Source organism: Buceros rhinoceros, unplaced genomic scaffold (assembly GCF_000710305.1).
Source record: "Buceros rhinoceros silvestris isolate BGI_N320 unplaced genomic scaffold, ASM71030v1 scaffold18492, whole genome shotgun sequence".
Taxonomy (NCBI): Eukaryota; Metazoa; Chordata; class Aves; order Bucerotiformes; family Bucerotidae; genus Buceros; species Buceros rhinoceros.
Genome location: NW_010397346.1, coordinates 1 through 59,043, shown reverse-complemented (window position 1 = coordinate 59,043; position 59,043 = coordinate 1). Strand labels below are relative to the sequence as shown.

General features: G+C 38.2%; 1 protein-coding gene across 1 annotated transcript; it reads right to left on the bottom strand.

Annotated features, from left to right (window-relative positions):
• Positions 1-3,114: 3,114 nt before the first annotated feature.
• LRRFIP2 (leucine rich repeat (in FLII) interacting protein 2) lies at positions 3,115-49,125 on the bottom strand. Its single transcript, XM_010146224.1, has 27 exons — positions 49,036-49,125; positions 39,577-39,663; positions 38,055-38,105; positions 35,260-35,313; positions 35,136-35,180; positions 31,714-31,755; positions 30,751-30,816; positions 29,287-29,361; positions 28,505-28,552; positions 28,377-28,421; positions 26,769-26,816; positions 26,617-26,670; positions 25,554-25,739; positions 24,189-24,286; positions 21,943-22,021; positions 21,130-21,243; positions 20,627-20,698; positions 15,964-16,134; positions 15,280-15,372; positions 13,203-13,295; positions 9,501-9,602; positions 9,115-9,247; positions 8,244-8,293; positions 6,937-7,057; positions 5,826-5,905; positions 4,633-4,737; positions 3,115-3,897 (listed from the first exon to the last, which is right to left on the bottom strand). Exons 1-27 carry the CDS (start codon positions 49,123-49,125, stop codon positions 3,787-3,789), a joined length of 2,313 nt encoding a protein of 770 aa, XP_010144526.1. The 3' UTR covers positions 3,115-3,786.
• Positions 49,126-59,043: the final 9,918 nt, after the last annotated feature.

Here is a 59,043-nt window from a genome sequence, read left to right as displayed (position 1 = left end):
CTGTTGGAGCTGCTGCTGCTCAACCCGAGCGGCCTCACCTGCGTAGCTCCTATGGGGGGGCGAATGCAGAGCCTGCAGTTCGTGCACTGCTGGTTTTCAGCGGCAAGCAGCTCCTGGCGCAGGAGGTGAGGCGGGGGGGAGGCACGGACTCGGTGGAGGAAAAAGCCGTGGGTGCATTAGGCTGCTTTTGGCAGGTGATGTCCCACCAAAGACAGATCAGGAAAATCTAGTTTCTCTTCACCTGCGTGGTCCTGGTGCCTGTCCCCTAACAAACACTCAACAAACCATCTCACCTGGCCCCACAACCCCTCGTGGACCACACAAAACTCCCACAAGCTTGAGGGAAGAACAACCCGTGCTGGGTCTCAGTAGAAACACTGGTACTATGCCCTGTGACAACTACTTTCTACTAACTTTGCTCCTTTTTGTGGGCAGGATCTGGGCACAACCCTGCATGCACAAGGCACTCACAACCCTCACTGTCCCCTTGCCAGCATCTCTAAAATTATCTGAATAATATAATTAAACCCAACTGATGTTTTTTCTCAACCAAACCCCAGCTGGTCTGACCAAGAATAACAAGTTTCCCCGCATGCTTTCCATAATTACGGTTTAATGCTTGTTTTTCATTTGGCCAACAAGCAATTTGTGGTATCCAGCAATGCTGGTGAGGTCACGTATCTGTGACAGGCAAATGGAGAGTGGCTACACTGCGATTATTTAAAAATACTAATTTTTTTGTTTGTAAATGTCTAAATTCCAGTCCACACTGACTCCCGAGAGCAGAAGCTGGATGCTTTGCTCCAGCCCATGAACAACCCCTAGGTACAGGCCCCACTGAAGGGATGACAGAATAATGCAGGACCTCCAGAGGATGCAGTCAGGTCCCACGATGCTGAGATGGAGATGCCAGTGGTCTGGTTGAAATGGCTGATGTTCAGGGGACCACGGTGATGCCTGGAGGGGCTGAGAGTGGGCACTTGCCTCCTGAAATCGTACTTTCTTGGCAAGTCATCTTTCCTGATGTCATTATGCAAAGCTAACTATTTCTTTCACAGCAGGGCCCTGGAATTCAAGACTTTTCTGGTCTCTTTGGACTTCGGTGAGATCATGCTGGCTAGCTCTGTTCGGAGGTCATTCTCTTGTGGGGGATAGAAAGATAAACTCTATTACCACGTGTTGTCAACATTACCCTAATAAAGATAAAAGCACTGGAATCATTTATAGCTTTGAGGGAGCTGTGAGGAGAGGCAGAAGTCTTCTGAAAGAATTTTCCTCCCCCACCCCCCCTGTATTATAGGAAAATGATAATGAAAAAATCCTTAGAAATATCAACATTTTATGATGTTTGGAGCCCAACTGACTTGGTGCTTAAAGATTAGAATCCTGATGTGACCAGCAAGTCATAAATTCTCCTTTAAGTTACCCTTTTCAAACTACTTATGCCTAGGAAACAAAACTTTCTGGGAAGCATTGTTAGTGTTAAAGTGGAGCACATGACGCAAGCATCCCATCTGCTGTACATGTGTTTTGCCCAAGTGACAGAACAGAACCGACTTTGAAACAGTTTTATAAGGAACACTTAATAACAGGACAGGCTTGATAATCACGTTGGCTTCATTTACTGCCTTTTTTTTTTTTTGAAAAAGGTGAAAGGTTTGCAATTAATGCTTCCTAGGGCTGTTCCCGCTTGACTCTTCCAGTTGCCTTAAGAGTCAAAATGATCACATAATCCAGCTTTAATCAGTTAGTCTACACATTGGGAATCTCATGTTCTGGGGATTCTCTTGAATTTGATTTTCTGGTAGCAAGAATTGGGGATGCTCTACAACTAAAATAGCTGCACTAACAGGACTCTATAATAAACAGCTTTTTAAAATGCTACTAAAAATCTTAACCTTTAGAAAGCATGTGCTGCTGCTGCTGCTTTAACTGTGCTCCTCAAGTTCTGCAGTGGGCTGGAACTCTGAATTAGTAACTCCTTACCTGACTGTCACGGTGTAATATTGAAATCACAGCTCTTCCTGGGCCATAAAATGTTCAGCTTCAACAGGGTGGTTTAGAGTGAACTAGAAGGAGATGTGCTCCGCACCACAACGCCAAATAAAGTTTTAGCAGTTTTGCACATGTCAAAGCTCTCAAACCTCCCAAAGTATTCCTTTAACTTCAGAATACACACCTTATCAACACCCTGATCAGTTCTTCTGAACAACTACACCACGGAATGCAGAGTTAACAGCACAATGATGTACACAATCCCCAAACAGCAACTGTCTCCCGTTTGATGAGTAGGCCTGGGGAGATCTGCTACTTACAAGGAGGTTTCTTGGCAGGGAAGGAATTTTCTTTTCCAAGTCCAAAAGGCATCGAAACCGAAGGGGCAGAAAGCTTCAGTTCTGCACTGTCAAGGTGGCTGTTCTTTGGCAAGCAGCTCTGGTACAAGCAGAAGGACTAACCCTCTGGATTGCAAAGGTCCTTAAACCCTCCTTGCTTTTAGAAATACTCCCGAAGGGGAGCAGTCTGCGATAGGAAAGCATCCGATACAAGTCCAAAAGAACCATTCCTCTTAGATCAAATGCTGGGCTCCTGCTGGCCTCAAAAGTCCAACACAGGGGCAATGCCACTTGCAATACTTCAGAATTGCCACTCAAGGTGTTGCTCATTTTCCATGTGTGAGGTGCCAGCTTGAAAAGAGTGGAAGTTATTTACTGCATTCACTGTCCATAGCAAGCAGGCTACAGGCAAACACCATCCCAGAAAACACCTTCTTCCTGGCACTGTCCCCCTCCTCCAACACAATACTGTCACAGAGTAGCAGACCAGGATAAGAAACCAGAAAAAAAAAATTTCAAACTCACTACTTTAAAGTCCGAAAAGATACTTGTCAAGAATACGGAGATCAGAATTTACTGTTCCACAAAGACTTCGCTCTGTCCTGTTGGTATCTCAGTAGTTAAAAGAAAACACAAAACATCTGGTTTTGGTCAGTAAAGTGTCCATTTAATAAACTCCTTAGCCACATATCCCTCCCCTTCCTCCCACCCTAAAATTCCAATTCACACTTAAGCAGCAGATGACATATAATTTGACGGTGTACAACAGACGTTTTTCAAACTGCACTCTTAATACTAAGAGTATCAGGGGCTAGTATGACAAAATTACCTAGAACTCCGATGTTCCCATGCAAAAAAGCAGATTTTTATATACAGTCCCTATTTTTTCTTATAAATTTAAATATTTTACAAAAATGTACTTTCAAAATGTATAAAGCTTAGTGAATACCCCAAATGTATCTTAAAATAAAATGTTATCTGATTTCAAAGGTTATTTCAACAATGAAGTCTAAATTGCACCAGATAAAAGGCACTTGTGCTGTGTCTTGAGCAAATACATGTTAGTTTATGATACAGTAATACAGTGTTGTCTTGAAGTCATGCAGTTGTCTCTGAGCATCAAGCATCATTAAAGCAGCCAAGAGATCGTGAGTAAACTTGATTCCACAGTTGTAAAAAACAGTTTCTACAGCTAACTCAACCATACAGCCTTGTGCTCCAGCTCTGACTCTAGAATCAAACGCTACAGAAAAATTGCTGCCATTCACGTAGGAATTCAACCTGTTTCATTCTCTCATAAGTTACAAAACAAATCTGCCATTTAATTAGGAAACTAAACCACCAATGAACAGCTCAGCGTTCAAATAGTTTGTGCCAATGAAAGTCTGTATTTAAAAACAAGCTAAGGGCTAGTTATTCAAGGAGCAGTGCATCATTGTTTTCAATCTCCACTTCACTGCTGAGATAAAAGCGCAGTCCTATTTGCCTTCATCTTCTCCAGCCTCTTCATTAAGTGGCTATTGGTCATCTCCATCTCTTCTATCTTATCCAGTGCTGTTCTTAACTACAAAACGGAAGCAAAAGTTAAGATCACTTTAAGTTTACTTGGACTTTCTGGTGTTTGACAGAGAAATTAAATCAGGAATACAGGTATCATATGCGTTGTATGAGTGGCACCTAAGTTAAGACCCAACACTTTCATTATCGCAGTCAAATGAACAGGAATTCAACTGTTTAAAAAACAATAATATTTGGGAAGCAACTGAAACCCAAAAGGCCTATTCAAACCCAGAAGAACTAGGTGCCTGCAACTCCCTATCGGATACTATTTAAAGGTAAAGTCCTCTCCACCCTGAGACTTGCTCATGGGTATGTATTCCTGCGGCTAGCAGGCACCATCCTAGTCCTGCAGCAGCTGTGCAGCATGCACGATCAGCAGCTCAGTTAAATACTGATTCTTCCCAGCGGCCTGTGAGGTGCCTGCTGGAAACTTCCCAGGCTGGTGCTTGACATAGGGATCGTTTGGCTCCCCAGTAATTTTTATGGAAGGATTAAGTTTAAAATAGTACAAATTATCACGTTGAGAAGAAAAGATCCTTCCTTTCAAAGAAGTGCTGCACTGAGTTGTAATTAGTATGACTTTGATGTGCTACAGTTGTCTTCTGAATGCAACGCTGACAGAGATCTCAAAAAACACTGAAAAGCTGTAACCAAAGATAACAAAAGAACAGCTTGGAGGCAAAGGAGCAGTTCAAGACTGAAAGGAACATACAGCTGACAAGCAAATCACATCAATTACCTCCCGCTGAAGCTTCCTCTTTTCAGCTTTGAGTTCATCTTCTACTTTTTCTGCATTTTCTGCTGCGTTTTTATACCTTGCAACCTGCCCCTCAAGTCGTCCAATCTGCAAACCCAAGGAAGACACAAGGAACTATTACTGACGAGTTCCACCCTGAGCTCAGCTGGCACCAGCTCTTCTTCCCTTTCCAAAAAGCCACCCAAGCACACAGCATCCTGTGAACTAGTCATAGTATTTCCCTCTGGAAAGAGAAGGATTTAGCAGCAGCCCCAACTGCAAAAGGAGTGTTTAGAAAAAACTAATAAAACAGTAAAATAAACTGTGGGCGGAAAATTGGGGTACCCTTCACTGCCTGCCCCTCCCTGGTGGGGGTTACAGGAAATGGCAGAAGATGCAACACAGCAGAGGACACAGCTGAGAAGGTAAACGAACTAAGCAGAGGGAGAAGAGTTGGAAAAAGAAAAATCTGGAACTGGGGAACACTTGGGATTAAAAGCAAAAGCCAGAGGGTTGGAAAGCAGTGAAAAGGTGTGAAGCAGGAAGGAGGCTGTAACTGTTACCAGGAGACTCTGCACAGAGTTCAGCAGTAAGGAGGTGGGTAGAGGCAAACGCTGGTTGCAGTCTGCCAGTGTTCAAGCCCTCTCCCCAGATTGTTACGTTATAGCTCCCTGCTACCCCCAGATCCAGAGGATGGGCCAGTAGCCAGTCACTGTTGAAGAGAGAACAACTGTGCCTCTCTGATCCAAACTACAGTCCTTTCTGTGTTTTTTTGGTGATCTACAGAGATGCTGAAGTGTAATACCATGTTACCGACGAACGAACACAAACTGAGTCAATCACTGTGAGAGCTCTCTCTCTCTATAAAAACAAACCCATGAATTTCAGAGTAAATAATGTATATTCACAGTTTATACAACTTTGTTACAGGTAATTGGCTATGTAAACTGATTTTCTTGAAATGGTAACTTCAGTTCCTCTTTATATTCACATCTTAGTAAATTAACTTCAGTTTGTTTTCTTTTATGGTATTGAATTGCAGGCAGTATGAAAAAATACAAATGTAGTGCCTTTCTGGGCCAACTAAAGTCCAAAACAGTAAATCAAACAAATACGTCTTCACATTTTTGTTGAAAAAAGAATTGTTAGAGTGCGCAGAGCAAGTATAACGATAAAAATAAGAAAAAGACACTTACATTTTGTTCCAAGGTAGTTATATCTTGTTCAGCTTTTGAAAGCTTAAATTTGTATTCACTAATTTGCCTGTTGGCATCTCCTAGACAAAGATTGACATGAAGATATTACTCAAAGCAGCTTCCTAAACAGGTAGTTTCAATTTTAATTACAATTCATTTAAAAGACTGTTTTCTCGAGAAGCCTGCATACAGGATTATAAAGAGGTAAACGTTCTTTCAGAAATTTGAGAGCATGAGAAGGAAATAATTTTCCTTTTATTTAGAGAATGCAAATACCGTCTCTGCAAGAGTGTGCATTACATCTCAGACGTACAAGCGAGACACACACCTTTAAAAACACACATATTTAGACCAGCAAACTCATCTCTCACAACAGAGAATCCACACAACAACCAACAGACTGCAAAAGGGGTCAGACCACAATGACATAATTTCAGCAGCATTTAACTTAGACATCTGTACTAATATTTGAATTATAAGGAGCACAAAACTCGAGCCTGCCTCATATAGTCCAAGGAGCTTTGCAAATTATTTTGGTGTTAGATTTTATCCCTGACATTGCCAGTGTTGTTGGTGTTTGTTGCCACAAGCAGATTACATGACAATCATTTAATACAGTATTCAGCCAAAGAAATAACTTGCTTCAAATGGGAAGTCACTAAGTGCTTCTATGAAATAACACTGAATGTTGTGTTAAACTTCAATAATTTTTCATCTTTCACTTCAGAGAATAATAGTCTTTCAGATTAAGTTTCTGTATCAAAGATTAAACAAAACAAAACATCAGGTAGGATAAACAAACAAAACATGTCAGCTGAAATTCTGGCATCTAAAAATTGAAACTGCTGAAGCGGTGGGTGGCACCTGTTCTAGGCAAAGCAATCGACTGAAAAGTATCTTCCCAGAATGTTCCTATTCAGCACAGAGAAGCAGATTAAGTTATTTTGCAGCAAGAAGTTTCCTGAAAGGAGATACACCAACAAAAAACCAGCTGCTCCACAATGTGTTCATTCACCACAGCACTACTGCACAACACCAGAGGAAGAAGAGCTGGAAGAATCTGTTTCCTCTCCCCAGTACGGACAATCTCTAACAGCAACCATATACCTACTCTGCATTTCAATGAGCTGCAAGTCAGAACCGTTCTCTAAGTCCATAATGTCTGGATTCGTGCCATCGCTTTTAGAATATTTCTGTCGTTCTTCTTCCAACTGCATCTTCAGTTTTCTAACCTAAAAAAAGAAAAAAAGGCATTCTTTTGTGAAAAAGAGACTCCAAGAAGTTTGGTAGTGGTATATCTAAACATTTGATGGGAAAAAAGCAAAGCAGTCCCAAGACGCCACTGGCTGAGCAGAGCTGTACAGGGGTGGGTAATGAAGCCAGTCCTAAACACATATGAAGATAACAAACAATATCCTGGTGAGTTTATAGAAGTAATAACCCACAGCTCTTCTGGGGCCCTCTCTTTTCCTCCACCTGGAAGCAGTGGTCCTAGGCAAGCCTGTAGTGCACGTTACGTGGTTCTGTTTTGTGCTACAACAGCTGTCTCAGGTCTTTTCCAGAAGTCAGGGAACAGATTCCTCAGCTATGTCCTCTGTGTCTGCCATTTATGAAAGCAGTGGGAGCTACTTTTTTGACTCTCTTATCAAAATACCACCCTACAGATTAGTGGTGTTGGAATTATAGTTGCAAAACTCCCCTTCATGATATACGGTGATTTTTACAATTATATGGTGGTAAATAGAGATATACATCTTTATAAACTTGTATTTAATAGCCTTGATTAAATACTAGAATTTATTGGCATTCTAAACCAAGTATCTCTAAGGCGGCACATTCCCAACAAAAACAAATGTTGACGGCACCACTGTAAATCTGAAGCATGTGAAGAATTTGAAATGAGAAGCACAAAGACTATGGTATTCTTAATTTTTCAGTGGCTATATATTTTCTTGCATCGTCTCTGCTCAGTACTGAACTGTGTTATCACACAACTACTTTGATGATATTAATTTTCTATGTGAGTAACTGAAGTGATGAAGGAAATAGTGTCACTTCACCATTTGGAAGAAAGTGCCACTTGAGCTTCGGAGAATGTCATTTTACTGACCTCGGTATTTCCACAGCAACAAAATAGAAGAAAGAACAGCTTTAAGTACATGTACTAATAGTAGAGTCAGTAGCCAGTTAGGTTTCAACTAACTAGTTAGTAAAAATAGAGTTCTTTACCAATCAAGATCAAACTCAGATGGATAAGGACACTAGTGAGAGGAGCTGGTAATTCCTGGTTGCAAGGCAGGTAAGAAGTTGAATATTTTTAGTGCTTAATATTTGATTATTGCTAATATATTTATAGTCTGCAAAAGGATACACAGGTCTCTTTCTGGGGGGGAAAAAAAAAAAAAAATCTTCTTTTACCTGGGACATTAATTCTTCCTTTTCTCCAGCCAGTTTTCGTAGCCGGACATCTAAAACCAAAGAACCCAGTTAAAAACCAGAGAAATCTGTAACTAAGAACATATTTTCTATAGCTTTTTGTTTATTTTCAGACAAAATGCTCTTCAAACTTAAAGCTAATAGCACTAGGAGCATAAAACATTGGTATGTCACTAATAACAATGTAGCAGCTTTCAGTTGATAGCAGGAAAAAAAAGGAAAAATATTGTATTTGCACTGTTCATTAGTGTAACAATTATAAAAGCAAGACTTCTGAGTTCGGTAATTCTTCAAAAGGAAATTAACAACTGAGGCCCCCCAAACCTGCATCATTCTGTTGTCTGTGTCATTTTCTGAATGTTTTTACTTTTTTTTTTTTTTAAATAAATGTGATGAAAGGTTGCACTTGTTTTACATTAATAAAGGCACAAGTATTTCAGGGAAGGGGAAAGAATATACAATGCATTGTTTTCTATAATAGAAATTCTTTCTTTGATCATGCATACTTTTTAAAAATTTTTTTCCATGAAACAACTGAAAACACACTAATCCAAAAGACAGCACTTTCAGGCAAGATATTGTCTGACAGTAATAAAACAGAAACTGGACCAAGAGATCTAATCAGTTACAAACATCTAAGCACATACTATTATTTATTTTACTTGAAAGATACATCTGTCTTCTCACTCAGTATAATTAAAAAAAATAATCACGATCTTGACAGTTGTGTAAGCATGTGTTCCAGGAGCATCCCAGGCACCTTTTTGTGGTTGTAAATCACAACCCACTGTGAACGGGAAGGGAACAAAGGCTTCAAACACTTCTTTATAAAGAATGTTAGGATTATCTTTACCTAGTGGTCCTTCTCCAGCAGATTCCAAGACTTGAGCAGCTTCCTGTGATACAACCGTTATTGCTCCAACCACTGACTCGTGGTTCACATCACCGTTCGGTGTGCCGTCCGGGATTATAACTAATCCGTGTTTCTAAAAATACAAAATAAAAAAGCTGCTCATACAAAAGCAGTGCGCTCAGATACGACTGGACAGAAAAGTTTGTCAGAAGATTTTCAAGTTGATCAAAACAGTCGCAAAAAACAAAACGTGCCATTTAGCCTACCCTAAGGTCAGGTTTTGAGACTGCACAAGAACAGGACCCATTCTTCCTCTTTTCATTGACCTTGATTTCATGCCCCATTCCTGGATTTCTCTTACTGCAAAGTAACTACTACCAACATACCTCTCCTCTCTTCATTGTTTCCTTCAGGTCAGCCAACTCCTCTCTGAGCTCATCTCGCTCATTCTTAATGCAGTCAAAGTAATCTTTCTGTCTTTCTAGAGCCTGGGTTCAGGCAGATAGCGAGAAAAAGAACGGCACAGAGAAAAAGCATATGACAGACAGCAGAGAGTTTCTACAAGTAAATACAAAGAGCTCAATAAAAGTAAAGAAATTAAAAGGGATATTTTAATACATATAAACATACATCTCTGATAACTACTTTTTACAAGTCACATCTAGACTCACTGCTGCAGGTTTGTCACAACATCTTTTTTTCTAAGTGAGTCTTAGTAGATTCTATAACAGATTTTTATTTAGTGGATTCTATTTTTCATAGATTTTGATAAACTAGACAGAATACCAAAAAAGTAAATGATTCTTCTTAATACAGGCACTCTATGGGAAGAAATAAAATTTGCTGGAAGTCAACTGACAAAAATCCTAAAACACTGAACTTATTTCTCTCCCTTTTATAGGATACAGAAGCAGAAATCTTACCTATAAAAGATCTTGAATATATACAAGCCTGTCACCCCTTTACAAATATTATTTTACCACTTGCTTAAGTATTACAACCACCCTTTATTAAAACCAAATAAATCAGTTTTAGAGGGGAAAAAACCCCAGCAAACACTAGTAGCACTACTTTGGCAGAAAAGGATTGCAGCTAAAAGCGCAACGTGGACACAGATGGGTTTGCCTACCTATACTGGGGCTGTGGTACCTGGCAGGTGGTCAGACACATTCACCCGACTGGGCAGTGTCCCAGTGCATTCCATTCTAATTCCATACTGCATGCATTACGAATATCCCTGACCACAGAGCAACTGCATAAGTGTTGTACGCACATTTTGCCAAGAACATTATCCAACTAAACCTTACATCATGCATGAATGTTTAGGAATGGACTGATACCAAGAAAGAAATGAAGGTGTGCACCTTTGTATTGTAATTGCCCCACAATTATTGCAGTATGCTGAATTTTAATAATTATTTAGAATCTGTATATTAGAGCAGTGTTTTAATGCATTACTCTTAATTTCAAACAGAAAAATTAGAGTGCTGTTGCACTTGAAGCTTAATCATTAATGTCACTTTGTGTTCCACTTAAGATTTGATTTTGTGTTCCAACTTTGAAAAATAGGGCAGAGATGGAGGGGGAAGTAAGCTCACCCACTTGAGAGAACAGACAACAGGTCCTGTGTGCTTGGCAGTGCCCTGAGATGCTGCTGACCTTACCAGAACATCCCTTCTATCCCCACCCCCCATTCACATGGAAATCAGGAAATTTTGATGGGAAGGGAGTGAAACTGATAGAACCATGTATCTCTACCTATGGAGAGATTAGTAATCATTATTCAGTGCTGAAAAGCTTTAGTAAAACCGCTGGTGTTTGTACGCTCAGGGATTACATATGACATGGATTCTGTACTAAATCTACTTCTCCAATTCTTCCATTGGGGTGGGGGGCAGCAATCAGGAAAACTAAGCTCTCCAGGCGTGTTTTACCATGCCAGTATGATTAAAATCTGATCATTTGGCATAAGGCAGATTTGTCTGGGATCCTCTTTTCTAAACACTTGGAAAACCTTCATGAAATCTATATCAAACTCAGACACACCACCAGTTTCAAATTGGCAATGTGTGTACTGTTTGGAGCCACCAAACGGAGAAAGAACTGTATATTTCAGGAATATAACTTGGAAGTTAGAGTTCAGTGCCCTCAAACTGATCTGATTTAAGACCAAATACAACTGCAAATTTCAAATAACTTTGTAGAAATGGGACAATAAGGCAGCAGGTGTAAAACAAACTCATGCTGCCTGCTCTGCTCGCCTCCCACTGAGGCAGCATCAGGCTTGCATACATTGTAAACCAGGTTACAATTCTAGTTCTAAACTACTCCTTTGTGAAGCTTCTCATAGTTCTGAAGCTGGAATAGAGTAAAAATTAGCAAAGCTACTTAGTGTTGGGGAGAAAGGCTCAAAAGTGGTGAGCTAAGAAAAGTATGTAAATAATTTTAGATAACAAGTGAGAAAGACAGCAGCATTTTTACATTTAAAGAACTGATACTTCAATTCCAAGATGTTAAAAAATTAAAAACTAGGGAAAAGAAAAATCCAGTTATGGCGTTTACAAGAACACAGAAACTGGCAGGAAAATTTTGGCAAAAAAAAAAAGTATCTTTGCTGTCAATCTGGCTGGTAGCTATTTTTTTTTTTGACATTAGATAAATTATATGCTCTGTACTAACTCTGGCAATGTATTTGAAAGAGAAAAGTGCTTGCACAAAAAAAAGTTGCACAAATTGAGACAGTCCAGTACACAAAGGTGAACACTAAGTATGCAATGAATATAGTTAAACATAAAAAAAAAAACCTTTCAGAAGAATATTCAGAAAAAACTTGAAAATGTTAACATATGATTTTATGGCGGCAGGGAAGATTGCAGAATGGACTGAAGGACTGAAACATGAAATATGAAATAAATATGGAAAAAGACAGGGTAGCAGGGCTTTTTTTAGATGGGCACCATTGCTTAAAAGACAACTCCTTTCTAAAGACTTTGCAATTAACTCCCTCCCAGCACCAGGCAATCTGCTTGTGGCCCAGAAGAGCCACAGGTTCAGAGCCATGCAGTTATCACCAAGGATCAGGCTGACTCAGTTTTACCACTTCTGTGCTGCCCAGAAGCAAAGCTGACAAACTCAGCCTCCCCTACGTCAGCCGTGTAGTGAATATCACCACAGTTCTCCCTGTATCACCTTCCTTTGTCTACAGGAGCTCTACAAGATGCTCCTCAAAATGTCCCACATATCATTTTGTTTTAACTCCAACTCTCAATCCCAATAGTTGGTATCTCTAGTATTTAGTGTGTAGTATCACAGAATCAGCTTAGCTGAGTGTCGTATCCAAGTTAACCAGCCCTAGAAGAATCAGAAATTCAACACAGGAACACGCAAGAACTCTGCTGGCTGCAGAAATCAATCCAAGATCATATTTTTAGCACTGTAAAATGCAAGCACGATCTACCAGTACCACTAAGGCTTCTACAATCAACCTCTACTAAGGCTTCTCTACATTTTGACCCTTAGTTCCTGCACCTCTCTGGGTTTTCTGTTATTTGGGGTATTTTGTCTCTCTTATCCCAAGCAGTGTAAAGCAGCCCATTTTAAAACCCACTAATTCTTACACAAATTGTTAGGATGATGATGGGGCAGAAGTCGAACAGTGATCAAAGTCTGAACTGTTCAAGTTTTGAAAATTGTATTTGCCTCTAAGGAGATTAAAAACAATTTAAAATCTGTCTAAAACTATATTATTGCTAAGTCACTATGGATCAATACATGGATCTAGGCCATTTTTACCTTTGTAAGAATAAGGAAACAATGATTTTGTCAAGCCCCAAATACAGGTAAAGAATATTTTGTAAAAAATTATAAAAAGTTTATTATGACATAGATTTACTTAGTATTATTCATCATTATGCAAGTAAAGAAGTGGAGCTCATTTTCTAAAGGAGACTGCAAAACATTTTAAATATTTAAATTGGGACTGGCCTTCATTTCTTTAAGTATACACAGCATTCCTTGGGGGGTGGGGTGGGAGGCATCCATCTACTTCTACAGTGAAAAAAATAACTTCCCCCATATTGGATTCATACCCCTATTTTTTTATCTTTCCAATTAATTGTCTCCTGGAGATCAAACACCTCTTTGGTTATGGAGTCTATATTCTGCTGCATGCGTTGATTCTCCTGTAGTAAATAGGGTGAGGAAAGAATAAAAGAGGAAAGAGAAGTAAGGAAATGAAAAAAATACCCATTCGAATAGGTAAAGGAAATTAAGTAATAAGTCAACAAAAGAGTTTGAGTATGAAGTTGAAGAAAAAAGAGTGCAACTTAACGTAACATATCCCTTATGAATTCACGCTAGAAAACAGTAATTAATATTATTCAATGTCAATGAGAGATGGGGAGCACAGCCAGAGCTACTTTTCTTTACTAACAGTTCCCTCTGCAAACCGGGGATAACATCCTTTCTATGGGAAAATAACTACCCTGTTGTGATTTTCAGATACCTTCAAGTCCTGCTCAGAAGAGAACACTAGTGTTAACAAGTGGTTTTATTAATGTTTTACAAAACACAAAACCTTCTTGAAAGTATAAAGAAGGAAGTTTGAATGAAGCATCCAGGAAGTGAAATACAGCTGCTGACTGCTGATACTATATTAATACACAACGAGTGCAGTCCTATGTTCATCTGACTAACTCTGTATTTTGCTGCTTGCCTGCAAACTTAACTGAAATTCTTGCTATGCCCATGTAATGCTGTTTGAAGATGACATCAGGATTTTTAGGGTTAGAGACATTTTTTTGCCCTCCTAATGAGTGAACTTGATTTTACATCTGGGAATGGAAGACAATGCCTTCAGAAAGCTAAATGGCTTCAGCTAGATTTGCTGTTAGTGATAACAGATGGAGAGTTCACTCAGATAAATGGTAAACATGGGTCAAATCTCTGAAGGGACTGCATGGCCTTGGTGAATATGCAACACACACGCTACATTCTACCAAAGCAAACACTACAGACAAATCTACTGTATATTCCTTTCACACACTTAAAAAAACCCGAAACACAAAACCAAACAAACAAGAAAAAAGTATAAAGTTTGTCTTAATTCACAGTAAAGTCAAAGAGAATCCAGAGCAAGCAACAGAGCTACGACTGGAAGTTTTGTTGCTTGTCAGCATTAATCCGCTGCAAAATGCTGCTACTTGGACTAATCTTACCCCTTTTCTTCTGGATAGCAAGCATTATCAATTCCAGTTCCTGAAGCATATTATTTTCTCAGTAACCATAACAGATCCGGACTTTTTAGAAGTCTTTTGGAGTCACTGTACTCCAGGTAGTAACCTGGAGAGCACACAACTGGTCCATGAAATGCAGTATTAAATAGCTTTTGAAAATCAGGTGGTGGAAACTTTAGCCCGTACACTTAGAGATCATCAACTTTTACTGAAACCAAAAGGAGATGGGAAAATGGTGTGTTAACTGAATCATGACTTCCAGTGCTAGAACTAAAATCAATGGGAAACAGACACCCACATGCTGTTGACAATATATATATTTGTGGACCATTTTGAAACAAAGACTGGCAATAGCTCTGGGATTTTAGGGCACATTGATTTGTTTCCAGAAGAAAAGGGTGACAGAGGAAGAAAGAAGGGTGAGATGGGAAGAGGACACACCACACACAACCAGCAGCATGGTTACGACCCAGAAGATGCTGACCAGTGTTACTATATTTATGCTTGACTGATATAGCATAATCACTACTTTCAAAATTTTGTGAGCACAACACTGAAACGGAAACTGTTGGGAAAGGCAAAGAACAGTTGGTGTTATCCACATGTCAGAACTAGCCACGCAAAAAGATTTTGGCCATGCAAACATTAGTTCTGCTCTCAAGAAAGAAAAGACAGAAGGAACATTCACGAGAGAACCATGATTCTCACAAGAATTCAGGTTTTTACAAGATGTAACACATTTTAAATCCTTGCAGAGAGATTTTCAACTTCATAAATTTAGAGAAACTGATAAATTATACCCACTAAAACAACATATAAAAGTGTGCGATAATACTTGAACTCCTTGTGTGTACGGTGGCTGTTCCCATTCAAATCTTACACCACGTTTATTTGCGCAAGTTCTATCACGCTCTATGATGTATCAACATACCTCTATCAATTCATCTCGCTGTCGAAGGCTCTCTTTAAGTTCATCCAGTTTATGCTGCAGAACACTGCACGTGTGTTTCTGTCTTTCCAACTCCTATATTAAATAAACCAGTAATTTATTTTGGGTTTGACACACATTTTCAATACAAAGTTTAAAAGTGTTAGTAATATCACTGAACATAACATTATCTAAGAAATTACTACAACAATTTGAGAAATTCTACCTACCACGTAGGTAAAAATCACAGAATCTGTGTTTTAGGCAAGTTCTGCAGATACTTCCTATACAGAAGACTTTATTTACTAGAGTGTAGAGAGAAAAGATGCCATAAAGGCTTCAGCTCAGCATTAACAAGAAAAGCTCATAGAATATTTATCTAAATATTGCTGAAAAAAGCTGCCACGTAGATCTTCCCTTTCCCAGAAAGCGGGACTGAGCCTGTTCTATTTGATTCAAGTGCGTATTTTTACTCTAGTGCATCACATCAGTTAAATAGGTTTTTTCCCCAAGGGTTGTGGTGCTGTTTTCTTTGTTTTTTAAAAACACAACACAATACTCAAAACATCTTTGGCCACTGAGAGAGACTTTTCTACTAATCCCAATGTTTTCAGCTGTTCTTACTAAGCAACTCAGACTTCTATGGTTTATCTTTATAATTAGAAAGAAAAAAAAGTCTTTAAGTACCTTTGATTTCTCTTCATTCTCCCTATAGAACTCGGCTATCTGTTCCTCCTTCTCCTCAATGACGTCCTTTAGAGTATCCACTTGGTAAACCAAGTTGTTCTTCTCATTGTCTAGCTGGGCATTGGAAACCATAGCCTTCTTGTACTTCTCTTCCACTTCAGCCAGCGAATCCTGTAGATGGTAAAAAGGCCTGTATTAGCCTAACTTTCTGGTGCATTCTTACAACGGTAAAATACCACCATAATGCTGTAGAGTGCTACCTGTTATACAGTTAAATTACATGACCTTTTCTGTTTCTGACTTATATTCATGTCTTTGCTTTAGAGACACCCAAGGCACAGTTCAATTTCCGCTACTCAGGTTAAGTCACAGCAATGAAACCAGTATGAAAACTATGAGATAATATTCCACTTGCATGCTCTACTCAGCCACCTTCACAGGGATAAAGTAGTAATATCACAGATTTATTGTATTTTCAGTGCATGCACGAGAAAAGGCATTCTCTAACAGAGAACTTGGACAATTAAATGGCTGAAAAAGATCACAGAAACATCTCTAAGAGTAGCTTTACCTCAATGCTCATTATTTAAGTAGGGCTCTATTACCTCAGATTCAATGATTGAAGGTGGTCACATTTTTTTCAGTAATAACGATTCTGTTTAAGCAGACATTTTATCTTTCTATTTCTTACCAAGATTTTGTTAAAACAAAGCAGCACGTAAGGATTCACATGGTTGATTCTCTGCCTGAAGGTGCACATATCCCTTACTATATACCCTTTTATACAATCCTCTCATTTACCAAAATGATTTTATCCTACTACTTTTTTCTCAGCACTGTACCAAATGTCAGCTACTCAAATACTAGAACAACTGTCACTCCAGGCAGTTTAAACATGCAATGATTTCACTGTGCGTTCTCTTGAAAACAAAAAATGGAGTTTCACAGAATCATAGTTCTAGAATTGAAAAAGAATTATTACTAAGCCATTCCCTTTCCAAAGTAGATCTGTGCCCTACTACAAATCCCCTGTTATTTCGTGTAATCTGTTCTTTGAAGGCAAATTACTATAACCCCCATTTTTAATTATTTGTATTATGACAGTAGAAGTACTAGCACAGGAAGAGCACCACGTTTGGGTTTTCCAGAAAACAGACCAGCAGCACTAAGAGATTAGGGGAGAAGGTGCAACAATCTTAGTTTCCTAAGAAAACGATGAAGAGTGCTACCAGTTACACAGTAAAACTACACTACCATTTTTGTTTCTGAATTATATTGTCTTCTCTTTGGAGATACCAACTCACAGTTCAATATTCCATTTTAAGAAAACCAAAAAAGCCCAACCCCCAAATGATATTCCATGTCAGAAATCTCTATTTTGAGAAAGCTGATATTTCACTTTTTGTAATTGTATCATAATGAATGTATTTACAACATCCTGTTCCATTCACTGAATTCTGGAATTTTGTGCTTGACAAATAGTATTTTAGAAACCCCAGGAAAAAATAACTTTAGACATATCCTGATAGACTACAGATCAGGAGAGTCTGTAGATAACGTAAGTAATGAAAATGTAAGACGGGGACCATTATCATCTGGGAAATAGTAAATAGCCAACAGCAAAGATGACTCAGGATAAGAGAGAAGAAAATAACGAAAACAAAAAAGAATCCATGTAAGGGCATTCAAGGAATTCTTAGGATTAAAACCATAGAAAGCATTTTTTGTGATGGTGTAAACATCACAACATTGTAAACGCGCCATGTAAACATGGCAAATCTTGTAAAGTCTGGTAAACCAAAATGTCAGAGACATCAAACCTTCCAAAGACTTTCGAAGAATAATTCAATGTAGAGGAAAAAAGGAAAATACTAGGATTAAAATGAATGCTGTAGTCCTTTTATGGCAAGATACAAAGTTTATCACAAAGTACAACTAGGAAAAATTCTGTTCTGATTGTTTCTGTGAGTGTGATGAGTGGAATCATGCAATAATTTAGGCTGGCAAAGCTCTCTGGATGCCATCTGGTCCAATCTCCTAATTAAACAGGGCCAGCCAGGATCAGGCTGCTCACAGCTCATCTCCACTTCATTTAAAGTACCTCCAGGGATACAGACTGCAGAACCCCGCTGGACAACCTGTCCCAGTGTTTGCCTTCCTCGGGAAAAGTCTTCTTCTTGAGGTATAACCGGAATGTCTGCCTTTACAATGCAACCTTTGGCTGCTGGATATTGCCCTGTCACTGGGCACCTCTGCACAGGATCTGTCCTCTCCTTTACAGCGTCCTATCAGGCAGCTCAAAACAGCAACAATACCGCTGCCCACCCTCCCCCAAGACTTAAATCCAGTTGTCTCAGCCTGTTATTGTACACCAGCTGCTCCAGGACTTCAGCCTTAAGGAGAAGACTAGGTGGGGGCTTAAAAGACTGGATTAAAATGTCAATTCATCAGCATGTTAACGGGGGAAAAAACCTGCAGTTAGGGAAGAGGAATAAATTGATTTTGAGACAGCAGACAAAGAATTGCTTCCAAGAAAGAAACCAAGCTATGCCTAAGAGTCTCCAGCCAGTTAAAAAAAAAAAAATGGAACATTGCTAAGACTTCTTTGGAAGTGTTCCTTTAGTTCCAGTCAAGTATTACACATGTTTCCTATGGTTCAAGAATTCCATGTTATTTCAGTAATCTTACAGTTCGGTTAGCAATCATTGCTAAGACTTCTTTGGAAGTGTTCCTTTTGTTCCAGTCAAGTATTACACGTGTTTCCTATGGTTCAAGAATTCCATGCTGTTTCAGTAATCTTACAGTTCGGTTAGCAACAATATAGATTTTGAAGAATTTCTGAAACACTTGAATGAGGCAGTGGGATGCCTAAGGATGAAGCAGTGAGAACACGCTGGAATGAAAATGGGTAATAAGGTTCTGCATGTGACCTAAAGGTATGAAGAAATACCAGCCATAATTCTACCAGTAAAGCAAAAGGACCACCCAAATTTCAGAACTATCCACATCAGGGTTTATTCTGCTGATGCCCAGCAGGTTTGTAGCCTGGTGAAAACCACACTCTTAGCAGCACAAGGGATGGGCAGCCACAGAGACAGGAAGGAAGATAGTGTGGTTGCAAATCACTGTTAATCACCGAAAACACACTTAGAAGGGTAAAAGCAGGTATCCAAGACACTCTTTTGCTAAAGCAGAAGTTGAGAAAAAGGCCAAAACTTCCTAATTAGAAAGGGTTCCTGAAAGAATCTCTATAGAAGGCAAATTAACTCAGGAACATACTATTCAGTATTAACAGCCACATAAAATGCAATTCCATTTGAAAGCCAAGCACAGATCAAGATCTTACTGTCTACTGCACACCTGTGCTCCTTGGTACCTCAAACGGATTACGATAAATAAAAGTGTGTTAGTAATGATTCAGAACATTAGCCATGAGATGCTGGCAAACACGCAAAAGTGAGAGAGTTAGATTTGTTCTGAAAACGTGAAGCAATCTCATGTTTTATTTAAATTTAGTACTGTCATAACTATACCTAATAATCTCTGAATCTCTTGCTCTTTGAAGACCTTTTAATATTCACATAGCAAGATGATTAAACCAAGGCATACTTCATCTGAGCATATGGCTATCAGATTTGAAATCACTTATTCTAAAGAGGAAATTATTTTTGCTACACCGAACAGCTCAAATAACATCGTTTCCATTTATTATGTCATTTAATATGTTTAATCAAGAAAATTCAAGGAAGCTTGAATTAAATACAACACTGCTACATGCTCTACTACAAGCAGCATTCATTAAATTCAGCTTCTATATGGATATAAAACAAATATGGAAAGATCTCTTTGCTTTTACATGGAACCATTCCCAATTAGATAACAGGAAAGAGAACAGAACAGATATCCTGAAAAAGATTTGTAAGCCACATCTTTTGTTGTATACCATTTCCCTTCATCACAGAAGGGGGGAAAATAACCATAGTTCGAATTAACTGCAAACTGTTACTTGTGTGAAAACTTGCAAAAGAAAAGCATACGTACTAATTTAAACAAGTCAAAATACAGACAGATCTCCTTAACCTCATGCTGAAAAATACTGACTTATAATTTAGACAAAGATAATGGCAAAGGATTAAAATTAATCTTCTCCTGCAAGCAATATGCCTGCCCAGATTCATTTCAGCACATCTTTCAAAAATATTACTTTGATTTTGCTTTATAAGATGATGTATTTGCTGGAACTTGGAAGGCTAAGTCTCAATTTCTTAAGTTCTTTGTCATATCTATATCCAGTTCGTTGTTCTCCATTCAATACATAGCAATTATTTTGAATATCCATTTGCTAACAAAACTCTAAAAAAGCCCAAACTGAACCTCTCATTATCTTACCAGAAGATAACTGCTACAAATATGAAAGCTTAATACTATTAATGTAAACCAAATACTGAACACATACTATCTCATGTACATTTAAAACATCTCTTCATAACTTACTCACATGGCAAATTTAAGCTGATGCTCTCTATGCATTACAAGTTAGACACATGCTTTAAAGAAATTTAAAAACCTGTTAGTAAAGCCTTACACAGTTAGTGGAACCAGTGATCTCTCCATCACCCAAAAACACCCACACAGAACGCATGCTTGGGAGGAGCCCTGATACCTTCAGTTCTTTAAGTCCCTGCATGTATCTCCCTTCTACATCGTGTATCTGGTCCTTAAGATCATAGATATCCTGCAGGACATAGGAATGAACCATTGCATAAGAAGCATGGGGAAATAATTTCTAGTCAAAAAGACACTAAAAGGTTCACATGCATTTGTCAGATTCACAGAAATTATAATTCATTCACAACAACTTGATGGAGAATTAAGATTTTGTTTATATCGCTAAATCCGAGCCATTTCATATAGGACAGAATTGTTTCAAATTTGATATAAACAAAGTCTTGTTTTAATATAAACTAAACTGTTAGCACCATAAATATTCATGAAGACAACAAATACAATTACCAAGATAAACACAGAAAACTTTTGTGACTGAAATTACATCCTCTCAACTTTTTCTTACTATTAAGGAACCAGAAGTTCTGTTACAAGGAAAATTTCTCCTAACCACAGATACAGTATTAAACTACCTCCAAAGTCTCTGAAAATGTAGTTTACCCGTAATTCACTGAGAGAGGCATCTGGATCTGCCAAACTGCTTGTGTCTCCACTTCCTCTCCTCGAAGAGTTGCCACTCAGAGGAGTTGCGCTGACTGAATTGCGAGATGATGGCTTAAAAAGAGAAACAGACTGTACTCAGGAATCATCCTGTCATTTCTGGCACACTCGACACTGCTCTCTATAAATTTCCTCACAGTCACAGAACATTCTTCTCTCTCCTTTTTACATTTCTTAATATCAGCTTATAGAAAGTATTTTCCATGACTATTTTCCAGCACTTATGTTTCTTCTTGGTGAAATACTGGTTTCTCTTTGGGGACTTAGCAGTTATCGTAACATCACCGTTTTGAGTCATCTGTTCAGAAGACTTTCATAAGGAGGTTGTTAGTACTGAAAAAGATGTAAAAGCTTAAAATATTTCTAAATATTGTAATTTGTGCCACCCAGTATTCAGAGGAAAACCTCCAGTGGAATCTCCAGCATATGAATTTTTATAGCCCTGGCCTCTTTAAAATTCAACCTTTCCTGCTAAATATTTCTCACACTGAAAATAAATTACGTAATAAGCTAATACTTGCCAAAAGTAAATTAAAGAATAAAATCCTCCTTTCTTTGGGAAATAAAAGAAACAAAGCATTAACTTTGGAAATAAAAAATGCTTCTAAAAATATGTATTTGCAAGCTCTTAAAAATGACTGAAACATACTCTACTAAAAAACACACAGCACTTTTACTTTTTGAACTATTTTAATACTTGTAAGTTGGTGGATAAAAACTGGCTTTTGGTAATTTTAAATTAAAACCTCTTACCCTTGAAAATATTTCTGGATGTGATTTTTCACTCTTTTCTTCCAGCTGAAAGAGAAAAGGGAGAGAGATCAGAATACACCTTTTGCAGCAAGGGACTACTGAATCACCATCTTCTCTCCAAAGGAAAAAAGAAAAGAAGTTCCAAAAGTTAACAACTTTAAAAACTCACTGCCAATATTAAAGTACTGAAGAACACTATTCATAAGGGTAATGGCTACAACACTTGGTGGCATAACGAACACGAAGCTTCATGCAAGTGCACTTCAGGCAATTGGTGACACCAGTGTGAATGTCCTAGTTAATAGAAAACACACTTGTTCCTTCAGCCTCTTTGGTGAAACCTGCAATTATACCAGGACAAAAACAATTCAGGCAAAAGCCCGTAGCTGAAGAGTAGTGATACGATAGCAACCTACAAAATAATTTCAATTTTTATTTCATGCGTGGAAGCCTAAGCAAAAGAACTACCATGCCCTCCTCTTATTTAGGAAACTCTAATACTGCAAAATTACGTTGTAGATCTAATTTTTTTTCTACATTTTTATTCATCAAAATTGGTGGAATTAAATGAAGACTGTACATATGGCTGTGTTTTCAAAGGCAAGTATAATATCTTGAGTATGGTATCTTAAACATCTAGCATCTTCAGAACACCTGTTTTTCCCCCAGCTCAAAGACCAGAGATATAGAAGTCTGCTACAATCACAGCAGAAACGAACGTTACTTTTGAGATGTTTCTTGTTCCTTCTGTTGTGGTTTCTATAGAAGCAACATCGCATTTCCATAGCAAATTCACCATCTCCAACGATGTACTGAAATTGTAAATTGCAAATATTTGCCACACTCTGATGATAAAATGGTGTGAAGCATCCAATTGATCAGAAGTATCCAATAAAAATATAAATTAGGAATCTAATATATAATAATGATAACAAAAGCAACAGAGAATGTAGTGTAACTGCCAGTCTCAGCCTCTGCATTTTCTTTTAGCAGAGCATTAACTTCAGAAAAGCAGGTTTATTAGGAAAAAAATAAGGCTAAAATTTAAACTGCAGAAGTGACTGGTTTCTGCAGCTTTGAGCACGTACTGATGATAAATACCATCTATTACTACAATACAAGTTACAGAGCACCATAGGAATATCGAATCATCCAAACGCAGAATCACAGAGACAGTGGTCATAGGGGTACTCTGGCAGGCCCCTAGTCCAGCCTTCCATCCAAAGCAGAACCATTGCCAACAGTCCAGGGCAGCTGTGGCTTTATCTAGCTATGCCTCACCAGCTCCTGAAGGAGAACGAAGGTTCTCCAGCCTTGCTGTGACCTCTCAGAGTGCACCAGTAACCTGCTTGTGGAGCTTCCTGCAACATTCAGAATCCCCTCAGCTGCAAGGCGAGACTCCTGGCCCTCTTCTTGCACTGCTTGGCACAGATATGTAGAGTTTAGATCTTACCAGCAGTTGCAGGCTGCTGATCACCACATGGCATCCCCTTTACCCGGTTAAACAAACCCGGTTTTCCCAACCTCTCTTCCTACTGCACGTGCTAACCCTGTTATTTCAAAGACGTGCCTAAGAACAGAAATTTTCCTGGTTTATTCCACTATTAAACACAAAAATTTTGTCTGCAAGTAACAAGAATTTCCAGAACTTATAGCAGCAATACAGAGAAGCAGGTGGGTTTGGTGCAAACAACATTCAGACTCAAGGGATGCTCAGGAAACTGTCACAGTCATTTTCCTGTAACGTGCTCTATTGAGTGGGGATTGAGTACCGAGCACAGCCACCGAGCGCTCCAGGAACAGATCCTGACTGAATCTCATCTTAGATGAGCGAACACTAAAATGCACTAATGAGGGCACAGTTGTATTTATTTTTGTCACTAAGCCAAGTAGCATTAAAAAAGACCTAGACATCGTTAATTTCCATAAGAAAACTCAGCATTTTACATTGAAGAGATGTTTAAACTTATCACACGCAGAAAATGTGAAGTGTTAACATTTGTCACATGCTTCTAGCAACAGGCAAACCCCCTTTAAAACACAGCAACATGCGTTTTAAAAAGTCAAACTCCACATGTTTTTACACAAAAAACAGCCCCAACCCCCTAGCAAATCAATTTGCCGTTATGTAACTCTTTCACAGTATTTATTCTTTCAGGGTGCAAAAAGGAAATCCACGGTTAGTAAGTTTTCTGTATTCACCACAGTGTAACAACAAGCATTACATTGCACTCACGCTGTTCAACCCTTGGACATCATCTGCATCGGAAACAATGCTTCCTCTGCGGTTCGACCGACTGAAATAGTCAGCAGCAGTTTCACTTTGATCAGAAAAATCAGAGGACTTCAAAAGATAAGAAGAAGGGTGAAAGGTAAATGAAGATGATACCACAGAATGAACAGAAGTTTATTTAGAAAAACAAACAGGAAATCCTACATCTCCATTATTGCAATTTGTTACTTTTCTATCAGTTTAACAGCTGTAAAAATCTTAGTCTTCTAGATTTTTGCTATTTTAAATATGGCCACACGAATAAAACATGTGCCACACTGATAGGAGTACTTTAGTCAGCATACGCATTGTTTATAAACACTCTTCACATGCTTATTATTCTTATAGCTTACAGTTTCTAAAACTAAAAGCAATATATTAATTCATTTTCCTCATTTGGAGTAATATAAAACCCCCACAGCCACACAAAAGGGTTTAGTACTAATACAGTGCCAAGCACAAGCTACAAAAATTACCCTTTAAAAAAAGGTTTGTAGATCATAAAAGGTGCTTATATAATCAGAATTTGGCAAAAGTTGTTATATTTCTCTACAAATGTTGTCTTTTCTTCAAATCAACACAATCTCAACACTACTGGGCTTCCTCTCATTTACAATTTTAAAAGGCCTTACACTAGAAGACAAACTTATTCCCCAAAGCTGTATGTCAGGCACCTTAAAAGGGGAGGAAAAAATGCTAATGCTGCACATCATGGGTAAAAAAGGCAAAAAAGAAGAGTGGGGTTAACCAAACTGTTCTATTGATAACATTCCACTTCAAAAGGCAGAAAGTTACTGTGAACATTAGTTTTAGTAGTATCATATGAGAAAAATCTTTAAATGAACAGTTTGAAAGTACATTGTCCTTACCTAATATTCACCATTTCAAAAAATAATCCTTAATTTCACTGTACTTTATGTAGATGAGTGATGTAGCCTCATCTTAGTCCAATTAAAAGATAGTGAGATGTCTTATGTCAATGCGACCAGTTACATATAAAACAGTTTGCTGATGAAGATCTGTCCCAGATTATGCGTGTTTAGAGCTACAGAACTTGTCTTTTTTGACACTCCTAGGTTACATTCTATTTTCCTGACAAAGAATTTTCCAGCTGTAACTCAACCTACATTTTAAATATCTTTCTGTTAATAACAAATTAAATAAATTTTCACACACAGGTATTTGGCTAAACTTTATTTCATGTGCATTTGACAAAGTATAAAGATACTGAATGGAATTCTGCCTCTATGATTTACACTTGCAGCAAAAGAACAAGCTCAAGGGCTACAAACATCATCTTTGACAACGCTGTGTTCTTTTTCATTCAAAACCAACTTACCTTTGCTGTTGAAAAGCCCCCAAATCTGATAAATTTACTGTTCTTCCTTCTATAGCTTTTGTACTTCTGAGTACCTTTCTCAACAGGTTTATCAAACCCACACAGTTTATGATGGACATGCTTCATACAGCTTTTACTGTCTCCACATTTTCTCCTACTTTTGATGCCCAGCGAGCACCAAGCTGACTTCCAATGCACAACCCAGAATAAAATCAAATTAACCACAGAAACAGTAGAAAGTTACAAACGAGATTTTTACTTCATCTTAAATTCATAGATTTAATTCATAATAAATGAATTATTTCATTAAACAAGCACCTGGAACTTTATTAAACCTTCCCTAGTATGAATCAATGTTCCTACACCCTCAAAAATTCACTGACACATTACAGCTAGAAACATCCAGTTTCTGACAACAGTTTGTTTAATCTCTATAACATTAAGAATATATGGAAAATGAAAGAAGGACTGAACATTTAAGTTCAACCCATACTAAAACACTCATCTACGTTCTTGTGTAGCATGACAAATGAACAGTGGTACCAAACAGCTGTTCTGTGACTGAAACAGAGCAGAACCACTTAAAAACCACTTTGCAGCTCAAAGAGCCATCTTGGGGATGACACTTTTAACGCAGTACAGATCTGGTTTTGAATACTGGTCACCACAAGAATGAACCAGCTACTTCTTGCTGTGTGATAGAACAAAGTTTGCATTAGTCCTCTTCCCAAAAGGACAGACTTTTTCCACACATCGTAGTAGCAGTTTCATGAGCCCGCCCCAACTATGACACAAGGCCAACAACAGACTCTACTCCAGTTTCCAACTGCATCCGCTTATATACAAACGTTTAAAAGGTGTGGAGAAAAACAACTTCCTTATTGCTTCTATCTTACCACCAAAACTTTACATCTTGCTAAAAATCACATCTTTGAAGTTACAGTCGTCTTCTGATTGAAAAACTGAGTCTGTGTTGGTCAGTGAAACCACCCTCAGTGTAAACACTCGTAACAGTTGTGTTAGTATCAAAGCACTCAGCAAGTCATGCAAAAGAGACGCTCACCAAAGGACTGCTTCGAACTGAACTGGCTCTTGAAGAATAGCTGTATTCAGATGGCTAAAGAAAAATTATGAAGGAAATTTTCACCATTTTCATAGATTTTTGTCTCCAGAAAAAGGCAATGAAAGAAACAACCAAAAGCCTGTTACACTTACAGTGCGAGAACTATACGAGCTACGAAATCCATCACCACACAAAGACGCCTGGGAAAGAGGGAATGAAATACTGTTTATGGTCGCTCTCAGAAATCGTGATGCCATGCTCTTACACGCTGCAATGTACTCTATCTTATCCCATCTGTGCCTTTGCCAGTTAACTTCATACTTTCTGAAAGGCCATACAAGTTAAAAATTTCCAGCAGCATTTCGTCCTACTATTAGGGATATATTTCCAAATATAAATCTGAGAATTTCCTTGAAAAATAGCCAAACAGGATTTTTAAAAAGTCTTAGCTATTGTCAGAGGAAAATTAGATTAAATATTTAAATTGCAATTTGGTTTTCACTGTTTAAAGCCTTCAGAAGTTTTAATCCCCCCCATGGAACTGAAGCTATATTGTACACTTTATCAGTTTTACTTTGAGCTCACCCACGCCAGTTTTCCTAAACAACAGTGCTTCAAGGTGCAAGGCTGAAACTGCTTTATGCATTAGACAATAAAAGCAGCTCTGGTCAACAAAATTAGGGAAAAAAAATTTACAGCCTTATGCTGCTTCCCCCTACCTAAGAAGAGCTCTCTATTAGAATCCAGAATTATACATGTATTAGAATTATATGTAATTGGTCATTATGGTCTTGTTCTCTCAATGGATCTTCTAATGGAAGATTTCTAATGGAAGGAAAAATTGCTTTACAGAAAGAGTTGTCAAGTATCAGAACAGGCTGCCCAGGGAGGTGGTGGGGGTATTTAAAAGATGTAGCTGTGGTGCTGACGGACATGGTTTAGGGACCCTGGCAGTGCAGGGTGAACGGCTGGACGCGATCTCAAAGGTCTCTTCCAGCCAAAATGATTCTGTGATTCTGTAACATTTTCTCAAGATTATGCACAAAGCCAAAAAAGTAAATTATCTTTATTTGCAATCCAAGTGAAGAAGACAACCTCACTAACCACATCAAAATACTACATAAGAATACTTGATGACTCTCTAGGTTTAGCATGTCTCTAAATGGCAATAGAAGTTGAATTTGAACAACTTTTGCAGCAAAAGACAAAGTTTCAGGCATGCATGTCACTTTTTGAAGACAACAGCTTCTTGTAGCATTAACTTAGCCATTCTTATGGCACTTCTAGCTACTTTTCATTCTATAATGATGCAGAATGTTTTAATCACATTACATTTTTCCATTATTATTAAATTTGACAGTGACATCTTATTTGGAAGTATTTAAAGTGTATTTACTACAAATTCTGTAATCTCCCGATAACGATTCTTCCCATTCAAATGTTTAACTTCTTTAAATACTTCAAGTATTATACATGCAGTTATTTAGTATGCTTGGATTAACTTGTTCTAACCCCACTGTTCTTCAACATCATTGTTGTACTCAAACTTCATGCTTGTCTGTAAGATCAGTACAACTGCAACTACTAAAATAAAGAGGCAATTTAAGCATGTTAAAAACATTAAACTGAATGCCTCCACAAAATGACACGCACAAGCTGCAGCTTTATTTAAAAATACAAAAAAAGCACATGTAATACTGTCAAGCCTCATGGCCATACAATACAAATTAAAGGCAACCATGCAAATGGTGCTTACGAACCAAACTGATACTCCTTATCAAACCAGTGTTTACAGAAGGAGACACCTATGAAAAAACATGTAATTTTATATTTGAGGGCCATTCAAACATCTAAAGACAAGCAAGGTGTTATTTTACGTTGTACTAACCCTGTAACTCCTAGTTGTTGCCACTGGATCACTGCATAGAGAAGATGACTGTGGTGTGAAGAACAGAAAGTCAGAAACACTTTTCAAGTGTACACTAATTTTTTTCTTTTGCTTTATATTCCCCCACCCATAGTTCTAAAGATTGAAATATTAGATTTTACATCTACAATAAAGAGGAACTTTAAGAAAAGTGTGGATAAACACTCTAGGAAAATCCACTATTTTTTAAAATCACGATGAAAACATTAAAGCAATCTCACAAGATTTGTAGAGGAGAGTAAGAAACTAAGTAGTTTTCAAAGGACAGATCAATTTTCTCCAGCTACTTATTTAAACCTGACCATGACAGTACCTGGAGGTACTGGAAGATACTACCCATCTCCTTACAGTCCACTGATTTATCATTTATATTACTGTAGAAGAAAGTAATACACTGCTTATCTTCAGACTTTTGTTGTTGTTTTTTTAAGAACAGGACTTTAAAAAGCAAGTATCACAGCTGCTAGGTGGTTTTTTGTATCATACAGCAATCATGAAACAGAAGTTATTTTAAATTTAAAACCACACATATGCAGAACACAGTAACTTGCATGTTAGGCCATTCATTTTATAAAAGGCAACCCTTAAAAGCAAGAAGCACAATTGCAACTATGAGCTGTAACAATTTGCGGCGTTACAGAAAGAAAGAGACAGAAGTTTGCTTCATAAAGCATAAGTAAGCAAAACCAAATATACGTATTTTATATACTTAAAAAAAAACAGCACAGGAAGAGGAGACAGACCCGAGTATGGTAGGAAGGAACTGGTTTGCTATATCTAAGGCTGCTATAATTTCTTTGATCATAGTAAATTCCACTCTGTGGGGGGAAAAAAAGAAAGATAAAACAAAGTTCGCATCTGTAGGTCTTGTAAATAAAAGTTCTCAACATTGTCCAAACGTTCCCAAGCTTAGAAGTTGTACAGAGCCCTGTAAAATTTTTTCCCTATGGTAGACCCAAAATCCATATAACTTTCTGAAGGAAATCATGAAAACTCTCAAAACTGCTTTACTCCGTATATCAGCATTATCTCTAATTTTAATGCCATGCCCAAAGTAGTACATAGGGCTTTTTCTCCCACCCTAATAAATAAGAAAACCCCGAGAAGTTTCCCTAAACCATTACAAGTACGGCATGGAAAATGTGTTTGACAAAACTTGCTAACAATTAGCACAATGATTTGCTTGGTCTTTTTTCCCCATTAGATAGCATTCTGAACCAGAGCCTTTGGGAAGAAAGAAGGACCAAAATTCCTAAGAATTTACTAGGGGATGGATGCTTATGGGATCAGCATTAGTTTGTACCCTACCACAGTTCTTGGTACACTACCAGATGTGCATGCTGAAAGCTGATTTCTGTTGTCTTTTGCCACTTCTTACACAAATTGCACTTATATGCATGTGAGGAAGAAGAATTATATACACGTATCAAGAAGGAAAAACAGGTGAAGATCTGGTAAAAAGTAGATCTCTCAGAATGCAGCGCTTCGTATCTCAACAGGCCACAGGAGGCAAAAAAGTTCTTATTTAAAAACTGAGGGAACAGAAAAACAACTCCTCAAAAGCACACAGAAAAATGCTGTCATACAAATAAGTAAATATAAAAATTGAGCCTTAACACAGGTATGCACTGCTGCTCTGACACCTCCAACCCCTGACACAACTGCTCGTTCATCAGTGCCAAAATATCTGGAAAAACTATATCCAAAATATTTGATTTCTTGGCACTATGTTCACCTAAGTTACACACTGAACTTTCTGGAATAGTCTGTGGAAAATCACAATAATCTACATGCCTTTCTAAACAGTTCAGTGGGTTAACATCGACATCCATGGTAAATTCAACTTGCTTTACATCTACATTATAAGTATCTCTAACTGACGGGGGACAAAGTAAATAACAGAGCATGTGTCCTGACTGACCAAACTTTACTCCAGAAAAGTGCCACTTAAATCCAAGAGCCTTCCCCAAATGTCCAAGAGAACACGATTTGTGTTCAGCTGGTGCCATTCATGGGACTCCACAGCTACGAACAGTTTCAAACGCTCAACTTCAGGTCAGAATTTGGTTGATACCAGAGGTTTCTTTTTTCCTGAACACATTTATGTGTATGTCAGCAAGTCAAGAGATTTATCCATAACCATATCAGTATGTAACTCTACACAGTTAGTATAATAATTATAATAAATATTACAGTAGAAAACTGACCAATAAATCTTTACGGGAATAAGCAGCTTTCTTCCTTGAAGTATGAGATTCACTGTAAGCGTGACTCTAAGAATAAAATTTAGAAAATTAATACCACCATATAACAGCATCATCAATCTTGCACTATAAACAAGTCAAAGATTTTTATCGCTAGCAACAGAAACACCACAGAAAATTCTAAACAATATGATTCAAGTAATAGGCCATACTTCTATCGCTGTGTAAAAATGAACTGATAAGAGAAACTATAACACCTTATCTCTGATTAACAGACAGCTTAAGCCGGTGTTCACATTCACAGAAAAAATGTAAACCCAATAAACAAACTAAAAAAGCTTAACAGTACAGACTATTTTAAGCACTATGTTGTGTTTTCCTATCTGTAGCTAATTCACATAACACTACTGCTTAAACAAATTCAGCTTTTTAAGCTGCTTATATATTCCTTTTAGCGGTACTTCGTGCTTGTCTTTGCCTAAGGAGACACCTGGCATAATACCAATAAGAATGTTATACACTCTACTATCAATTCCCAACAATAAAAAGGAACTTTTTAAAGCAAAGGTAGACAAACCAGCTGCTTTTTCTGAGGACTGAAATAATTTTCCATCAAATTAAAGGTTCCATATGGAAATGGAGACTAGCAATATATGCATACACACACTTTTTTTAATATGTCACTTCACTGCAAAGATCAGAAATAACAAATAAACACTAAGAAGTGCTTACTGTTAAGACAGGTGTCTGTAATATGTGACTTCATTAGCGTTTCTCCCAGAAAACGTTTATACATGTGTTCTCTGGCAAGTGTTGGAATGCTATTTGAGGTCTGAAAGTATGATAGTACCTATCCATATACTTTTAAAAAGTCAGTAATACAGAGTAGCGAATTAGTGTCATTACACATTAAAAACAAAGCACATAAGCAGTCTTCACTCAAAGACATGCAAAGTGTTAACATACAGGGACCGAGTGTCTTGCAGATCTATCCTTAGCACTGTCGTACTGAAGAAAATAAAATTGAAATCATTAAAAGGAAAGAGAGAAGAGATAAAGAGATAAGAAATTAGCTTTTTTCCAAAGAATGACTAAAAAGACTTAAAAGGAAATGACAAGAAAACATTCTACTAATTATGAAAATTTATACACGAAAGAATGCCATTTATCCAATAAAGGGCATGCTGAGACTGGAATACTTTTTAATAATAACTATTTTTTTTTCTCCCCAACAGCATCCCTATTTCTGGAAAGTGAGATAATCTTGGACAGCAAAGCTGCCCAGAGGACCACAGTCAGGCCTCCTGGCAAGGCATGAAACCCATCGTGACGTGTGGGCTCCCCAGGGCACCTTACAGACAGAGGGAGGTTACTTGGGCTTAAGAGAGGAATTAAAGGAGGGAAAGGGAAGGAGATAAAGGTGTTGTCTGGAAAAGCAAGTGTGCAAAAAAAGAGGAACAGTGGGATGAAGAGGCCACCTCTGTGTAACGAGGCTGCTGCTCTACCACATTTGGCACCTTTTCACCATACTTATGAAAACAGCTTGTAATAACAGCTTAGCCAGCGTCCCCCTGTTTCTTGTCACTCAATCATAACAAAGCTCATGGAGTTTATACATTAATTTTTTTGAGCATACAAACCTTAAATTTCCTGAGCAAGGCTGTTTTTTCCAGTTTATTTAAAATTTCACAGGTATAACCCAGCTATTCTGACTGTAGGTAATGCACAATCCAAAATGTTACTTAGTAACATCCTAAGCTTTCTTAAAACACAACAAAACAGAAACTGAAGGTACTTCGAGAACATTAAATATACTAAGAGCATTACCCAGTATAATTTTCAACACCAGAACTACTGAGAGAATTACAAGAAAAAAGAATTTCCTCTCGTCTATTGCTATTTCTGAAAATTCCTTCTAGAGACCAACACCAAAAAATTGCTGGTTTTAGATTTTGTATTTGTATATAAGTTATTATAGGCCAGGATTACTTCATGTTGGTTTCATATTATCTCAATAATTCCAGTATAACCAACATTCATGCTATATTAAATAAAAATTTAATATTATTGACTTACAGCCTATGGGATCTTTTTGTATTGCTAAGACTATTACCATTCAGGACCCACAGGACACTTGCACCGGTTTTAATGAACTTAAACAGTTATTTTCTTTAAAACATTTTTTATCTTTAATTATTGCCTAGCGATAAGCAACCTTGCTACTGGAGAAAGGAGACTGATCACTCAGAGAAGCATTATCAACAAAACACTTAACTTATACCTTAACTATTAACAAATACTTAAATTACTTCAGTTGCCTTAACTAGGAATGTCACAAAATACAGAGAAATACCAATTTCTGAAAAAGTAAAATTTCTGTTTGTGTTCCAGCCTTGACTGTAAGACAAACATCAGAAGATAATTAGAAAAAAGGTTTTCTGACATAACTTTTAGTGACATCTTTGTACTTATCAATGTTGATTCACACAACCTTTGTCACTTTATTTTACTTCTCTTTTGGGGACATTAGAAATGAGAGATTGGAGAGACTGTTTCTCTTCAGAACACTTAACACTTGGAGCCCTCAACCTTGCTATCAGCAAGTGTTGGATTACATCAACCACTGCAGCAGTCTAATTAATACCATCTCTAATAAAGAAGCATGCTTTCAAACTGCTTTGGTAAGCAGACACAGAAAACATTAATGCAGACACATCAAAGCATGCTCATGCCAGGCTACACACCACAAGATCTCTCCTTCTGGAGGTACTTCCACTGCTCCTGTGAGACCCACTGACATCCAAAGAACTCTTAAGAATGAAATTGCAAAAATATATCAACATATAAAATAATTTTTACAAGTTCTAAAGGTAACTGTTGATCTTCACTGAAAGGCACAAAATAACCAAGGCGGTCAAAGCAATTCTGCGTAAGCTCAGTTATCTGCCGAGTTCAAGCCCTGTCCTTTAGTCCAAGGTAAATGATTTAATCTGTCTTCACATATTTTGTTCTTTAACCAAGGCAAGAGCAGATCTGAGCAAACCTAGACCAGCTCACCAGTTTATAGCGTTGCCACATCACATATTATGCTTTTTCTGTAAACCATTTACCGTTTGCAAACTAGCCAACACTACCTGATTTATTCACTTGGTAAAAACATCTGTGAAATAAATTGGAGAAACACTTAACACCAGGTCTTGCAAGACCTTCCACAAAATTCAGTTAATCAAAGACTATACTGAATTGCTGAAACCTCTAGTAAGCAACAGTAAGTTTGGGGTTTTTTTGACATCACACAAACTTATTCCACCTGCCAAAATAAACAAAACCAACCCTTTTACTTCAGTAATTAGTCCCTGCTTCTGGCCTACGTATCCAGATCAATGACAGGCTGATTTCTAGGCAGGTGCACTGAAAACAGGAAAACGTTTACAAACCCTTAAGGAAACGATGCTCTAGCACCATGTATGACCCCAAGGGATACAGGAGACCCTATACAATACAATAAGTACTTCCATTAGCAGTCTTTGGGATACCTTGCACCATTCAGGTAAGTCTTTGCCACTAACAAATAATATATCCCAAATATACATTCCCAAAGAAATAAAATCCTGAATCATACCAAACTCTTCTTCAAATTGTATCCTAAGGCACTACTATTTTTTCTTCCACAAACATTACAGAAACACAACAACAATACCTGAAGTGCAAGAAAAGCCACGCAGTGAGCAGATGACCACCAGCACCAGTTTGGAATGAAAGCCCAAGTCACAAATCAGTGCTACTCGTCTTCAGGAAGTGGCACTGATTCAGGGTCACTCTGAGCCAGTAGCAGTATTTACTTTATTAAATAAAATTTACCTATTTGCAGAATTTGAGACGGATAGGGAAAATAGGAGATTTTTTTTTTTTCCATTAGACTTACCTAGTGTGTTTGATCATGAATAGCACCTTCACATCTGTAGTGGTAATCATAACTGACAACTTATGTAGGAATCTACCATTTCAAGGCAAGCCAAATAATTCTTACTAGTTGACAATATCTGAAGCCTAAGGGAGTACAGTTACTCAGCTTTTTAAACAAGAAATAGACCATATTAAATTGGAATAACACTAAAGATGATACTTAAAACTTGTCATTAAATATGTTACTCCAAATAATTGATTGTTGAACTGCATATATTTCCAAACACCTATTCTATTTTCAGTAATAAAATGTAAATAAACACATGTAGAAAAGGGGAAAAAAAGCATGAGGTACTTATATGAAATACTATTTTTTTTTAAATGCAAAGGTTGAAATATATAAAAATAAATTACCTTGTTAAAATTGATAGAAATAAAATACCAGATGAACTTTAACTTTATATGTGACTGAAAATACTGACTTTTAATCTGCTAATACTTGGAAGACTTAAAGCATCATCTGCTCCCTTAGAAGATGAAGGCAAAACCAAAACACTTTTAAAAAGTCCATGATGGAAAAGAAAAGTATACAGTTTGAACACAAACCAAGTATGAATGTCGACTGGACCGGTGAGAATACCTGGCCCTCTCTGAATCTTCCTGAGAATGAAGAAATGCAGAGTTATTTCACAGAAGAAAAAAAAAAAATGACAAAGTAAAAGCAAGCAAAGGTGAGCCACATGCTGTTAGCACTTTTAATGCTATGTATTATTTTGAATAATCCATTGTGGCAAGTGAACTCATTCAAATTGGAAAAACTGTGATTTGACCTGATTTGGCTAGGTATGTCAACACATGATATTAGGAGATGTAAATAAGGGGAGTTAATACAATTAATAATTAGTGTTCAAGAGTCAATCTTTCTTCTGATTGCTGTATTAATTTGAAAAAAGCGCAAGATTTTTGGAATTAAAAAATTAATAAAAAATAAAAAAATTTAAAATAAAATCGCAAGTACATCAGCAAGACATTTACCATATAATTACTACAGTCAGACCGTTGGCTATTTTACAAAGTTATTTTAGCCCTAATAGAGATGATCGCACTCAGTTTTCTCATACAGATTTCAGATTTTCTCCTCCATTATATGAACAAACATTCTTTGGCAAATTGAAAAGTAAGTTCTGTAGGTAGTTCTGCTCCACAATGACAGTGGAAATAATAAACCCCACTTAGAAAATTTGGGGGAGGACAACTAGCTAAGGCACCTTAATATCTTTTGTTCAGTTGAAAGAGCAGAGAATATTCATTTTGGCTCACACAAAGGAATACGTGAGAAGAAGCAGGACAAAAATACAACTAATTTAAAATTAAACATTCAAATGTTTCATGTGCCATAAGCTGCCCGAATTTTCAGTCAGAGTAGGTAAGCGTGTTAAGAATAACCCTAATTTCTAGCTATTCCATCTGAAGGCTACGAAAGGTCTCAAACTAGGAATCCTTCCTTAAATGACTCATTTCCTGCAGTTTTTAGTATATCAAACTATTGTAAATGGTAACTCAGTGATATTTAGAGTTAGTTTTAGGTACCCAGATCACAGATGGATAGCTAAGGGCTAAAGCTGGCTTTCCTACTGCTTATGGTCGCATAGTTATTTTCTACATTATTGCTGGATACATAAATTTTTTTATTATTATTTTGTGACTATTCAAGAGGTCTAGTTAATACTCTGCAAGAGAATAATTTCCCAAGGGAGGGGGGGAAGGTTCATTTCATAATGATATTTTAGTCTTCCTCTCTATAACATAGACTTTGAGGTTTAAAATGAACATTTATGCTATTTAACTTTTCAACACATTATAGTCAGATCACTGCCCATTTCAAATCTACTTTGTGTCTGCGGTCTAAATGTACAAATACCTGTTAATAACACTCCACGCAGGTAACGTTACTGCTATGTTATTAAAATAGCAGCTCGCAAGAAGACAGTTTGCTATTTATATAACGTTCCCCTAATTGCTGGTATAACGCCCCAGCGAATAATACACTCCTACAATGCAAAACTTCAGCTTCTGATAAAATTTTCTGTAGGTAATTCACTTAGGGCACCAAGTCTCTTCCTGACATACAAAATAGAAAGCCAGCGTTAAGAGTTCAGCATGTTCAGGTCAAAGGAGAAAGGAAGTATTACAGCACACCCTGTACACAGAGAGCTGCTGCTGGTAGCTATCCAGCTGTTTCTAAGAATTTAAGTTTGAAATACGCATTTTATCTAGGACAGAGGTTAGGCCTCCCAGCCCAGGAAAGGAGTGCACATCTGCTCAGAAACCTGCCCTCTTAGGAGGGCAAAAAGAAGGCAGCATTCAATCAGGTGGCATTCATTTCAAAGTGAGACTGCTCACAAACATCATCTGCGTTCCACGGTTTGGATCCCTTGCTCTCCAGCAAAAAAGCACTTAGACGTGCACTCCACCAAGAGATGACAAAAGACTGCATTGTTCTTTGTAAGTGACATGAGAATGAATATACACACGAATGTCAGCTAGGCAAAGGGACAATATAAGTCAGTGCAACTTTTGCAAATAAAATTCTAATGACAGTTCTAGGATTTCTCAATAGAAGTGATAAGCCAACATGGTAGTTCTAGCTATCTGAAGTTATGATTAGTCTCCAGGTGTATTTCTTAAATATTCTTGATTCAAAACATTCACATAATGAAAACTTTTCTAGAACCAAAAAGAAACTCACATCTTCCATGCGCCTTTTTAAAAGGCCCACGAAGTTTTTGGAAAAATCTCTAAAGAAACATTGCTCTAAATTAGTATAAATTGGACAGCAGCTTTCTCAGACTGTAACTGAACTATCTCTACTCCTTCCTACTTAATGGATTTAAATCTAAATAAATGAACATGCATGGGTTAGGGGTTTTTTTTAAAAAAAACTTTTACAATTCATTTATGTAAGTCATAGAAGTGACTTAATAATCCATGAAAAGACTAACATTTGCCACATTACTCAAAGGAAACAAAAGCAAGTCTGCTAGGACAAAAAAACCAAAACACCCAAACCCTAGAAGTTAACTGAAATAAAACCATTTACTACTGCAAAGATCTCTACCTAGATTGAAACCAATGCAAATTCCTCTTAAGCAGGTTCATGACTAAGTCAGCACATGGTGGAAACAAAACACATTAAGAAAAGCGTCTCATTTCACAGTTTGTCTTTTGCTGCCATAAAGCACCCTGCATATCCACCTCCATAAATAGTTTATACATAATTGTTCTCAAAAATAAAACACTCTGAAATGACACACGGCAAACCATTAGTAAATTACTTCCTCCAAATCCTGTGTTAGTTCTCCGAGCAGCAAACCCATGCACAACAGATGGTTTCAGCCTACCATCCATTTCTGGATATGGGCCCATTTTCTATCATATGAATGCTGAGAAAACTACAAAATGTAAAAACAAAAACAAACAAGCCATTTACAATACAGATCAGTCACCACACCAGATTCCTAATCAAAAATTTGCAAAAATCCAAGTTAATTGCCATGTAATCTTCATCATAATATCAGATAACTACAGCAAGTATGGAAAAATGAGAACCATGTAAAACTGAGGCAAAAGCATGTTTTGTATATTGCACTTGTTACTACTAAAGCGAAAAAACCCAAACCAAATATCATCATTTAAATGGAATTGAATGTGATAATGATAAATAATAAATTCCCCATCTTGTACATGCTATGTCAAAACCTGAATCAAATGCAATAGCCATAACAGCCATGGAATAACCAGACAGCTGTAAATCTAGATCCTAGGGTGTTTCCTCCCCTCAAGAAATGCAGACTTTTTTTTAGGAGAAATGTGTGGAGCAACACACAACCGTATGTGTAAATATTATCCCAATTCTATTCATTTTTTCATTGAAAGATCCTGACAATACGCATTTGTTGTGAATACTTTTGGTATAACTCACATGGGAAAAAATAGAAAACTGCATATCCTAAGCCACATATCCAAATTATCCAATTACTAAGTACACTATAAATACATTACAAATAAAGCAAAATAATTCTCTCTACTTTACCCTCCACATTAGGGAGTACACTGTGGGTACAATCATGTTTATTATACATGCTGTGCTGTCTGTTACTTATATCTACACAGACCTTCCGCACAGCAACAACAAGCAAAGAAACTGCCATGTGTTAAATAATTGTTCTTATAAAACCACAAAAGTCACCAGCTCTCAGCCACAAATATAATATTCCATATACAGACAGTATTAAACTTCACTTTAGAATTTGAGAACCATTCACCTCTACGCAAAATTATTTATGCAAGCCTGAGCTCTGGACATTATCATTATGTTCTCCCTTCTGCTCATTTAAAAATCAAATAAGCGATAATAAGAAAGCCTCAACCCTTTCAATATCTAAAGATAAACACTTAGATTAATCTCTGTTCTATTTTGATTGCTAGCATTGAATTTGCTGCGTTTGTTAAAGGTAAGAGATCCAAGCACCTGACTTTACCAGTGCAGTTCAAATTTAAAATCACATTAGAAAAACGTTTTGTCTTTCATTTCAAAGCAGGAGTGCTAACAGCCTATGTCATGTAGCAGACTTTTTTCCACAATATGAACATAACTATTAAGAAAGCTCAAAATGAATGTTCAGATTAATATTTTGTGACAGGCTATGCACAGGCAGACACAAAGGAAGCGATCCTTTCCGATATACAACCCAAGGGGAAAGAGGGCACCACGAGGGGAGAGAAACTAACCATCGCACAATGATGTAAATACTAGCACGCAGCTAAATTACGCCAAAAGACAAACTCTGATGCAAGTATGGAAATAAAATACATTAAGAATTTTAGTGAAGGTTTGCAATAATTCCTGGTCATTTCCATTACCTCTTTTTGCTGTCGCTCCAGCTCTCTCATTCGTATATCTCTTGCTTCTGCTCGAGCTGCCCGTTTGGCTGCAAGCCTGGCTTCTGCCTACAAGCAAATTGGAAATAGCGAAAGTTACACATACTTTTTTTGTATAATGGTTTGAGTGCTTAATGTTTTTGTGAAGAGATTATGCAATTAATATTCTAATATCACTGTACATAACAGGTAAAGAAAGGAATGACGTTGCAGAAAGGACATCTAACTCTCTACAGGTATCATTACTAGTCAAAAGAAGTATATGTTGATAAAAGAACTGAGGTCAGAAATATTCCTATCACTAAATCTAAAAATTCATGTCTTGTGGACTTCAACAGGACTTTGCCTACACATGGTATTTAAACAGGCATTTACGTAGCTGCAGAATCTGGCCACAGTAAGACACTGAAACAAAAAAGAAAGAATCAAAACAAAAGATATTAAACCACTACTGTTGGTGTCATTTAAGGGCTCTCCTATCATTTGGAAATATTTTAAAGAGCACCTAGAAGTGCTTAGAAGTCAAATTACCTCCCATTGAAATCAAAATCAACTCAATTATTGGGCAAAACATACAAAAGAAATTTAAGCTTACAGTTCCTGAAATTCCTAACTTGAACATCCACCATCACCAACAAGGGAATTCCCTACCTTTCTATTCAAGCCCTTACACTCCCAAAACCTTCCTCGGCATAGCTCCAGCACTCAGAATCTGCTGTAAGCCGCTGAAGCACCATCGCTGAACAAATGGTTGTTTTCTGCTGCGTTAGTGAAATGAATTGGCTTGTACAAAGATCTTATTAATACTGGACCCAGCAAAAGGAACCCATTAAAAACCTATAAGATACACAACAATTGCAAATAACTATCTCTTACTGTGCTTCAGGAAAAAGGGATATTTAACCTCAAATTGTGATTAAACTACAGGTACAGAAATACCTATCAAATAATGACAAGGAAGGAGGCAAACACGTTACAGCTTTATTACTTAAACAGTTTGTCTTAACTTCAAATGACTCAGTGTTCTTCTGCATTTCTCGCACTCAGATGAAATGATTCCAAGTCTGTGTCAGCACTCTTGACCGCCACCACGGAATCCTTTTTCAGAACAGCACAAAGCTACTCCTCTTCCTCTGGGAATTCCCGTGCAAGACAAGGTCTTTTCTCACTGTCAGCCCTACTCTGTAACCACAGCTCTGTGGCAGGTAGTCTTTGACATAGTCACTTATGCAGCACAGAAAGGGTTCTAACAATTGTTAAGTCCGTATTTAGTTCTTTCTATAAATCAGCAGATACATGCACCTGGCCTTTAGACCCTGGCAAGCCTTCACAGTTAAAGAGAAAAGTTCATTTGTTTAGCGATTCACGCTAAAAATCAATTCACATTTCACCACTCCCTCCTGGCCCTACAGCCAGAAGTGTAACTTCCATGTTCCTCCAGTAGAGAGGAAACTCCACTGCTTCCAATTCACTAAACCTTGATAAAATACAGGAAAATTCTACAAACATTTGTCAGAAAATGGGTGCCTGAAATTGAAGAAAAGAAAAATCATCATCTTAGAGAAAATTTTTAGTAAAAAAGTAGTTTGGTACTACATTAATCTGAGCAACTACACTCCTCTGAAAAGTACATGATTTCAAAAAGACAAAGAAGTTGGTAAGTTAACTGAAAGCACAGATCTCAGGCTTCCTTCACCAAACCTTAGAGCAAGAGACAAATCACATTACCATCTGAAAGGCCATCATACCGAGTAACTCTTTATTCTCAACTGAATTGTTAGAGAGCAGACCTCATGTTATTTATAGAGCACTCATCCAAATCTCGACAACTATGCAATTGAAATTCAAAATTAACATTAATAAAGAAATAACTATAATTCAGAAGGGCGTAATTTTCTTCCTGGGTGCTGCTGCTCTATTGTGTTACTGAAGAAAGCCCTTAAAAGCCGTGAAACAAGCTTCCACTACGGAACACTTCAGAAATTAAATTCTTCAGCTATGTTGAAAGTCTTTAAATATCTGCTAAGGGAAATGCACTGCCACAACAACTTTGGATAGAGAACTGAGTTGAAAAGATGAAGCTGTTTGGACTGTAGAAGCAGCAGAGAAAGAAAATCTAGACTCCTTTTTATGTTCTGGAGGAAAAAAAAAGGCAAGAGGACAGGAAGTGATGTTGTAATGCTTTTCTAATTCAGTTAGTATTTTAGTATTTGAATTGAGGAACATTCCAAGCACATCACTATTCCTTGCTCACAGGAGCTCGGGAGTCAGTACAGGTTGCTTCCTACAGCTTGCTTTAAACAATTACCAGTTTTAGAGAACTACAGACTGGGTGCTACAGTCTTGATTTCAGTGTCATTGGTCATAATTCTCTATACAGACTTTAGACCAGGCAGACTTAAATAAAATACATTATTTATGATAAAGATATATTACAATATCATCTAACTGAAGTACAGCTTGTTTAAGTGATAAAACATAGAAAATTCCTGTTTTCCTGAAGTAAAAATTGAACCGTGGATTGTCTATGATCCAGAAAATATGACACTTAAAAATCAAGTTTCTAAAGGAGACTTCCAGCTGCTAAAAAGAAATGTGACAGCTGAATTTTCTTCAACATCTCAACTGGAAATAAGAAGTGAGGTATCCAAACCATAGAGCCACACCAGTACACTTACACTGGTGGCTAAAATGGAAAGAAATTGCTTGGTTGTATGTTCTGAAAGGCAAATAGGAGCCATTAGAAACAACAATTTTTCATAGAATTATTTGGAGACATGATCAAGAAAGGAAGTAAGAGGATCACAGAGAAGGTCTTTGTAACAAGAGAGATTGGGTAGAAATGAACACAAGGAAAAGGTCCTCAATACTTTGTTTGGATTGAAAAACAAGAGTCTAAAAAATAAAAGGATCAATTCATAATTAAATCTGCAAATTTTTTTTGGCATATGAACACACTCATACTACTCCTTATCTTTTACCTTCTACCCTACAGACAAATATGTGATTTTAAACCAAGTGCCATAGCTGCATTTCTTTGGGTATTAGCTCTGCTCCGAGTTACAAAACAAAGCCATCTGTTCACTGCTGAGTTCTGGAATTCTTCATTTCAAAATAGGTACTAAAAAGCATTACAGGGGGGAAAAAAAAGTCATGTTTCCTTGTACCTGCATAAACAGCATTTCCTTCTAGAAGAATATGATGATTCTAGCTGTTTTCAAGCAGTTCAGTTACTACCTTGAAGTAGTACTCACTTTGGTTACTTTATTGCATGTGTTTAGTAAAGATAGGGGTGGCAAGATAATGTTCTCCCTCTATTGCTGGTGATATGGTCAGCTTCCACATTTCCACCTAAAAAACAATTACTAACAGCTACTTACAGTCATTTAGAAAACTACCTCTGCCTACTCCAGTTTTTCAACCTCTTCATTTTAATACGTATGGTATATTCTGTTCTATATTCACAATACATACTCTATTCATATTCTATTTAATACATATTCTACATATAGAAAAATATTCCTCATATTTTAAAACCTTTAAAATCATTTTATCTCAACTTCCAAGGTTAACATTTAATTCTTCAGTAAAATCCAATATATTTTTGGCAAGAAAGAAAGGAGAGAGGGAAAACGACCAGATTTTAATTTGATTGCCTTTGTAAAGACTGAGTCTGGATTCTCTCCTTTCTGATGTGCTTCTTCAGTCTCTTCACAGCAATGATCAAATTCTTCACCAAGATAAGCAGCATCATTGGTACATAGAACTGACACAGCAGAAGCTTCCCCCAATTGTGATGAGAAGGAGAAGCATAAGACCTGTCTCCATAGTGTAGCCAGGTATGTTTCTCATTCCCTTGGCTTGCAAGAAGGAATTCACTAGAAAACAATAGTATTGTGAATTTAATTTTCATACTGTAGAGGTGATTCATTAATTAGCTCAGATTCAGCATAAAAGCTTCACAAGGAAGAAATATAGGCTATACTAAAATGTTATTCACTTCTGAAAACACACAAATGCTTTTCATTGAAAAATCAGAACTATTTGTCCTCATGGGCTACAATACACATAAATCATTCCATTCTGTCCAGGGACACGTGGTGTTCATGGAGGAGGCCCAGGCAAGGAAGGTTTACCTTCTTGCCCCAGACAGCAGCAGTGAGGGCACCAGCTGCCCCTGTGCCACCTCTGCCATACGGTGTCGGACAGAACGCCAGGATATTCTGCCAGCTCCAGCAAAGCAGCAGGAGGAGCATTGTAAAAAAACAAACCAGAACAATTTTCACTGTGTTTCCCTCCTCAGAAATATCTTCCTTCCACAGAAATATCTTCCTTCCACGTATTTCTGATGTGCCTACTCTTTCTCCAGTTCCCTACAAAGCACACTCGAAACAACATCATCTTAAGGTTTACATGACTTTAAGATTTAGGATTCTTTATTTCTGATGTTGCTTATTCTTATTCTACTTATACAGATCTATATATAGATTAGAACATCTCTAAAATACCTTAGCTCCTATAAAATATCCTTCATTGCTTAACAGCAGCAAACAACATTTTTAATTAGTGCTGAAGTAGAAAATTACTTACTAAAATTCAAAAATCATCTAGCATCTACAAATCTCTGTATGAGAGTGGGGCTCTTACAGGTTTTGGGCTTTTTTCTTAAGCTGAAGCTGTATAATGAGAGAAACATGTTCTGAACTTTGAACAGATTAAATATGACAAAGACTATGTTGTTAACCATTTTTAAATCATGATATAGCCTTCAAACATCTTACAATATTGAATTCTTGGCTTTTTCTACCCTGGCAATTAAGTAACATGACATTTTTACCAAAGTAAGAACACTGGCCCTCTATCCAAAGTCTGAGCAACCACAGAGTGAATTTCAAACCCAAAGGAATCTTGATGCTCTCCCATGAGAGGACACCTCTGAAGAGTTTCCAGGCCCCTGCTATACAATGGAAAGTCACAAGAACAGTGCCTGAGAAATACAGACAAGAGGCTGCACGGAGGAAATCAAACCAACAGCGATGCAATCGTTGTCCACAGGCTCTAGTTCTTTGTCATCTAGTTATTCAGCCCTGAAGAATGAAGGGTTGTTGACGCAAGCATGGAAAGGAAGGCAATAAAACGTAAGTCCTAGCTGTCCCTTCAAACAGCTGCTTATCACCTTGAGGCTGGCAAGGTGACAAGAGCCAGCCTCTTCTCACTTTCTGGCATGATGCTGCTCATTGTGTCTGAGCTTGAACTGAAGTCTGTGTGAGAACAGAGAAGTGACTGAAAGCTCTGCTCTTGTACGCAAGGTTGGTCTTGGAGAAAGAAGTTTCAGGCAATCATAAGAGAATGCCTGGTGACAACAGGTTACTGCGAAGTATTTAAAATGAACAAGACAACTCATCTGTAAAGTACCAAGACAAAAGAAGCAGTGATGCAGACGTCACCTGAAGATACTCTCTCCACAAAACAAATTTATAGGCAGAGAATCACCACCACAAAAGTGGGGGGAAAAATAGATCTTGAGATCATACCAGCTGTATCCAGTGCAGACTGTGAACATAACCTTGAGAATATGAATCTCAAATTTTGTTATTTATTAAACAGAAAGGATTCCCACATAAGAACCTGATCTTGGCAGGAGCCTGAAGTCACACTGGACAATCCCTATCTATTATGTGGAAAGGCAGAACTTTCCATGAAACAGAAGAAACAGTCTTCCACACCAGCTGGCTTACATTCTTTACCAATCTGAGAAAGCTAACAGCTTCTGAACCTATTACGACAGCTACAGACAGAACTAGAAGGTGGTATAAAGGAACTCTTCATATTTTCAGGAGACAGGCATTTTTACTAATTTTTTTTTTTTTTAAATTAGTAAGAGATTAGGTGACTTCAAACCTTGCTATAATCAGAAGACACTTGCCAATACTTCACTTCAACATAGCTGGGTACATCTACACTCAGAGTTTTACTCCTTGCAGGGAACGCCTGGACAATATACCTACATTTGTTCCCACGGCTTTCAAAACAAACCTGATAAACTGGGAATCCTTGCGTGGCACCACGGTAAGACTTCCAAACCGACCCGCTGCAACTAATCTCACTTAAGATACTGAATAACACAGAGAGTGTGTTGCTTCCCAAAAGGGATGCATTGAACTCTGTCCCAGGATATGTATACCACCCTTACTCTTCCACAGCTGCAGTGAGCACAGGGAATCCAATGCCAGGAAGGATAACACACAACCGAATACAAAGCAGGCTCTGAAGAAAAAGGTCTGGTTAATTCAGAGGTTCTTGGAGTAAGGCAGTAACTCACCCTACTGCTGATGTTTCAGCACGCTCATGCCTTGGTTAGTGCAGAGGCACTGCAGAAGAGCTTGTCTCAGTGCAAACTCCCACAGGATGGAAAAGATGTGAAACGATTCTCTATGCAACAGTGCTAGTGCTGCAAGAAGTGAAGGGGAAGAAACACAACCAATGGAGGAAGAGTTTTCTGATGCAGAGAAAAGATGGAGACAATGAAAGAAAACTCACAAGGAGGAAGTAGTTCGACCAAACCCCTCAGATCCTAGGCTGGTGCCCTTGTCTTCCATTAAATATTTTCATATGATACATCAGATTCAACCAGTGCAGAAAAATGACTATATAGAAATTAATTGATTGATCAGCGCAAAAGAAATATTTTCAAAGTTTCCTAGAAAGCAGATGTTTCTTGGTACCAAAAGGAAGATACTACATTTTTGAACACATCCAATAGATCGAGGTAACCTCAATTTTGTCAAATTGGAGTGGTGCGAAAGGGTAAGATTAGTGCTTTCTGCAATCTGAACTTTTGGAGGAAATCCTGCAGCTTCTTCATACACTACACCAGAAGTCTCTGCTAGCATCACACACTGGTAATTCTTAGAGCCATTTTGTGACTGCTCTGAATCCCAGAGCACTTCTACACAGTTTTGACATGCAGATCACCCTGACCGCCAGCCTTTTGTTATCAGCATGTTCTGCTTTCCATCTCTTAATAGCTAGAACATCTTTTCAGAACGTTTTCCTCACAAGACATCTGACTTCTGGATTACAGGAGTCAATTCAACTGCTGTAAGTAACATCTGTTAAAAAGGTAATTGCAGAAGAGGAAGTTGAGGAACAAAACACCCTTTGACAATAAAAGATAAGCAAGCCATGTTGCTGAGCCATGTTTGCCTCAGAACAGCAAAGTACATCTAGGCTCTATATTCAAGCACTGAGAACTGGCGTGCCCAGTGTCAGCACGGTAACACAAAACTTCTCCCCAGCCTCAAAGGATAAGGCATATGTATGGCACAGTAAAATCAGTCATTAAAGACAGAACTTACATTTCATCAACTGGCCTCTGCTGTTATATCCTAAGAAATGCTTTCTGTTCCTTTAAAGTAAAAGTTCTCTTGGCTAATTCCTTGAATTACAGCTCCCAGTTCAATAACAACAGCTGCTGTCTGACATGGGATCTGAGAGCCAGCTTCTCCTACACAGACCAAGGGATTAACAACCTGACAGCAGGATATAGTGTGATAACACAATACTCACAATGACATACAACTTTTCACGCTATTTTAAAATTGGATAACAGTTTTAAATTAAGACTCAAAGTGAAAGGTGGAGATGGCAGCACAGAAGAAATGGTGCTATGCACAGCCTTGAAAACATGTACAGGAAGGCAGCAAACCATTTTATTCTGAAATATATTGAATCCTTTTCTCCCTAACAAGCCATAAAAAGTGACCCTCGAAATACAGAAAAAAGCCAAAACAGTAAAAAGGGGAAAATGTAATTCTGATAAGAAAATTGTAAGGAATATTTAGAACAATTCAAAAAGGTTTTAAGAATTATTAATAGACATGAAACTGTTACAGACAATATGAAATTCCTATCCCTTAAATGACATGCTGATCAGCACAAAGCTTTTAGTTATCTTCAGCAGATTTGGATGAATATCAGAATATGAGTAAGTTTTACAGGCTTTTCAGCAAGTTGTTTGCCAGTTCATTTTTAGAGAGAAGAGCAGAGAAGCCTTTATACATTAATCCCTGGAACAGACATATTCAACTCAAGTTATCTCTGTGAGACAATACCTCTAGCTGTGAGATCTACTATTACTTTAATTTAACATTGTGGGGGGGAACCCCCTTAATTTTTAATTTCTGCTCATGTTCAAATTTTAATTGAGGGGGTTAGCGATGTAAGGGAACAAGGCACCACAGGAATTTTAAGTAAGATAATGCTTACTACACATCGCTGTTGAGACCATTTTCCTAGGCCAAGTCGATGTTACTGTACTGGAACCAAGCTGTGAATACTCAAAAGAAATTTAAAGCTAGATTCCTTCTCCTTCACAACTCTTTTCCCGAAAAGTGAGAGATGGTACTTGGTGAGTGAGACTGTACATGACCCAGAGCCCCACAGAAAGCTTATCTGGGAGGGCGAGAACTTCCATTAGAGTTGGTGTGAGCACAGCTTTCTGGAAAGTTACCAGCTAAACGAAAATGATTTTTTTGCTGACAGAGCATTTCCTTTGCCTACAGTCTACGACGGCTACGTTTGAGAGCATATACAGAAGCTGTGTTTTCAAAGACCCATCACCTACCTACTTTGTCTTACACATGCATACACGTATATACACTATACATACACACATACAGACAACAGTTTACGTTACAAGGCCGTTTTGCACTCACTTATGCCAACTAGGGTGAGCAGCTTTGTAGACAGTGTAGCTCAAAGCTTCTGTATACACTTATATACAAACAGTACTAAGGCTTTTGTCTCCAAGTGACAGCATTTCCTCCCAGAGAAACTCAAGTCCAAATAGACGTCTGTAAGACTCTAAACTCCAGCTGCCTCCTTCCTATATCCGGTGGGACAAAATTCCCCTTTGTATCAACTTCTTGTTAATTGCATTTTTGGCTGGTTACCTCCAGCTCTCTATTTTTCAGGTGGTGACTCTGTTAAAGTCCTGGTATAGCGTACCTGTTAAGCTTATTTGAACAGAAATGTGACTTTTCCACATTTGAAAAAGAATAATGATCATTAATCATTCAAGACCAATACTCTATCTTAATATTCTTAAGAATACTACACACTAACACAGGATAAATGTGGAATCTTTTTAGTTTTAGACCTGAGAGAGCAACTTGATTTATCTTCAGCTAAGCATATAACAACCTGTAGAAATATCTGCTAAGCTTCAGTGTGCTCTTGTGAAATTACACTAATCATATAAATATCGCGTTGTGACATTTCAGTAAATGTGATTTTTGGATCAAAAATACTCTTAGTTAGTATTAATTGTTATACTTACATTTTTTAATGCACAGTTTTAAAAAAAATTTCTCTTTTTCTGGATAACGAGATCGCTTTTGCTCCTATTTCTGAATTAAAGACAACTAGAAATTAACAAACCTCTCTGGCAATGTTATTCAGAGCTTCATCTTCTGCAGAAAACCTGTCTTTCACAGGAGTTCTCTTCCGTCCGGATCCAGGAGTTCCCATTTTTATTCTCGGGTTCTGTATCTGCAAAAACAGACAGCAAAAAGCTCAGTTTTAAGATCTGGAATTAAAAAATAACAAACGATCCAAATTTTCCAATTCTTTAGCTACACTGATACTCAAGAAACCTACATGTCACTGGCACAAATTGATCCAGCAGTGGTATTTCAGGCAAAACTTAATCACAGAATCTTGTGGCAGTTTTATAGGACACAATCATATCCTACAAGGATCCTACACAGCATTTTTCTACTGAACAGAACCCATCGGTTTACCTACAGCTTCAAAGTTATGCACAACTGTCACCTGCTTCTAGCTCAATAACGACACCTACATACCCTGTCACTTTTCACAACTCCTAAAAATAAGTATCCATTTAATTTCATGTTTGTGAAGAAAACCTATAGGCAACAGCGCGTTCAAGAATTAAACTTACACAATCACTGGAGCTCTCTCCAAAACAGAAAAGCCAGATTCAGCAGACAAACTTTTCAAAGCATCCAGGCAGGCAGATGGGGCTTATTTACCTTTTAATGCAGCTGTTCTGATTCAGCTGCAACTGAATGAGAACTGCAGTCTTCTACTGAAGTAGAAGTAAAGATATTTCTAGACAAACAAACATTCTTTTGCCTAACAAGATTCCTAATTTGGGAAACAGACAGAGAATCATACTAGCACTGTCTACCCACAATAATATACAAAATATACTTCTAGTCTTCTTCCAGAAACCTCTCTTATCATGAATATCAAAATCACCAAACCAAAACACAGCACATACAGCCGCAGACAGCAAAACATTACTCAAAAAAAAAAAAAAAAAAAAAATCCCTACTTCCAGGCATCCAGGTCCTTCTAAATGTCAGATTAGAATTTGGTAGCAGTCCAGCTATTTGATATAAACGAGATAAGTGTTCCACACAGGGCTTGAGAAAACACCTTATTTAGAACAAAAATTTCTTCATGCAAACAGAGAAGGCCTAGAAGGGAATTATTATTGGCTTTCGAAACTGAACTGGTGTAAGAACTATCTTTCATACTGTGTCTAACCTGCAACCATTCAAAAATTCCTTACAGTTTCATCCAAGAGGGAAGAAAAACGGAGGAGACAGGGGTATTTGTGTGCAAGCTCAGCTTTTACTTCATTATTTTTATACAGCAATCACAAAGCCAAAATACACTGAGGTACTTTCTGGCACTCAAAAGATATCAAGCAGCATCACAGCTCTTTTTTATGTTCTATACTTTCCTCCTCTCCCAGAACTTTATGCCACTGCTCCTCCCTTTTCCTTGCAGGCAGGAAGCCTTTAATTCTGCAGATATTTTACTATTCTTTATGTGCTTAGACAAGGGAAATAGAATATTTGCTGATGAGAGAAAAGACAGAGACTTGAAACTAGATGCCCTCCTTCTAAAAAGCTCATGCATAGGACAGAATTATGCCATAATCTTAGTAATTTCTAATTACTACTCTGAGACCAAAACTAAATACACTCAATACTGCAGGTGCACAACAACTCCGTTGCGCAAAAACCTTAAAGAGGAGCTTGCAGTGTTTGTGGAGGAGTCATCATCATCGTGGCTTGGCTTCGTGAACGAAGATCTGGGAAGGGCTTTTCCCACGCTCACTGCAAGCGATGAGTGCACCCTTCGGGCCTGCGCGGTGGGTTTTTTAGGTGAGGCACCAGCGTGCGTGGAACTGGCTCCACCCTTTACACCTGAGGTTCATCTGCCAGGGCCTAGAGAGCTTGGACAGTGACAGCAAAGTCCTCAGGTCGTAGGTTTGGTTAGAGTATCCTTCTCTTAGATGGAGCCTTACAAGGCTAAACCAGCTCCATCTGCCCGGGTTTGGAGTCAGAGTTGTCCTTCTCCTAGGATGGTGCCCGAAGGCTAGTGAGCCCATCCTGCCCATGGACACACTGTGTCTGACCCTTCAGCCGAGACCTGTCTGGCCTGGGAGACCCCACCGGAGGCACATGCCACCACCAGCACAGCTCTCAACCTCACAAGGGCACGCAAGCTCCTTCCCCACGGCAAGGGGGTGCCTGTGAAAGAGTCGCTGCTCTACCTCCAGACATCACAGACCCGGGCACGGGGCGGCCGGGGCCTGCCAAGAACAGGAGTCCTGCAGAAACGTGGAGGAGTAACAGAGGAGTAAAACCACAGTACCTGAAGGGGCTAGAGAAGATGCAGTTTTACCATCCAGTAACGAACACACTCCCGATGGGAAGAGTGGGTGTAAGTACCAGCTCTGGATTCTATCCATTCCTCCACAGGCTTTTGCCTCCATTGACTTTGCAGTGCAGAATGCTTCGATAAAATACAGGCATTTGGACGAAAACACAGGACTCACCTGCCAGGCGGTGTTTTTAACCATCTGCCTGCAGCTCATGAGTCAATTTCTTTGGTACTCCCCCACAACATGATTTTTTTGTTGCTGTTGTTTGTTTTGGCTTTAATGCTAGTGTTAAATAGCAGCACATTTCCAGGAAGAATTAAAAGATTCCAGCCTCACTCTTATCAGAGGCTGGGATGAGTCTTGGAAGTAGGACAGCAGAATTCAAATCTCAGGGTGAAGAGAGACTCTGAGATAAGGCGTGGGCCACATATTGCCATTGTTAATCCATTTGTAAGAGTCTGTCTTTTTAGTCTTAAGAACAAGCAAACTGATGTTTATTCAGATTCATTTAGATATATACATGGACCAAGTAGTCTGCAGATATCTAAGGCAAAGGTTTAAGCTCAGAGCTACAGGTTGCTGCCTGAATTTGGAAGAAATACCTCAAAAAATCTGCATTTTTTTTTCAGCATTTATTGGCTGACCTCGAGTAAGAAAAGCAGATAAGTCCTAAAGTAGAAGCTGCATCAACACAAACTAATACTCCCCTACTACAGAAGGTTTTCCTATGATTATCTATTAGCCAAAAAAAAAAACATCAAGAAATTGTTATTACAATAGATAGGCTCATGTAAGCAACAGAACTCAAAACTGTCAAAAAAAGGTACTAGGCATGAAATTAAGTTCTTCTAATTTGTATGTTAAGGGTTGTATTTCGTAACTAAATATTTACCACGTAGGTAAAAACCACAGAATAAGTGCACATTCCACTGCATTTGTGGACCTCCTTTAAACAACATACCTTATCTAACAGCCAACTAATTTTGGTTGTTAGTTCAGTGAGATTCTCTGAGCTGGCAGACTGATTTGGGGAACTGCAGGTAATCGACCCTTAACAATTATAGAGCTACTTTCAGTACAGCTGTGCTCAGACTGACCATAAGTACTAATGTACATCCACAGAGCAGTGAATTTTAAGAAGTGAGATGCTGATGCAAAAAGCATTTCTCGCTGTAGCATAATTGTGCCAAAGTCACTGTGGAGGAAGGCAAGCGTGTCATTCCTGATGGCCATCTGCCACACTTCTCACCTAGGATGAGCACAGAACTCCTGAGCCCAAACTCTAGAAATGAAGCAGGGACAGATTACCTAAGGCAACCGCCTTTGCCTGCAAGAAGTTAGGAAAGCCAAAGCTCAGCTGAAGTCAGAACTAGCAAAGGGTAATAATGACAGAGAAAGGCAACTGTAGAACATTGGGAACAGAAAAAAGTAAGAAAACTGTAGGGTTGTCCCTTAGCGACACAGGGGACATAGTGGGGCGTGCTTGCAAGGTTCACCCTTGCAAAATGGTCTGGATAATAACAAACATGAAGATAGGACTTTGTCTGTGTGTGCGCATTAAACATGCAAAATTGTCTGACAGTGTATTTGCCTAATATTGGCCATGTTGAAGAGCAAGAGCACCAGTTAGATTAAACAGTAACTAGGGAATTAGAAAGAAGTGCTTGAAATAAAGGAGTCCTCTTGGAAAGTATGAAAAATATTGAAGTGGGAAAAGTGGGAAAGTGGGAAAGACCTTAGAGAGGAAACAGCATCAGTCAAACCCTGGTTTGAGGCTGCCAGGAGTCACCCCGCTGATGCATCATGGCAATTGTCCAGGCCAGGCAGCACTGCATCACTTCCAGAGGGTGCAAAGTCCTGCACTCCAGCTAGCAGGTGGTCAGCACAGCGTGCAGCAGCGAAGGAGAACCCACACCTTAGGTGAGTGAATACAAGCTTGCGACGTGCGCTCTCACTGGCTTGTGCATTAGAGCATTGGTAGGAACAGCCCAGGTACACGCAAATCTACAGCACTCACATCTCCAACAGGAATCACGCAAACAGAGGACCCTGGAGTTGAAGAACAGGGGGTAAACAGTGGCCTAGAGAGGCTGTGAAATGTCCAGCTCAGAAAATATTCAAAACTGAACTGAACAAGGCTTTGAAAAACCTGCTCTAAATGACCCCACTTTGTACAAGATGTGACCTCCAGAGGTTCCTTCCAAAATAAGAGAATACGAGTCTATAGTTATTGTTACTGCCACCTTTCAAACTAAACCTCATGTAAGCCTTCTTTAATAAGATGTTTTAATATGTGTCTTGTCACAAATTCTTCCATTCCATGTAACTTTTAATTCAGCTGATGTATGTCAGAGAATTTCATGTCTTGTTACACAGTTCAGTACTAAAGAGATCTGGTCCTATTGCTAATAGACTAGTCTAATACCAAATACATCGTGATGCTACTTCTCAGAAAAATGTAAGATGCCAAACACTTTTGATGCATGCAGATTTATTTCTTAGGTGCTTCACTTCCATAACTTGCAAATTATGGGAAAAATTACTTTGCTGCATATTATAAACAATTCAATATATGTTGTAACATCAGAATTTTCACAGAAAATAACTAAAGAGAACGCCAAAATACAACCACACAAAGAACAGTTTGTAATGCCGGCCTTCCTAAACTATAAAAGATAATAAAAGTACATTATCATCTGCTATATTTAGAGTTCGTAATTCCTGAGTCACCTCTACTACATTCTTACTGTAGGTTGGGTTACGTGTTGTTTTACACGGCTGATGAAGTGACATCCTGTTGTTTTTCATTCCAAAACACTGAAGTGTCTGAAGTCCCCAAACAAACCAGAAGGCCTGTGAGGAAATCCCTTAAGTTCCCTCTCTGTCCTCAAGCACATATAAGTTTTATCTCTTCCCGAAGTCTTTGCTGTCTACTCTTCTTCCTATTACCCACTGACTGAAGGTTCTCTCTGTTTCTTTTTTGTTTCCTAGAAGAAAGGGTGACCTGTCTTACATAAAACAGAAGCTCCAGTACAATGTAAGGTCCTATCACTCACCACCTTCAATGGCACCACCTGTTCTGATGTCTGGGTCTACGCCAGTGTATTTGGCGTCACATACATGCGAGGCATTCAGATACTACAGTGTGAACAGACTATAAATAGACCGAAACTCTCCTTTTCTCTTTCAAGCAAGATCCCAAGACAATTTAAATTCACCTGTGTAGAAACAATCTCTGTATATTTGATCCAACAACACAAAAGAGCAGCTCTGCTGTAGAACCACTGGCTGTTAGAACCAGCCTCAGTTTCCTAAGTAGTGCTGGAATATAAGCCAGCAGACACCGCACTCACAAGCCCAAAGCCACAAACGCAGTTTGTATCTTCAAAGAAGTTACATCCTGAGAAGGAGTTTCACCTTCTATCCATAATATCCAAGCAAAGTTTCTTGCCATTTCAGTTGTCCACTTGCAGATTTAGTCATTTTATCTGCTACTGATAAAATGTCTAAACTGAGTGGACCATAAAGGAGATTCTACAGAATACTCAATAGTGGTAACTGTCCTTGCTGCTGGAGATTGGTACCTTGGGCATACGATAAGATAGGTAACACACTACTGGAAAGTTGTTCATTATAAATTATCACCTGAACATAATTCCACAATATTAGAGTACGTAAATACCTCAGTTTGCACAGCACTAAGCATTTTCCCAACAAAACCCAAAGCTCTGACAGAATAAGTAGTAATAGACTCTGTGATCAATTTCAGCTATAAATCTATTTAAATTAGTAACTGAATTCTTTGATTTCGTAAAGGCAATGAAGCCAGCAGGAGAGAGGAACATTAACACAGCAGCAGCCTGGAATTTCTTGACATCAACCAGTCAAAAAAAAAAAAAAAAAATCGGAATGACGGTTACTTCGATGAATGATATTAGAAACACCTTAATAAGGAGGATCAATGTAATAAGCAGGAAAAAAAGAAAACAACATTCCTCACCAGCAAACCAATCACAGGTTGCTGATAAAGCACTAACAGTATTAACTAATTTTGATTTTTAACAGTTCCACAATTGTTAAATACACTAAAAAAGAAACTCCTGAAATACATTAAAAAGAGTAAAAGCTTTTTCAAATACCTAACTAAAAAGAAAGATCTAAGACTCATGAGTGCTATGCAATGCTGATGGAGCTGAAATTAGAGAACCTAAATATACTTCATAAGTTAACTAACACTTGCTCTTTACTTCAACAGAAGAGTACCGCTGCTGAGCGAAGGTAAGGAAGCTACCATACCTGCAATTAAAGCCAAGTTCTAGAAGTTAATGCGCTCAGAACAACAGTGTAAAACCCAAGCCAGCAACTGTAGAGAAGTGCCTCGTGAAACTGCAGCTCAAAGTTACAAACAAGCCAGGTGTTATTACTGCAAAACAGCAGCAGTAACATTCATATTTGAGAGTGAGCAAAAATAATCATATTGGAAATCACAACGTTATTTGCATAACCTTCAGTGATTTGTCAAAGCAAACTCTAAAGGAGACAATGAAATAAAGGTACATAGAATACATGGCTTTACTTGAGTTAAAATTATGCAAGACCAACATAAGAGCCTTCCCCAGAAGAACGCCCCTATACAAAGGCAGACTCTTTAGAATTAGTATGCCTGCCCATGGGCCCAAAAGCACCGAGAAAGGGAAGCAGCTGCATGATCACAGGGTGACTATGACCCCATGAAGGACCATGTGGGGAATGAGAAGTAAACAGGGTTTAATGCAATAATTTTAAGGACTCATTTAGAATTTTCATCCAGAAAAAGATTATCCAAAACTAGTGCTATTGCAAAAAAAGAGTTGCTAATATGAGTAAGAGAGCCTAACATTAAAGGGAAAAAGCAAAGACTGAGAAAAGCATGTAATTACTGTCTGCCAAAAGATTACAGTTCCTACCACTCTGACGAAGGCGAAGTTATTCCAGTTCATGAACAGTGTTTTTTTTTTTAAATGGAAACAAAACACCAGCAACTGTTCATCTCTAATCACAGCCCACTTCAGAAACCGTTGGCACAAAGTTTCTGCTCCGAGTGGACAAGCTCATGTCAGCTTCTTCAGGAAAAAAAGTTACTCCTTGGATAGTCGACAGTTCACCCAACACAAGTTGACAACTGCACAATCTACCCCTTTAACTCAGTTTACTGGCCATTTTAAAATAATTCTAAAACTTCTTACAAGTTTGTGGTGTTTAGCAAGAGAATGACAATTCCTTAGAGGAATTGAAATTAGAGGGTTTGAAATCCCTCTGTTTTTATGAAGCTCAAGATGAACAGAAAGCGACCAGTCAAGACAATCAAAAAGCAATTAGGCTGGCTGTAAAAGCACAGCCTGATGGAGCCATAAAAGTGTAACTATGGCTAGTTAGTGCTGGTAAATTTAAAGCAATGCAAGACAGTAACTGTACCAACGTATCCTACAGCCCTGCAGAACTACCAGGCACCTCCAGACCCACCAAGCTATCTTTGGTGACTTCCCTCAGTCTGCAAACCACCAAAATTCCAAGACAACATCATGCACTGATGCCACTTGAAGCAGTGGTACTTCTTTTATGCAGTATGACTCCTCTGCCAGTCAGTTGCTAACAGCTGCGCCTGGAGATACCATTACTCCATAAAATAAAGCATTACGTATAGGACATTATCATCAGCGACAAGAAGCTTCTGCAAAGCTCTTAGAGTGGTCACTCACCAGAGGATCTCTCAGGACACAATGTAAAGCATATGTAGGTTTCAGAGAAGCAGTGTAACGTGGTTGGATTTTTCTAGAACCAGCGCTACCATAAATACTAAAAATCCAGGAACAAACTAAGAAATCAAACATTATTTTTAAATATGAGGAAATAACAGTACTATTACGAGCACCATTAAAAATGATGGGAATGCATAATAAAATATCTCAAGAAGTGCAAGTGTTTATTCTGAAAGGGAACAATCATAATTTTTACACTGTCAGCTTTTTCAAAACGAGTATCCTTTCTTTCACTCTGCAAAAGGACAATCCATTACTCATTAAAAAAACAAACCAAAACACTGCTACTATATTGAGGCTCCATTTTTTTAATGAAATAAACAGAGAGCCCCATGGTAACAACCCACGTTGAGTAACAAGCTGTAACTATTTAAGATATTTTTCCATTACTAATTTAATACACTCCTACACTCTTTTCAACGACTGCTACAGTTACAGCACAGCAAAGAAAAGCTACTGAAGGAAGTAGGACAAATTTTCCTGGGTAACCCTTACATGTTGCCTACTTTCAAAGATAATAAATTTGGATTACCTTCTCAGAAAGCATCTGTGATGATGTTTTGTAACATTGATGGATGGTACCATAACTATCACCACACACCTTACCATCAGGCTCTTACAAACAATGACATAGTACCAAATCTGTTACTGGTTTCTAACCCTCCGCTGGCATTATATACTAGAGTTATTCGATTATATATGATGCCAATCTAGGTTTTCTGGGTATATGCACACGACAGCTTGTGCACTAGTGTGAAAGTCCAGGCCATCCCATGTTCTACAGATTCTCACTACTTGGAGCCCAATTTAGACGGCACTTTCTAAGAGGTCACATGTGTTAAAGTACTGTGTCATCTTCTGGGACATTGGGAGCCATTAAAAACAGAAAAAACAGTCTCTTTTGGAGTCAGTTCACAACGAGGGCCACAAGCTTACACCTGACACATTTCACACAAGTGTCTTCCATTCACAGTTTCTCAGCCCGCACCAGGAATTCAGTTCAGGTAAGGCTGACTTCACGCTCTAAGGTAAACATCTCCAACCCAAGTAACACAAGACAATGGAAAAAGCACGTCAGGTACGTCAAATCATTTTGTACTGCTAGAGTGCCTTTCATCTGTTCTTACATCATCAGTAAGCAACTACATTAATCAAGGAAGCAGACGCATATTAAGAAGATAACTGTTTCTGGGCCCCAATTAATTTCACCACCTCACAGTGAGGACTCAATGAATGTTTGAAAAACTCACCAGATAAGCATTGAATTAATTAATTACAGGACATTTGCAACAAAAAACCCCCACATATTTCCAAAGATGTTCGATACTAACACCCCCACCTTAAAGGGATAAATCTGATCCTAGACCTTGCTCATGTCATGCCAAAAATGTCTCTAAGTCTCTGTAAAATGAGGGAGCCATGAAACAGATCACATGAATTCAATGTAGTACTACTTAATCTAGAAAATGTTTTTATTATTAGTGAAATATATAACACTGCCTTTCAAAGTATCATGCTAGGACTGAAACTGGAAATCACAGAACACACGGAGCAGATCGCAGCCAGAGCTGGTATGGGGCTCCTTCCGAACTCATGAACGTGCCCATCTCTCTTATTATCATCAACAGTTTATCTGCAATTATAGCAGCAGGACATTCTAAGAATAAATAAATAAACGTGCTCTGAAACAAACAAAAAAAGCCCGACTAAGTACCAGAAAGGCTGACTGAGCCCTCCCAGAACCCTCCACCGAGAGGGCACGCCCTGCTGCTCCGGGGAACAGCGAGGCTGCGGTAACGTGCTTCGAGGAAGTGCGAGAGGGAAAGGCACCCAAACACCCACCGCTGTGATTTCAGGACATCTTCCTTTCTCTCCCCCTCCTCCTCACCCCGCCGTTTTCACTCAGCACCGAGGAGGGAACGGCGCCTTCCCGCAGCCCTGCGGGCC

Excerpts from the sequence above, each read along its gene's own strand:
- LRRFIP2 (XM_010146224.1), bottom strand. The coding sequence starts at position 49,125 with ATGGGAACTCCTGGATCCGGACGGAAGAGAACTCCTGTGAAAGACAGG. Across the intron at positions 16,135-20,626 it reads AGGGACTTAAAGAACTGAAG|GATTCGCTGGCTGAAGTGGA; the intron begins GTATCAGGGCTC and ends TACCATCTACAG. Across the intron at positions 5,906-6,936 it reads GCAGCTCATTGAAATGCAGA|GAGATGCCAACAGGCAAATT; the intron begins GTAGGTATATGG and ends ATCTTTGTCTAG.